The sequence below is a fragment of the Achroia grisella genome, unplaced genomic scaffold, assembly GCF_030625045.1.
Source record: "Achroia grisella isolate CSIRO2021 unplaced genomic scaffold, CSIRO_AGI_Agris_v1 utg809, whole genome shotgun sequence".
NCBI classification, from domain to species: domain Eukaryota; kingdom Metazoa; phylum Arthropoda; class Insecta; order Lepidoptera; family Pyralidae; genus Achroia; species Achroia grisella.
In genome coordinates this window covers 406,251-478,339 of record NW_026713030.1, presented here as the reverse complement: position 1 = coordinate 478,339, position 72,089 = coordinate 406,251, and the positions used below count along the sequence as shown (strand labels likewise).

Sequence of the window (72,089 nt, the reverse complement as noted above, 5' to 3'; positions counted from 1 at the left end):
ATAATAATTAATAATAGTTTAAAATCATAAATAATTAACTATTAAAAATACAGCGTCCATGATATTCTACAATAAATTCACGGTCTCGATGGTCTGGCGGTTTACCACACTATTATATTTCCTATGGTCGCTGGTTCGATTCCTGGCACATTACTAACATTTGTATCGATCTGGGTGTATGTACATTATGTATGTGTTCATATAATGAAAAATCTATGTATTTATATCAGTTGCCTAGTACCCATAACACAAGCTCTGCTTACCATGGGACTAGATGGCGTTGTGTAAATAGTTTAGGGGTATTATTGTTATTATAATAATTATAATAGCACTAGAAAATAATATTTCTCATAATAATACGCTATCTAAAAAGGGAGTTATCTGATTGCACAAAGATTCAGTGCGTATCAATTTCTATGTTGATTGCCGCATGCCTAATCCTTATTAATGTGAATTTACTTAGAATAACATTTATTTAAAAGAGCAACTCGCAAGTTTCATTCGTTCTTCTCGTGATGAGTCTGCGTTCCGAAAGAGTAGTAGTAAAAAAATATGACTATTCAAAAGTGCTTATATTAAGTTTATTTGAATATAAATTGTTTCTATTACATAAAATATTAAATTTATACATTTTATTTGGTAAACCTATACACATTGATTTTTATGACAAATCAATGCAAAATACGTTTTCCATTTTGCATACTAATATAGTTTCAAGTATTTTTTTTTATTTACCATAAAATTTTTCGAGACTCGGGACTCGAGACCCGTAAATAATAAATATCAAATACGAAAGTTTAAAAATAACTATACTGTAACCCATTCACATTTATGAAACAAAATTAATTGTAAAATTCGTATTTTCATTTTATAGGCTTCTATCTACTCGCCCTTGCTTCGCCCGGGTGTCCATGTATTACACATATAAACCTTCCTCTTGAATCACTCTATCTATTAAAAAAACTGGTTCAAAATTCGTTGCGTAGTTTTAAAGATTTTAGCATATATAGGGACGGACAGACAGCTGCTTTGTTTTATACTATGTAATGATGGGAGAAGTGTAACTTACAATGTGTAACATGTATAAGTATATGTTGTCATTGTCACATATTGCGCTGATCGTGTTAATGGAATGTCACTTTCCACTTATGGGTGTAATAAAATGTGTAACACTGTGTAAGTGTAGGATGTCATTGTCACACATTGCGTTGATCGTGTTAATGGAATGTCACTTTTTACTTATGGGTGTAATAAAATGTGTAACACTGTGTAAGTGTAGGATGACATTGTCACACATTGCGCTGGTGGTGTTAATGGAATGTCACTTTTCACTTATGGGTGTAGTAAAATGTGTAACACTGTGTAATTATAGGTTGTCATTGTCACAAATTTCGTTGATCGTGTTAATGGAATGTTAATTTTCACTTAAGTATATAGTAAAATGTGTAACACAGTGTCAATATAGGTTGTCATTGCCACAAATTGCGCTAGTCGTGTTAATCGAATGTCACTTTCCACTTACAGATGTAGTAAAAATAAAAAACAATGAGAATTCCTACTTATAAAATAATATCTTCTGTAATTAAGATACATTTACACACATTAAAAGACTAGCAAAATCTACTAAGCAGGGGCAGCCATTGAAGATGATAATGTACAATAAATTGCCAACAGAAGTAGCTGATTTATCCAATTTAAAATTTAGAAGAATTATAAAGTAATTTTTTGAAAATAATCTATTTATCACATCATTGAATTTATGACAAAATCAAATTTAAATTTATGTTAATGATTAATGTTGATGATTACTATTGAATTATAATTTTGTAACTGACGAGCCAAATGGGACCTGTTTTGACATGGCAAATAAATAAATCTAAATTTACTAACTATTTAACTTTCTTCTATATCACCTTCTCCACATTCCCGAATGCTTCTTCTGTAAAATAAGAAAAAAGCAACATTGTATAATAGTTAACATTAACAACATAATTACGACCTAGGTGGTATAACGGTTTAGCACACCGCTTTACTTCCCATGGTCGGGGGTTCGATTCCTCACATGGTAAAAATATTTGTATTCATGAGTATGATAGTTTGTATTGGTGTTTTCTATGTATAATATGTACGAATTTACGAATAAAAACATATCTATGTATTTGTATCAGTTGTCTAGTGCCCATAACACAAGTTTTACTAGCTTAACTTGGGTCTAGATGGCGTTGTGTGAATTGTCTTGAAATTATTATTATTATTTACGTATTATATATTTTTTTTTTACACAGCGCCATCTAGATTCAAATTAAGCTAGCTTAATTTGGATCTAGATGGCGCTATGTCAATTGTCCTGAGATTATTTATTATTATATTACCTGTAGTATTTTTGTTCTCAGATTTCGGATCATTCCAAGTTTGTACCTCCGCCGAACCAAATATAAGAAATACTATATTTGAGATAACGTAGATTATTGACGCCAAGTAGAACACTTTGTGCCATTCTTTTGGATCTGTCTGTAACATATATAAATATTAATCCTAATGGATATTTTAACTAGATGTAACCCGCTTCATTCGTGTAATATTTACCTTCTTTTTCACTAAAATAAATAAAAATTCTAATAAAAAAATTAGACTAACTAACATTAATTTATCTACAAGTGAAAGTCCCGTTAAAATCAGTCCAGCTATTTCAGAGATTAGCAAAAATAAACAAGCAGACAAACTAAAATAACAAACAGACACTTCAATTTTATTTATTATTATTTATATATTATATATTTATTGTATATAATACGTTACTAAAAATTTTCCTTTTATCTAAAATTGTAGATTGTAAAATTGTAAATTGTTTTATTGTAAAGTAAAATTACAATGATGGAATTCGTCATTAATGAATGAGTTAATTATATAATTAATGTATAAAATTATTAATATATAATTAATGTTTGAATATTTCTTGTAAGTTTTAACAAACCAACAGGAATATCGAATGTATAAAATTCTCGTGTCACAGGTTTCGTGGTCATACTCCTCCGAAACGGCTTGAATGAATGAATAAATAAATTTCTTTATTGTTCCTCTCACAGAAAATACAATTATGTATAAAATGATAAAAAAAAACAATAAACAAAACAAAGAGGTAACAATGGGCGGCCTTATAGCTAAACTCAACCTTAGGATGGAGAGAAGTAGATATGCGTCTGGTAGAGGTCTAATCTGTCTGCTAGAGGTGGAGTCTTGACTGGTTTTTATGAAATTTTATATGTATATTCAGTAGATCTGAGAATAGGTCTATAACTAATTTTTATACCAACTAAATTAAAAAAAAATATTGTTTGGATTAAAAAAATATTTTTATTTTTTTGACACGTGACATGTATGTATGTACATTATATACACCCATGCGAATAAACCTGTTATATTTACTGTTGAGTACAATTTGCAGGGGATTATTCTGTTAATAAGCTACGTCAAATATATTAAAAATATTGATTAATTTTTTTTATATACCACGTAGGTGGCAAACGAGCATACGGCCCATCTCATGGTAAACGGTTACAGTAGCCTATGGACGCCTGAAACACCAGGGGTGTCACATGCGCGTTGCCGACCCTTAAGAAACCTTAATATACCCTTCTTGAAAAACCAATTAATACTCACTTCATCATTTAATATGACTCCAGCTGCCAATGGGGCTATAATTGATACGATGTTTGCAGCAGCGTTAGTTATTCCCATCATGGTACCGGCGAAGTTAGGAGCCATGTCGATATGCACCAACTGTTATTACGAAAACACATAGAATAAAATAATAGGTAAAAAAAATCATTTATTGAAATAAACTTAATTTAAGCACTTTTGAAATTTGAAAATGTTAATAAATTTGAGATGAACTTTTATACACCTTTGTTACCCTATACGCTTTCAATGCATCTGGTAGGATGATAGAACCAACACAACTGTCTGGTGATTAATGAACCACAGTTTAATAGTTCTCTGAATAATATATAAAAAATTCAGCTTTCATAATATAACGTAAGTATAATTGTACAATTTTATAGTTTGTGGGTGTCCGGCGCTGCGGCGGGGGTTTTGTAACCATACAAAGTGTCTGGAAATGAACAGCGCACATTATAATACTGTTACGAGCAATATGTGAAAAAATGGAGCATATACATAGCATAGAATTCAATGCGTCTATTAAGATGATATTACCAACGAAACTGTCTGGCAATTAAGGAAACATAGTTTAATAGTTCTCTGAATAATATATATATAAACTTTACCTTTAACAAAATAACGTAAGTATATTTATATAATAATAATATAGTTTAGGAGTGTCTGGCGGGGGGTTGTAACCATACAAAGTGTCTGGCAATGATCAGCGCAAGTTATAATACTGTTACGAAGAATGTGTAAAAAAATCGAATTTCATAATTTAACGAATTTAATATGAAATTGCGTATACCTTTGTCACTCAATATACGTTTTCAATGCGTCTGGTAAGATCATAGAACCAACAAAACTGTCTGTCCAATTAAGGAAACACAGTTTAATAGTTTTCTGAATAATAATATATATAAAAGTCAGCTTTCATAAAATAACTTAAGTATATTTATAAAATAATATAGTTTAGGGGTGTCTGGTGGGGGGTTGGAACCATACTAAGTGTCTGGCATTGAGCAGTGCAAGTTATAATATTGTTACAAACAATAAGTGGAAAAATTGAGTATCATGAAATTTTTCATGTCAAATTCGTTATTTGACATGAAAAATTTTACACCTTTGTTACCTGTTACATGCCAAAGGAACTACCATCCAGGTTTCATAGTTAGAGATCGTTCTTACCAGATTTGGGGACACACAGACAAGAACTTTCACATTTACTAATAATATTAATGTCTGGCCATCGTGGGCTCTTGCTCTAACTTATATATAAAATTCTCGTGTCACAATGTTACTTACCATACTCGTCCCAAACGGCTTGATAGATTTTTATGAAATTTTATATGCATATTCAGTAGGTCTGAGAATTGCCTACCATCTATTTTTCATACCCCTAAGTGGTAACCCATAAATATATATTATTTATTTTATTTTCAGTTTATTATTTAAGATTGATAAATACATACAACCCTAAATTTTCACCCTTCTAGCATCAACCCCAATTTTTAATAGTGATTTTAATTTTATGCCATAACAATGTTTGCCGGGACAGGTAGTAAGTTATAAATTGAGCGAACGAAATTACCATAAAGAAAGGGATTGTTAGTAATGTGGACTCATTGGCCCATTACTAGCAATGTACCATGTCAGGTTGACCTCCACGCGGTCCCCCCTGGAAACCATCGTGATAAATTCCTGCTGAATTTGTCACGATGGGCTAATTGACCTGATCTCATATTCATCCTATCATCCTCCACTGGTGCCCCGCCAGCGTAAACCGTTAGTGCAGGCGGGTGCACCATTCCATTATCATCCTTAAAAAAATTACCATGAAGCCCATTATATGTCCAGCGTTGAGGCCGACAACCAACGTTAGCATAACTACTGTAACAGTTACATCGGCAGGCGTGTAACAAAGGGCAATCAACGTTAAGGCCGGCCCGAACAGACCTGTAATTAAGCAAATAGTATAATAATATATGTATATATCTTATGACGACCTCGGTGGTTTAGCGGTCAAGCACACCGCTTTACGACCGATGGTCGCGGGTTCGATTCCTCGTACGGCACAAACATTTGTATACATGAGTATGATTGTTTGTATCGGTCTGGGTGTTTTCTATGTATAATATGTATGTATTTACAAAAAAAAAAAAAATATCTATGTATATGTATCAGTTATCTAGTACCCATAACACAAGCTCTAGCTAGCTTAACTTAGGTCTAGATGGCTCTGTGTGAATTGTCCTGAGATTATTATTATTATTATATATAAAATTCTCGTGTCACAGTATTCGTTCCCATACTCCTCCGAAACGGCTTGACCGATTCACATGAAATTTTGTGAGCGTATTGAGTAGGTCTGAGAATCGGCCAATATCTATTTTTCATCCCCCTAAATGTTAGGGGTAGTCCACCCCTAATTTTTTTTTTTATTTTAAGCCAAAACAACGTTTGTCGGGACAGCTAGTATATATATATATATATAGATAACTAAACATATTGTGTTTAATGGACGATAATGGAATGGTGCTCCCGACTGCGTAAACTGTTAGCGCAGCCGAGAGCATCGAGCCTCGGTGGTCTAGCGGTTTAGCACACCATCTTACGATGGTCGCGGGTTCGACTCTTCGCACGATACAAACATTTCTATTAATGAATATGATTGTTTGTATCGGTCTGCGTAATTTCTATATATATATGTATATATCTATGTATTTATATCAGTTGTCCAGTGCCCATAAAACAAGCTTTAGGTAGCTTATTTTGGGTCTAGATGGCGCTGTGTGAATTGTCCTGAGATTACTTATTTATTATTATATAAGCAACGTATAAATTACTCATATTCTAAACGCAAAAGTTTGTGAATATGGATATATAGTAGTCTTTCACGCAAAAAGTACTTAATGGATTTTAATAAAACTTATAATAAAATAGCTTATACATCGCAATAACACATAGACTATACATTTCACGCGAGTGTAAACGCGAGCACAGTCAGTACATCATATGTATTTAGTGAAAAAGAAAAAAAAATTGAAATTACAAACAAACATTTCATGATTATTTTTGTATGTTGTATCATAAAAAATAGAAACTAAAAATTTTGTCCAAAAAATAACAATAAAAAATTTAGGGGTGGACTACCCCTAACATTTAGGGGGATGAAAAATAGATGTTGGCCTATTCTCAGACCTACTCAATACGCTCACAAAATTTCATGAGAATCGGTCAAGCCGTTTCGGAGAAGTATGGGAACGAAAACTGTGACACGAGAATTTTATATATAAGATAAATGAATAAATCTAGGTGACAATTCACACAACGCCATCTAGTCCCAAGGTAAGTAGAGCTTGTGTTATGGGTAATGTAATGTTGATGGAGATATTCAGTGGATTACACATACACAGCAGTATATATAATTTATAATTTGTTCTCGTTCCGATCAGTTGCACGTTACATATCAACTGTTACTTAGCAACATGATTGCTTATTATAATGTGATGGATTAGAGTTTTTCTTTTAAAATCAATGTGCCTATACGGTCCCTTAATCCATTACATTTAAGACACTCTACATCCCTACATTTAAATAACATACGTAATATAAAACAGTATACGGAAGAGTAAACAATAGAGCAATAGTAGCAGATACATATCCAAAATTAAATCTGTTAAAATATTGAACACTAATTATAGTTGGACCTCTACCGCCCACTTGACATATACATATATATAGATATATATAGATATACAGCAGCAAATATAATTTGTTCTCGTTCCGATCAGTTGCACGTTACATATCAACTGTTACTTAGCAAAATGATTACTTATTTTAAACTAGCTGTTTCCGCGACTTCATCCGCGTGGCATTTAACATTATTTTTCTAACTCTAAAATAAAAGTAGCCTAAGTTACTCCTTATTACATCAGCTACCTGCCAAAAAAAGTACCATCAAAATCGGTCCAGCCATTTCGGAGATTAGCTGTAACAAACAGACAGACAGACAGACGAAAATTGTAAAAAATGTTATTTTGATGTATGTGCCGTATTTATATTCATATGCATGTAGTAAAAAACGGTTATTGCAATATTACAAACAGGCACTACAATTTTATTTATATGTATAGATGTGATGCATTATACTTTTTCTTCTTAAATCAATGTGCCAATAGAATATTGTACTGTATTATGTAGTATAAGGACTTATGGAGCGGCTGAAAGCCACCTCCCGCCTGACGGATACGACTTTAGTCTGAGGGCACCACTAGGGGTTCAAACCTCGGCTCAGGCCGTCGTAACATCGATCCCCGTTTGAATTGGACGGGGGATCTGTTACGGAGTGGGTCTGTGTGGGTAACAAACAACAGATAGGCTGAATCACGCGGGTCAAAACCGTGGGCACAGCTAATAAAGTCTATATCTATCAATCTATACATTACACGTTAGTACCTACCTATAGAATTTGATATTTTCCTGGTGGCAGTAACACTGAGCCAGTTCTTGCTGATCACATAGTTGGAGATGAATCCGAATGGAAAACTCAGCAGAAACATTGACAGGTAGGGTAGAGCTGACATCAGACCATTCTATTAAAGAACACACAAACAGACTACTGAGAGAATTTTAATAATTTCAAATATAACAGTCATAAGCAACTTTTCGTACTAATTTCTATTGGATTTTTTTTGTATTAACATTTTTCCCTATCGTCAAGTTAATTTTTTTTTTGTTTTTCTTTCGGACTACTCTAATGCTAGTCCACAGCTGGCCTTTACAGATTCACTGGACGATAGGGAGCCAGTGCAGATGGCACTCCAAACCCGCGGAAGGACTTATGGGGCGGCTGAAGGCCAACTACCGCCTAACGGATACGACTAGTCTGAGGGCACCGCTAGGGATTCGAACCTCGGTTCAGGCTGTCGTAGTTCCGATCCCTGTATGAATTGGACTGGGTACACAGCCAACACAGCTCGATACACAGATTCAGTCGAGAAGAGCTGGCAAGAAACTTAACTGAATTTTTTTTTTATTTAAAAAAAAATAATTTCATATTTTTTTTGTATAAACCTATAGCGATACAATAATATAGCGCCATCTAGTCCCAAACCAAGCAGTGCATAATGACTAAATTGCGTTTATTAAATAGAAAATTGTAAAAGACCTTACTGATTTCATGTTGACGCCAAGCACTTGATTCATGTACGAAGGTATTTCCGTCATGAGAGTCCAGAAGCCCCAGTTCTGTCCGCAGTGCACAATTATCAAAGATATGAAGGACATGGATGTGAACAGGGACTTCCAGGGAGTACTTAATTTCTGAAAGAGAAAAATTACTTTATTTTAGGGACTAAATTCTCCAATGGCAACACTGCCCATTAATAAGAACGCTATAGATGTACCTAGTAATTAATAGCTGATTTCTATTTGTAGAATGTAATTGTTTGGCTGAAAGGAAATTTCCAGGGCCGTAAAATACTTAATAAAAAAAAATATTTTTTCTATCCTTCAAATTGAGCAACTCTTTATTATTATTATTATTATTATTATTATAAAAAAAAATGTTTTTCTCATCCATTCATCACTGTTCTGCCATTTAAAGTATATATACGAGTAGTGTTAAGTAAAGAACTAGTTAAGTATGGAATAACTTCATACCTTTTGTCCAACGACATGTCCCAACGAGTGCTCAATGTACTTTCGCTCTGTATCGCTGATTAACCTCGATTCTTGAGGAGAGGATGCCCCAATGAATATGTAGATGGTAGTCCAAATAACTCCTAAAGTACCAATCACATAGAATATAGCTGGCCACCCCCAGTACTCTGCTATGAACCCTGCTGCAGACAATTCAAGAGCTGTACCTAAATGTCCACCTGAAAGTATTATAAATTCGTCATGAGTATGATTGTTTGTATCATTCTGGGTGTTTTTTATATATATTATGTACGTATTTACAAAAAAAAAATGAGTATTTACATCAGTTGTCTAGTACCCACAACACAAGCTCTGCTTCCCGTGAGACTAGATGTATTTATAATGGACAAACCTTATCACTTAGTGTTAAGAAAAATAAATAGTAGCCGATTCTCAGACCTACTGAATATGTATGTAAAAGCCAGTTCGGAGGAGTCTGGTAACTAATTATGCTACGTTTACATTCAGCCGCTTCCCCTGCCACTCGCGCTGCCGGAAATATTGCCGGGCGACAACTGAGCGAGAGGGCTGAATGTAAAAACACGCTGCCACTCGCGCTGCCAGTCCTTTGACTCGCGCATGAAAAACCGACAATCGAGAGATCGCTGGGCAGCGCGAGTGGCAGCGCCAATGGCATGGGAAGTGTTTCCACTCGTGTTTACAGTCTCGCGCTGCTCACTTCCCTGCCCACTTCCCTGTCCACGCGGGCTGAGTGTAAATTGGGCATAACATTGTGACACCAGAATTTTATATATAAAACTAGCTACTCGCCCCGGCTTCGCACGGGCATACATAAATAAATAAATAAATAATCTCTGAACAATTCACACAGCGCCATCTAGACCCAAATTAAGCTACCTAAAGCTTGTGTTATGGGTACTTGACAACTGATACAAATACATAGATATGTTTTTTTTTTCGTAAATACATACATATTATACATAGAAAATACGCAGACCGATACAAACAATCATACTCATGAATACAAATGTTTGTGCCGTGCGAGGAATCGAACCCGCGACCACCGGACGTAAAGCGGTGTACTAGACCGCTAGACCACCGAGGTCGTCAAATACATGTATTATATATATAAACCTTCCTCTTGAATCACTCTATCTATTAAAAAAACCGCTTCAAAATCCGTTGCGTAGTTTTAAAGATTTAAGCATACATAGGGACGGGCAGAAAGTGACAGCGACAAGCATACGACCCATCTGATGGTGAACGGTTACCGTAGCCTATGGACGCCTGAAACACCAGTGTCTCGTATTCGTTGGCAATAGCCAACTTAAGAAGCCTTAATATACCCTTGAAATTACCCCTCATAAATGAATACTTACCTTATCATTGTTTTTTACTATGAAATAGAAATAATCTATATTCAAATAAACTCATTACAAGCACTTTTGAATAGTCACATTTTGATTCTACCATCATTCGGAACGCAGATTCATCACAAGAAGAACGAGCAAGAAACTTGTGTGTTGATCTTTTTAATAGATGTTTTTTTCATATAAATAATTACAGTATAACAAGTAAGAGGCATGCGATAATCAGCATAGAAATCGCTACGCACTCATTATTAGTGTAATCAGATAATATTGTCAGTGCTATGAATTTAAAGTTTTTCTATAAAAACATTACTATCGTTAACGAATTCTTCAATTTTATAGTAAGCTTTTTGGCAAAGGAACTTTTTTTTTTTACTTTATTTAATACAGATAATAGTACAGTAGTTTTTATATATTGACTCGCCAATCTGTAGAACTGTTTTATTACGTAATGAAGATTATTCACTCACCAGCATAAATGAACGATCCCAACGTGGTTTTCTCCTCCAAAGGCACCCACTTTCCAATAAGGGTGTGCAATGATGGATATATGAAACCTTGAGACAATCCTTGAATGACCCGACAGGCGCACACCATCTGCCATCCACCCTGAAATAATACTTTAAAAGTAACATTAAGTCCATATTTATACTAATTAAATTTTTTATTATAAACTATAAGAAATATATAGAATTTAACTTTATTTTTCTAAAATAAAAGTAGCCTAAGTTACTCCTTATTACATCAGTTACCTGCCAATAAAAGTCCGGTCAAAATCGGTCCAGCCATTTCAGAGATTATCCGGCACAAACAGACAAAAAATTTTTAAAATGTTATTTTGGTGTACGTACCGTATTTATATTCATATGCATGTAGTGAAAAACGGTTATTTCAATATTACAAACAGACACTCCAATTTATTTTATATGTATAGACTAGCTGTTCCCGCGACTTCGTCCGCGTGGAAATGAATTTTATTTTTCTAAAATAAAAGTAGCCTGAGTTACTCCTTATTACATCAGTTACCTGCCAATAAAAGTCCCGTCAAAATCGGTCCAGCCATTTCAGAGATTAGCCGAAACAACAGAGATTAGAACAAACAGACATATAGATAGACAGACAAAAATTGTGAAAAGGAATTTGTGTAAGATATACAAAACTTGATCATCTTCAATTTCATACTCACATAATAGGCTGCTATTGGTATGCATAAAGATGTAGCCGAATTAAGACCAACACATAAACATAGCAGCACTTTCCCGCCAAATCTGGCAGCCATCTCACCACTCGGCACCTGGAGTACCACGTAACCCCAGAAGAATGATGAGAGGATCACACTCTGGACTTGCATGCTCCAGTCAAACGACTGAAAATAAACACAGTTTTTTTATTTTTATTACCAAAGACAACTGTTAAATCATATTTACTGAGCAAAGTCTTACTAAACGATTACTTGAATAACGAGCGTGCATGGCAATAGTTGTTCATGCACGGGATTTTCATTTAATGTTAGACATAGACACCTATATAAATATACATCTAAATATATATAACTCAAAGGTGACTGACGTAGTGATCTATCAACGCACAGCCCAAACCACTGGACGGATCGGGCTGAAATTTGGCGTGCAAGTAGATGTTAAGACGTAGGAATCCGCTAAGAAAGGATTTTGATTAATTCTACCCCCAAAGGGATAAAATAGGGGCTTATCCCCATAGTGGAATTTATCAAAATCCTTTCTTAGGGGATGCCTACGTCATAGTAGCTTTATGCATGCAAAGTCTCAGCCCGATCGGTTTAAACTTGACAAAGTTTCAAACAAACTTTTATCCTCTATTTTATCCCCTTGGGGGTAGAATTAATCAAAATCCTTTCATAGCGAATACCTACGTCCGAACATCTACCTGCATGCCAAATTTCAGCCCGATCCGTCCAGTGGTTTGGGCTGTGCGTTGATAGATCACTATGTCAGTCAGGCACCTTTGAGTTATATATATTTAGATTTTTTATTTCTATTATTTTGTATAGATATGATGGGATTGCCATCGTCACATTTTCTGTACAAATCCAAAAAAAAACAGTAAAAAAAAATCAGCGAGTCTCCCACTACGTTGTAGGGAGATGCCTTATAAAATGCGTTTTAGCTATCTTTTTATATAACTTATTTCTTAAGATTATTAATTAAACGGACTTTGATATATACTGACTTACATTTTCACTGCCGTCAGTCATAGCAACAATGGCCATGCTCATATTGACCCTCATGCAGTAAGCCAACAGGACCCCGAAGAACATGAGCACAGTTTGTAGATGCCGGATGCCAATACCCGGTTCTGAAATTAAGAAAGATTACAAAAGGTTACAAGCTTGTAGATGCCGAATGACTACACCCGGTTTTGAAATTAATAAAGATTACAAAAGGTTACAAGCTTATAGATCCGAATGACTACAGCCGGTTTTTAAATTAACAAAGATTACAAAAGGTTACAAGTTTGTAGATTTCGAATGCCAATATTCAGTTCTAAAATAAAGAAAGATTACAAAAGGTTACAAGCTTGTAGATGCCGAATGCCTATAACCGGTTTTGAAATTAAGAAAGATTACAAAAGGTCACATGATTGTAGATTCCGAATGCCAATACCCGGTTCTGAAATTAAGAAAGATTACAAAAGGTTTGTTGTTAAGTTTGTTGATATAGCAGCACCAGTTCACGAGTATGTTACGTCATACTCGTGAACGGGTGCTGCTTGTGGGGACTGGTCTGTTTTGGTTGCGAACACTGATTAGATTCTTTGTTTTTTGCAATAACATATGCTGGTGGTCACTCTATTCTCCCAAATTTGAATTTAAATGTATCTGTATAATTGTAAACATGTACAACATTTGTTTAAAAAAAATACGAGCTGAGTATCTTGTCAGTTCTTCTCATCTCGTAATCATTCCGAATTGACGGTAGATTTAACAAATTATAAGAGCCTGTAATAGACCTACATGAATAAAGATATTTTGAATTTTGAATTTGATGCCGAATGCATTCATCTTTCTTAATTTCAAAACCGGATTTTGACATTAAAGAAAAGAAAGATTACAAAAGGTAAAGTTTGTAGATGCCGAATACCCGGTTATGTAATAAAAGATTACGATATACATCTATATCAATGAAGACTATAAAGCAACAAGTACTTTGTTTTTCATATGTTTATCTGCTTGTTGTAAACACTTCCTTCTAATAGACGGCCTCGGTGGTCTAGCGGTTTAGTACTTCGGATGGTCGCGGGTTCGATTCCTCGCATGACTTAGTTTGTTTTATAAATTGTGTCAAGATCTATATACTGTTTAGACCTGTTTTTTCTATCACTACATAGTATAAAATAAAGTCGCTGTCGCTGTCTGTCCGTCCCTGTGTATGCAAAAATCTTTAAAACTACGCAACGGATTTTGAAGCGGTTTTTTTTAATAGATAGAGTGATTCAGGAGGCGTACGTATAATATGTTTTACATGCGAAGCCGGGGCGTGTAGCTAGTATATTCATAAAATAAATTAATAACTTTTTTTAGAAAAATAATATATATATGTCAATGTACAATATGTGTAAGTAATAAGCTATTAATAACAACCCACTTCGTCTTTACTCAGGTGTATAGAGAACAAGATGGAGGCCTCATATAATTAAATATTACGCATACAGACGTAACAGAAGAATCTATATATATGTATGTATATAACTCATAGGTGACTGACATAGTGATCTATCAACGCACAGCCCAAACTACTGCACGGATCGGGCTGAAATTTGGCATACAGGTAGATGTTATGACGTAGGCATCCGCTAAGAAAGGATTTTGATTAATTCTACTCCCAAGGAGATAAAATAGGGGATGAAAGTTTGTATGAAACTTTGTCAATTTTAAACCGATCGGGTTAAAACTTTGCATGCATAAAGCTGCTATGATGTAAGCATCTCCTAAGAAAAGATTTTGAAAAATTCCATCTCTAAGAGGATAAATTAACGCGATAAATGCCGCAGGCAAGAGCTAGTAATATACATATATATGTAGTATATAAGTACATTCATTTTTTTTTTTGAGAAAAATAAGATATATGTGTCAATGTACAATAAATGTAAGTAATAAGCTATTAATAACAACCCACTTCGTCTTTACTCAGGTGTATAGAGAACAAAATGGAGGCCTCATATAAATAAATATTACGCTTACAGACGTAACAGAAGAGTATAAAATAATAACGTAAGAAATTCTCAAACCACAGTGGACTCCTTATCAAAACCCGATTCAGGGTTTAGTAGAAGCAATCTGAGATACAGACAAAAACATGGCTTTTATATAAAAGTAGCTGTACTCGCGACTTATATTATATATTATATACTAATAGTTAATTAGAGATTTTTTTTAAATAAAAGTAACTTAAGTTACTCGTTATTGCATAAGCTACCTGCCAAAAAAAGTCTCGTCAAAGTCGGTCCGGCCATTTCAGAGATTAGCCGGAACAAACAAAAAGACAGACAGACTGTAAAAAATGTTATTTTGTTGTATGCACCGTATTTATATATGAATATAAATTAAGTAATATTGCAATAACCGTTTTTTACTACATGCACACGAATATAAATACGGTACATAGTACATACACCAAAGTAACATTTTTTACAATTTTTATCTGTCTGTCTGTTTGTTCTGCTTAATAAATAAGTATTCTATTTTGAAATTATGTGAATAAAAATTGCAGTATCACACAAGACAGATGATGAAGGTTGATTACTTCATGCGACAAGACTTATAAAATTAACTGCACCTTACTGATCGTAAACAACAGATTCACTGTTTACCACCATTGTAGTAGCTATGACGTGGTCTGGTGTGTTTTGAGTAGTCATGCTCACTAAAATGTCCAGACTTGTGGCGGCGTGGTAGGCCGGGTCATTGGGCTCCCTAAAATATGGTCGAGCGCAGTGGTGGCTGGCTCATCCGTCATACTCGTGAACGGGTGCTGCTTGTGTGGACTGTTCTGCTCTAATCACTATGACTTATTTTCTCTTATTAATTGTTTAACCAGTTGTTGTATATTGAATGTCTTTTTTTCCTATTTTATTATTTCATTGAATTAGTGCTAATCGGTGGTTTGTATTCACACACTAAAACTTAAATTGTAAGTAAGAATAAATTATTTAAAAGAGCAACACACAAGTTTCTTGCTTGTTCTTCTTGTGATGAGACAGCATTCCGAATGAGCGGTAGATTAAAAAAAAAATGTTATGACTATTCAAAAGTGCTTCAATGTAAGTTTATTTGAATAAATGATTTTCTATTCTATTGTAGTTGGTAGTAATAGAATTAGAAATCATTTTTATTCAAATAAACTTAATATAAGCACTTTTGAATAGTCACATTTTTTTATTCTACCGCTCATTCGAAATGCAGAATGAGCAAGAAACTCGTGCGTCGCTCTTTTAAATAAATGATGTTTTAAATAGATTTTTCCGGTTTTTCTTGTATTCTATTATTTAGATAGTTCCGGTTCCGATGTTCAATCAGTATACACGTACTCAAGACATTCTCTTGAAAACAAATCAAAAAATTAAGTTATCACTGTGACTTATAAATATTTTTTTTAAAGTACTTACTGGAATTGTTCAAGTCCTTAGCCATTTTCTCTTTAGTCGTCATTTTGTTGATTTTTTTACGAACTATTACACTGCAACCGTTCTTGTATACCTATACGCGACCGATACAACATTGTTGTCCGTAATAGATTAATTTTAATTTGTAAATATTTATGTTTGTTTTATTTAACAAAAAGTACTTACTGGAACTGTTGAAGTCCTCAGCCATTTTCTCTTTAGTCGACATTTTCCTGTAGTTTTTTTAAATAACTATTGCATGTGATCGTTATTGAATTATGACTGTGACTATGTATATTGTTGTCCGTAACATGAATTTTAATTTGTAATATTTAAGTTTGTTTTATTTTAAAAAATGTACTTACTGGAACTGTTGAAGTCCTCAGCCATTTTCTCTTTAGTCGACATTTTCCTGTTGCTTTTTTTAATAACTATTGCACTGTGATCGTTATTGAATTGTGACTGTGACAATATTGTTGTCCGTAATAGATGAATTTTAATTTGTAAATATTTATGTTTGTTTTATTTTAAAAAATGTACTTACTGGAACTGTTCAAGTCTTCAGCCATTTTCTCTTTAGTCGACATTTTCCTGTTGCTTTTTTTAATAACTATTGCATGTGATTGTTATTGAATTGTGAATGTGACAATATTGTTGTCCGTAATAGCTGAATTTTAATTTGTAAATATTTATGTTTGTTTTATTTTAAAAAATGTACTTACTGGAAATGTTCAAGTCCTAGCCATTTTCTCTTTAGTCAACATTTTCCTGTAGTTTTTTTTAATAACTATTGCATGTGATCGTTATTGAATTGTGACTGTGATGATATTGTTGTCCGTAATAGATGAATTTTAATTTATAAATATTTATGTTTGTTTTATTTTAAAAAATGTACTTACTGGAAATGTTCAAGTCCTAGCCATTTTCTCTTTAGTCAACATTTTCCTGTAGTTTTTTTTAAATAACCATTGCATGTGATCATTATTGAATTGTGACTGTGACAATATTGTTGTCCGTAATAGATGAATTTTAATTTGTAAATATTTTTGTTTGTTTTATTTTAAAAAATGTACTTACTGGAACTGTTCAATTCCTCAGCCATTTTCTCTTGAGTCGTCATTTTGCTGATTTGTTTAATAACTATTACACTGCACCCGTTCTTATGTACCTATACGCGACCGATACAATATTGCTGTCCGCTATAGATGTACGAACACGTTCGACTGTCGACTTTATCTGTTTATTACCTGCCACTATGTTCTACGTATTTATGTCAATGATATCTGTATTGGCACGTTGGTATTTATCGTTGTTAGTAACAATTGAATAATAAACTTTTCATTACATAGTATAAAACAAAGTCGCTATCGCTGTCTGTCCGTCCCTATGTATGTTTGTATCTTTAAAACTACGCCGTTGCGTAAGAAATCCGTTGATTTCGAAGTGGTTTTTTTAATTGATAGAGTGATTCAAGAGGAAGGTTTATATATATAATAATAATAATCTTTATTAAATTCAGAAGGATCGTTACAATATTATTTATACAATCGGTACACATTCTACAATATCAATCCTTTCAATATATATGTACACATATATACTGAAAGGATTGATATTGTATATGTTGTATTGTCCTGGCTTCTGAACTAGCATTAGCCGTATGACAGAAGCCTGTTCCTTCCCAATACATGTACTTTTATTATAGAAGGATGAAAATTATTATAACATGATATATATAAACAATATTTTATCAATAGATACATATTTAAAAATCTAAATTATAAGAAAAACAAAGATGTTGAAATAAACATAACATTTTGCACTATATAGTGTGTGTCTTATGTACAAGTATGATGTAAGTGATATATAATACATGTACACCAGTGTGAAGCCAGGGCGAGTAGCTAGTTACTAATAAACTACAATATATCGCTGTCGTATTTTATTTTGTCTCCGTATTTTCCTTACCCTCAGCACCTCTCACTCATCAGACATATTAGATACCTCCGCTTCACTAACAATGTACCATGGTTGACCTCCACGCGGTTCCCCCTGGAAACCATCGTGGCAAATTCTTTGTGAATTTGTTACGATGGACTAACTGACCTGACCTCAAAAATCTGTATCCTTTTGTTTGAATGTATCATACATTACCGTAATTTTTTCGTATCATATTTTAATTTTTATTTTCAATTAACATAGAGCCTTCTAATCTAAAGCTAAATAGTGTGATGGGTATCACACAAGCGATACAAATACACGGATACTTTTTTTTGTGAATACATATATAGTATACATAGAAAACACCCAGAGCGATACAAACAATCATACTCATGAATACAAATGTTTGTGCCGTGCGAGGAATCGAACCCGCGGCCATCGTAATAAAGGCGGCTAAACCGCTAAACCACCGAGGTCGTCATGAATAAGGATTCAAATTCAAATTCAAATTCAAAAATCATTTATACATGTAGGACATTTTAGCCGCTTATGACCGTCAAATTTTTAAGTTCGCTATATAGATCCAATTGAGAAGAACTGGCAAGAAACTCAATTGAATTACTGTTTTTTTTTAAAGCCAGTTTATTTACAATGTATATTTATATAGGTGTCTATGTCTAACATTAAATGAAAATCCAGTGCATGAACAACTATTGCCATGCACGCTCGTCATTCAAGTAATCGTTTAGTGAGTAATAGGCTTCGCTCAGTAAATATGATTTAACAGATGTTTTTATTTATTTAAGGGCAATTACAACATATCCTTTCCTTTCCTATTCCCATAAAAGACCTATTAACTTTTTCTAAACGATATAGTTCGTATCTCAAATTATGTTTTCGTTTCTATATCATTACTACAATCCAAATGATAACCTATCTAGATAGAGTCTATCATAATACAGATTTTACCTTAAGGTAAAGTGATCACGCTGCTACCACGAAGGTCGTCATCACAGATCAACGGTGACAGTGACAGTTGACCGTTATCAGGTACACTGATGTCATTATTACTTCACATCGCAACGTAAAGATAAAATAATCATTAGGTAGCTAGACAGACTTACGTAAAGATTTATCTATATATTAAGATTAGAGACAATACTTCGAAGGTCCCAGTGCGGTTTCAGAGGAGTTTCTTCCCGCGTTCACTTAGATTGTGGAATGAACTTCCTGCCGAGGTTTTCCCACGAGACTACAGCATGGGGTTTTTCAAGAAGGGTATATTAAGGTTTCTTAAGGGTCGGCAACGCGCACGTGATACCCCTAGTATTTCAGGTGTTCATAGGCTACAGTAACCATTTATCATCAGATGGGCCGTATGCTTGATTGCCACCATCATAGTATAAAAAAAAAACATTCGGGTTTGCTGTGTACTTGATTATTTAATTGAATTAATGCTAATTGGTAGTTTCTAGTCACACACTTAAACATCAATTGTAAAGTAAGAATAAAATTATTTAAAAGAGCAACACACAAGTTTCTTGCTCGTTCTTCTTGTGATGAGACAGCTTTCCGAATGAGCGGTAGATTAAAAAAATGTGATGACTATTTAAAAGTGCTTCAATGTAAGTTTATTTGAATTAATAAATTTTCTATTCTATTCTATTCTACTATGAGTAGACTATACTATGAGTGACATAGATATAGTAACGTAGCGCAGTGGTTATCCTCATCACTGTAGCGTTATATATGTTGAATATATTATTTATTGTAGTGTGTAGGTAGTGAGTATACCGGTAAAATGATTGTACTATTTATTAGACATTATTAAGTTTATTGGTAGTGTGCTCCATGGCTTAATAATAACGTACAATCGACGCGGAGTCGGGACGTATGTAGACTTATTTTACACTTAACTTAAATCTATGTTAGTAGAGACGTAAACTGATGGAAGGGTCTCAAGTGTCGACAGAAATATTACAAGTGTAGGCATGGCTTATTAATGAGGCGTACAGTCGACGCGGAGTCCGGACGTAGACTGATTTTACACTTAACTTAAATCTATGTTAGTGGAGACGTAAACTAACGGAAGGGTCTCAAGTGTCGACAGAAATATTACAAGTGTAGGCATGGCTTATTAATGAGGCGTACAGTCGACGCGGAGTCCGGACGTAGACTGATTTTACACTTAACTTAAATCTATGTTAGTGGAGACGTAAACTAACGGAAGGGTCTCAAGTGTCGACAGAAATATTACAAGTGTAGGCATGGCTTATTAATGAGGCGTACAGTCGACGCGGAGTCGGGACGTAGACTGATTTTACACTTAACTTAAATCTATGTTAGTGGAGACGTAAACTGATGGAAGGGTCTCAAGTGTCGACAGAAATATTACAAGTGTAGGCATGGCTTATTAATGAGGCGTACAGTCGACGCGGAGTCGGGACGTAGACTGATTTTACACTTAACTTAAATCAATGTTAGTGGAGACGTAGACTGATGGATGGGTCTCAAGTGGCGACAGAAATATTACAAGTGTAGGCATGACCTATTAATGAGGCGTACAATCGCCGCGGTGTCGGGACGTAGACTGATTTTACACTTAACTTAAATCTATGTTAGTAGAGACGTAGACTGATGGAAGGGTCTCAAGTGGCGACAGAAATATTACAAGTGTGTACCTACATTAATAAAATAATATATGTACAGTAATAAAATAATATATGTACCAAAATCACTAGGAAAATAATTTCTATAAAAATGACGTGGGTGGTCGAATGTATCTCCATTTCTGCCACGCACAACCATATTGTGGAATGTATGTGTGTTAAGCGCGTTAAGCGCTTTTGCTGCAGACAAACTGCTGAGCAGTTTTGCGGCTTATTGTTTTTATATTCTGTTGTATAAATTTGTGTGAAAATAAAAAAAAAGAATCATGGTATTTTCGAACCGATATGATATTGAAACCTTCACGAAAAAAGCCTATTTTATCTTAAAAGGCTATTCAGAAATCATTTATTCGTGTAGGATATTTTAGCTGATTATGAACGTCAAATTTTTAAGTTACAATTTTTCCCTACCGTCCAGTTCAGTATATAGATCCAATTGAGAAGAACTGGCAAGAAACACAATTAAATTACTTTATTTTTAAAGCCAGTTTATTTACTAAGTATATTTATATAAGTGTCTATGTCTAACATTAAATGAAAATCCCGTGCACGAACAACTATTGCCATGCACGCTCGTCATTCAAGTAATCGTTTAGTGAGTAATAGACTTTGTTCAGTAAATATGATTTCACGTCTTCAATGTCTATGTGACAGACTCGACCCATTGGCTTTGCGGCGAGATATGCATCTCTGTCCATTTTCTACCGCATATATCTCGGGGAGTGTTCTAAGCAATTTGTTCGAATTAATACCAGCTGCTAAGTTTCACCACCGTACCACCCGCCAGAAACTGAAATACCATCCTGATCATCTGGATGAATGGCGGTCTTCCACAGTGCGGTTGTCTAGAAACTTTTTGCCTCGCACAACCACATTGTGGAATCACCTTCCAGCAATGGTATTTCCGAACCGATACGATATTGAAACCTTCAAGAAAAGAGTTTATTCCTTTTTAAAAGGCCGACAACGTACTTGCAATTTCCCTTGTGTTGCGGGTGCTCATGGGGCGGCGGTAATTACTTACCATCAGGTGAGCCGCATGTTCGTTTGTCCCATGTGTTATAAAAAAAAAATATGTCGTAAGTGTTAGAGTTCACATCAATATAGTAGAAAAAATCCGATATTTTAAAAGATATTAAAAGATGGTAGTTTGTGTTTAGTACTAATGAAGTACCCAATGTAAAGATTAGTACAAATATTGTAAATAGCGCCATCTAGTATTTATAGACCGAGCTACTACACTGACTTCGGTCTATAAATACGGAGGTCGGTAGTTGAATAATCCTCTTTCGTTTGATGATCCGCGGCTTTCAGTTGACGAGCGCGGAGTGTGCCGGTTGTGTTTTGGATGCTATTTTTTATTGGATTGTTTGGGCTATTGTCAAATGTATAGCACCTGTAGCACTGCGACCTACATAGATCTATTGTGCTCGCCCTTTTCAGACTTCGCTACCTAGATCCGTCCGGGACAAGAATTGAAGGATATTCTTTGGATGCTAAAGTAAATCGTATTAGAAATGAGTTTATCCCGGTCTTAGTTGAGCCTGGGGGAAGCTGCAAGTAGTGAAGGTACTCACCTTCACTACTTGCAGCTTCCCCCAGGCTAACACTCGTTAATGTATTCTAAAAGGGCCTTTTAAACCTACACCCGTGTCACAAATCACGGGCGCTACTTGGGGTTTCTCTTCCGGTAGCCGGCTTCAAAGCCTCAGTCGTCCATCATAAATAGTGCTTCTTACATGAGTATATTAAACACGTAATATTCCATTCATCATAGTTCTTTGATCTTAAAAAACAATCTTCGTTATCAGCATCGTGTTAACGATATCTCGCCTTTGTTTTTCCAGTAACACATAGATAACATAATGTAAACTGATAATCATTGGTCACTCTCATTGATTTCCTTCAGAAGATTTGTTATCTCATGAACTGATAAGAGTTCAGATTTACAAAAGCGTGTGTCAATCAATCTATACTAAACAATCTATAGTAGATGGTTGCGGGTTCGATTCGCAGGAACAAATATATTTATTAACTAGCAGTTCCAGCGACTTCGTCCGCGTGGTTTTTAACTTTATTTTTCTAAAATAAAAGTAGCCTAAGTTACTCCTTATTACATCAGCTACTTGCCAAAAAAATCCTGTCAAAATCGGTCCAGCCATTTCAGAGATTAGCCGGAACAAACAGACAGACAAAAATTGTAAATAATGTTATTTTGGTGTATGCATCGTATTTATATTAATATGCATGAAGTCAAAAACGATTGTTTCAATATTACAAACAGACACTCCTATTTTATTTATATGTATAGATGAGGATGATTGTTTGTGTTTCCAGGTAGCGAACTTTGAAAAGGGCGAGCACAATATATATTTGCAAGCCGCAGTGTTACATGTGTATCTGACAATAGCCCAAAAGCCTAAATAAAAAAGTGTATTTAAGCGGCTCTATCTAATTTATAAACGATCTTTATATATTTGACAACCTTATACCTGACCACCTCGGTGGTCTAGCGGACTAGTACACAGCTTTACGACCGATAGTCGCGTGTTCGATTCCTCGCACGGCACAAACATTTGTATTCATGAGTATGATTGTTTGTATCGGTCTAGGTGTTTTCTATGTATAATATGTATGTATTTACAAAAATATCTATGTATATGTATCAGTTATCTAGTACCCATAACACAAGCTTTAGCTAGCTTAACTTGGGTCTAGATGGCGCTGTGTGAATTGTCTTGAGATTATTATTATTATTATTATTATACATATACTCTTTTATCGTCACATGTGTCTGACTGTATGTTTGTTTAGTATTTCACAGACGGAGATAATGGAACTGCTTCTGAAGCAGCACTCACCCACTTATCTCTGAGACTAATACAATATTTTAGTTAGATAATTTTGTATTCATAAATTTTCTAATCTTTATTTTTATATATATAATTTAGTATTATAAGTGAAAATCTTATTAGTTTTTTATTACAAACCGATACTTCAAATTGTAATGAAACGAAATGATATTAATTCAGTAGATTAAAAAAAAACTAAAAACAAAAAAAGTTTTGTTTGTTCAATGTGTGTTTTACACATTGAACAAACAAAACTTTTTTTTGTTTGTTTAATGTGTGTTTTAGTCTCAGTTCAGTTTTTACTCAATCAGTACAACAATTACAAAAAAAAAGTACGTTTACCATTTATTGTTATAAAATTACAAATTACGCGTGTGTGCATGTTTGTCCGAAGCATCTACCGAATAGGTCTGTGCTCAGCATAATGCTGCAGCGGCTGGAGCGCTGCAACGCTGTTTCCAGCACAAGTCCTGGGGTGGTGTATTGCTGTGTTGTACACGATTTATGATATGATATACTAAATATATAAGAAATTGATATAAGTTAATATAAATAAATACATTAGCATTTATTTGTATCATTACAAAGCATAAAACAAAGTAGCTATCGCTGTCTGTCCGTCCCTATGTATGCCTAAATCTTTAAAACTACGCAACGGATTTTGAAGCGGTTTTTTAATAGATAGAGTGATTCAAGAGGAAGGTTTATATATATAATACATGTACACCCGTGCGAGGCCAGGTCGAGTAGCTAGTTGATTATAAAATCCTTGACGAGCCACGTGACCAAAGATGATAATCGTCGTTTTAGAAATGACTTAACCGATTTGGATGTAATTTTCAGTAATCAGTTTTGCAGTTCAAATTCAGTTGTTCGTTTACGAGTCATGGGATTTATGTATTATATATATATGTTTACATTTTTACTTACAAGTACATCTATATATATATAACTCAAAGGTGACTGACATAGTGATCTATCAACGCACAGCCTAAACCACTGGACGGATCGGGCTGAAATTTGGCATGCAAGTAGATGTTATGACGTAGATATCCGCTAAGAAAGGATTTTGATTAATTCTACTCCCAAGGGGATAAATTAACGCGAGCGAAGCCGCGGGCAAAAGCTAGTATTGTATATAGCTACAACAAACAATGGCGGATTTCCTCAATCTTTATATATATTATAAAAAAAAGTCGCCGCTGTTGTCTGTTACATTATATCTCTTAAATTACGCAACGGATTTTAATGCAGTTTTCAGCCATAGATAGAGTGATTCAAGAGGAAGGTTTATATGTATCTATAAATATATATAACTCAAAGGTGACTGACATAGTGATCTATCAACGCACAGCTCAAATCACTGGACGGATCGGGCTGAAATTTGGCATGCGGGTAGATGTTATGACGTAGGCATCCGCTAAGAGAGGATTTTGATTAATTTTACCCCCAAGGGGATAAAAGTTTGTATGAAACTTTGTCAATTTTAAACCGATCGCGCTGAGACTTTGCATACATAAAGCTACTATGACGTAGGGATCCCCTAAGAAAGGATTTTCATAAATTCCATCCCTAAGACGATAAAATAGGTGATGAAAGTTTGTATAAAAGTACTGTAAAGCCGCACAAACTATACCTAATAATAATACTTCATAACGCGAGGGAAGCCGCGGGCAAAAGCTAGTAACACATATAAACCTTCCTCATAGAATAAGACGATGTCATAGTGTAGAATAATACGAGAAATTTAAATATTTGTAATGCATACATGCGAAACCCGGCGCATCGCAAGTTAATAAACGGAGAAGAATCTATAGGACAGGTGTTGAGTTTATCTTATTAAATTCTTCAATTCATATATTTTCTGCTAATCAGCACAAAAATATGCAAATAATATTATTTAAATAAATTTTATCGCTTTGCGCATAAGTAGAGGTAATGGAAAGACACTAGAAGTTATGTAATAACATTCACACAGATTTTGAGATCGGCAAACAAACTAACTACGCCACTTACGGCGTTGTGAGTCTTGTGATATATCCATTATTAAATAATAATAGATAGATACATAGATAGATTATACTTTATATGTATAATTAGTAAAAATCACGAGATCTTACCACGTTTTATATTTATTTACTGATCATGACCATTGTAATGGATCGGTGGACTGTATAGGTGTCTAAATGATGAAAACACGTAGTTTGCAATAATAATATATTAATATGTGCAATTGCGAACTATAAGAAAGACAATAAGAGAATGATACAATAAAGTGAAGTATATCAAATAACATGACATATAAAAAAGAACTCTTCAAAAATATAAATTTAAAAATAATATAAATATCAAAAGAGTTCGGCGGTCGGTCGGCAACCACCATGATCACTGGTAAACTGTTTACCCGTGATCATGGTGGCCGAAATATCGGGAACTCAATAAATAAATATAAAAGGTGGTAAGATCCCGTGATTTTTACTAATTATACATATAAATAATTACTGCGTCAAATTTAAAACAGTAGATTATACTTTATTTGTGACATACAAGAATAAAAAGCATAAACAATATATTAATGAACACATGTATAGTATATTTTTATTTCAGACTATTATCCGTGTTAGTTATAATTTATTAAATGTAGTGTATTCCTATAGAACATTTTAGTCGCTTATGAACTGTAAATTTTTTACACTATGTATTTTTTACATTGCACTGAATAAAATATTTTTCTTTCTTTCTTTCTTTCTTTCTTTCTATAATTTTATTCCTACCGTACAGTTCAGTATACAGATCCAATTGAGAAGAACTGGCAAGAAACTCAATTGAATTACTTTTTTTTGTTAAAGTCAGTTTATTCACTAAGTATATTTATATAGGTGTCTATGTCTAACATTAAATGAAAATCCCGAACATGAAAATTATTGCCATGCACGCTCGTCATTCCAGTAATCGTTTAGTGAGTAATAGGCTTCGCTCAATAAATATGATTTAACAGATGTTTTGAATTTATTTAAGGGTAATTCTAGTATATCCTTTGGTATCTTATTGTAAATTTTTATATCTATTCCCGTTCGTTTTCCTCAGTACGAGCAAACACATAAAAATAACAAATAAATATCATTACTTTACCTCAGTTAGTTGCTTGAATATTTAAAATAAAATACAAATAGTTAATAATATAATAAATTAATATATAATATTACTTATATTTTATTTATATTTTATTATATTAATAATATAATAAAATATAAATTCGACGTTCGTAAGCGGCTAAAATGTCCTACATGAATAAATAGAAATAGAAATAGAAATATAAATAATCTTTATTCAAATAAACTTAATATAAGCACTTTTGAATAGTCAATTGTTTTTATTCTACCGCTTATTCGGAATGCAGATTCATCACAAGAAGAATAAGCAGGAAATTTTTGTGTTGCTCTTTTAAATAAATATTGATTTACTTATATTTAATTAACAACAAAGATTAGACATGCGACAATCAACATAGAAACCGCTACGCACTTAATCTCTGTTGAAATAAATTTTTATTTTATTTTATAGGACACTTGTTTATTATTCTCGGATGATACATGAAGCAAAACTTTCTACTCGGACGGAATGGTATAAAATTTTGGACATTTATAGTTCTAATACAGAAGAAGTGCAGAATGCTAATATTTTTCTTAATATTAAATTTATTTTAATATTTATATAAAAAATACATTAAATAAATAATGGCTTGATTGATTTATAATGAGGATTGCAGAATTAATATTTGTACGCTGGAAACAGCAGATTATGATGAAACATATATACAATTACCACCATTGTACATACCATATTCTGACAAATAAATATATTATTATTATTATATTTCCAAAAGAAATCTCATCTCCCCTCTTAAGGAGAGGAGATGGCAACTTACCCCCGGCAGAAGCACAGTCGGCCGGGGTTCAGGGCCACAGGGAGAGAAACCGGCGTACAATGCGGGCAGAATCTAAGAGCACCGCTTTCTGCATCTTTCCCGGGAGTGAGCCGCTTCGGAATCCCAACCGTCTGAGATGTTGTTCCAGACTGGTTGGGATAAGACCGTTCACCGATATAACGATTGGAATGATTTCGGTGGACACCACCCCCCACATTTCGGTCACCTCATGAGCCAGGTCATGATTATTATTATTATTATTATAAAAAACCTTACACATACTACCATGCATTTGACGCACACATATATTCGTATGTGTATACGAATATAGTCTTTGGTAATAGATCCTAAATAATGATCAAACTTATAATTTAAATTAATTATAAAAAAAATATATAATCGACTATTCGGCGACCACTAGTTTTAACAAAAAAAAGAGTCAAATTCCACGTAGACGAATTAGCGGATAAATTATTAGATAATAAAAAATATAAATCGAGGTTGTTTACATAAGGGAATGCTGTTGTTTTGTTCCCTAAACGTGAAGGTTTAAGGTAGGTATCAACAGGACCAATTTCATAATAAATAAGTTCTTACCAGGGATGTTACGGAGCTCCGTAACCATAACCGAAACTATCGGATATCTGATATAAAAAAATATCCGTAACCGAATCCGAAATATCAGTTTCGGATAATATCGAATATGGGCGGAGCCTAATTGAGACACGTTATGTAGCCATTTTATTAGCTAATTGCATTTTCCTTTTGAAATTCCTTAAAAAATTAATATCCGTAACCGAAATAATCCGAAATTAACGGATAATCCGAGATAATTTCATATCCGCATCCGTATCCGTATCGGGTATAATAATCATTATTATATCCGTATCCGAAATTTCATATCCAGAACATCCCTGGTTCCTACATCGCAAAGAGTTGTCCAACATAAACACACCGTTGCACGAGTGTTTACTTTTTGTTGAAGTTGAAGACGCGGTAACAACATAAACAGAATAGGGTAATTTGAAACTCAAACTTTCACGACAAAACCGAACAAAACATACATACATATACTTGTACATAAATACTACATACAATTTGTATGAAGCAAGTGTTCAATCTGCTTTTACAAATTCAGTTTTTTATTTTTGTCACTAGATGGCGTTATTCAATTGTTACAACGCGCTATGTTTTCGTTTTCGAGTAACGTACAAATTGTGGCAGTTTGTTCGACTATATTGACCCCGACGACCCCATAACGGCAGGTAACCTCCCCACGGGCCCACCCGTTCCACCCCGACCACACTTTTACACACACACATGACACCGTCCTCGCCGGCCTCAAACACACAATATCGCGCATTCAACCGGGCGCCTGCGCGCGCCCGGACGCTCCACACCGGCGCCCCCGGGCGCCCCTCCGATCGATCCCCCGTCCAATTCAAACGGGGATCGAAATTACGACGGCCTGAGCCGAGGTTCGAACCCCTAGTGGTGCCCTCAGACTAAAGTCGTATCCGTCGGACAGGAGTTGGCCTTCAGCCGCTCCATAAGTCCTTCCGCGGGTTTAGAGTGCCATCTGCACTCGCCCCATAATGTCCGGTGAAGCTGTAAAGGCCAGCTACGGCCAACAGCATTAGAGTAGTCCGAAAAAAAAAACGACTATATCGTCCTCCGCTCAATCCCCAGTTCAATTCAAACGGTGATCAGAATTACGACGGCATGAGTCGGGGTTCGAACCCCTATCGGTGTTCTCAGGCTTAAGTCATATCCGTCAGGCTGGAGTTGGCTTTCAGATGCTCCATAAATCCTTTGCGGGTTTGGAGTGCCATCTGCACTTGCCCCCTGTCGTCCGGTGACGCTGTAAAGGCCAGCTGCGGCAAACAGCATTAGATAGAGTAGTCCGAAAAAAAATTAACTATATACCATGTAAGAAGAATCTCTATGCTATATATGCACTCCATACCAAAATCCGTTATAGTCAGTACGGTCGACTATGTACCGAGGAGACATATCCTTAGGCAACAATGATGCCCGAAGCACGTTCTTATTGATTCAACAACCCCATAACAATAGCTATTGTCTCTACGGGTACACCCGTTCCATCACTACCAAGCCAACACAAACACACGACACCGTCCTCGCCGGCGAAGACGACGACCTCAACAATACAATCCAGCGTAATCAACAGGACGCTTGTGCGAGTCCCGGCACACCTCCGATTTCAATTAAAACGGGGGTCAAAATTACGACGACCTGAGCCGAGTTTACTCCTAGCGCTGTCCTCAGACTAAAACCGTATCCGTCAAGCAGGAGTTGGCTTTCAGACGCTCCGTAAACCCTTCCGCGAATTTGGAGTTCCATCTGCACTCGCCCTCTATCGTCCGGAGACGCTGTAAAGGCCAGCTGCAGCCAACAGCATTAGAGTAGTCCAAACGATACGCTACTACCACTCCACCGCTCAATTCAAATAGGGGTCAAAATTACAACGGTCTCAGCTGAGATTCAAACTCCTATTGGTGTCCTCAGACTTACTTACAACATACTGGCAATTCCTCTGGTGTTGCGGGTGCTAATGGGCGACGGTAATCACTTACCATCAGATGAGCCGCATGCTCGTTTGTCCCCTGTGTTATACAAAAAACTTTTTTACTGTTGGCAACAGAAGGTTCAATATTGCGAAGGGCGCCTGACAAATTATTATGCTTTATAGTGCTCACAGCCGTTTTGCTGTCTTGGTTTTAACACTACGTTTTAAGATTAGAATGTATCTGAATGAAAGTTTATTTGATTTTAGATTTTTATCAACAGCGTGGATATATCTGCATCGCCTAATAATATACCTTGTATTTTTTGTTAAAGGGTAGTAGATATTATCACTGGGCTCCCTAAAATATGGTCGAGCGCAGTAATGGCTGGCTCATCCGTCATACTCGTGAACGGGTGCTGCTTGTAGGGACTGGTCTGTTCTAATCACTATGACTGATTTCCTCTTATCAATTGTTTAACCAGTTGGTTATATATTCAATATTTTTTCTACTTGAGTATTTAATTGAATTAGTGGTAATTGGTGGTTTGTATTCACACACTTAAACTTAAAAATGTAAAGTAATAATAAAATTATTTAAAAGAGCAACACGCAAGTTTCTTGCTCCTTCCTCTTGTGATGCGACAGCTTTTCGAATGAGCGGTAGATTAAAAAAATGTAGTGACTATTCAAAAGTGCTTCAATGTAAGTTTATTTGAATAAATGATTTTCTATTTCTATTTCTATCTTAGATTGTTGTAGTTTTATTATATTTGTACAGTTAAGAGAAAAATAAATGGATTTTTCTCCGTATACCAAATACGGAGAAAAATTTATATTAGACTACTGACATATAACAGAAATAGAATGAAAGGTAACAAAACAAGAATCTACAGGAACGAACTATAAATTTTAAATACAAATTTAGAATATAAAACATTTCTTCATTAGCCAATTCAACATAGATTTTTATGATAGTAAATTGAGTGGTACACGTGATATCTGATGCTGTACATCGTGTTGTTTATGTACATAAGCGACCGTCAACATACCTTCAACTTGTTTGCATTTCAATCAGTCTCTATGGTGTAGCTGTTTAGCACGCCGCTTTGCATTCCGACGGTCGTGGGTTTAATCCTCGCATAATACAAACATTTGTATCCATAAGTATAAGTGTTTGTATTAGTCTGGATGGGAGATCTCTATTGGGAGATGACCCAGAAGACTGTCCAGAGTTATTATTATTAACTAGCTGTGCCCACAGTTTCACGCGCGTTAAATTTCTATATAAGCTATATTATTGGAAAATTTTATCAAAATACGTTCAGTAGTTTTAGCGTGAAAGAACAACAAACATCCATCCATACTCACAAACTTTCGCGTTTATAATATTAATATAATATTATATATCACTAGCTGTACCGGCAAACGTAGTTTTGCATTAAAATAAAAAAAAAAATTAGGGCTGGACTACCCCTAACATTTAGATTTGGATGAAAAATAGATATTGGCCGATTCTCAGACCTACTCAATACGCTTACAAAATTTCATGAGAATCGGTCAAGCCGTTTTGGAGGAGTATGGGAACGAAAACTGTGACACGAGAATTTTATATATAAGATATATACAATAATTATGTATACAATACCGACCTTGAGGGGGGAAAGAAGATTGTCAGTAATGTGGACTGATGATTTTAGTGTATTTATATCAGTTTTTTTTTATGGATGATAATGGAATGGTGCACCCGCCTGCGCTAACGGTTTACGCTGGCGGGGCACCAGTGGAGGATGATAAGATGAACATGAGATCAGGTCAGTTAGTCCATCGTGATAAATTCAACAAAAATTTATCACGATGGTTTCCAGGGGGAACCGCGTGGAGGTCAACCTGACATGGTACATTGCTAGTAATGGGATTATGAGTCTACATTACTGACAATCCCTCTCCCCTTATATATATCAGTTGTCGAGTACACAAAAACACTAGCTGTTGCTGTGCTACTAGATGGCGCTGTATGAATTGTAATAATCAAAACTTTTCCGTTGGGGAAAGGGATTCTTAGTAACGTACCTTATGACCCCATTCCTAACAATGAATCTTGTCTGATTGACCTCCGGTTCCCCCTGGAAACCATCGTGATAAAATCTTGTTGAATTTATCACGATGGACTAACTGACCTGACCTCATGTTCATCTTATCATCCTCCACTGGTGCCCCGCCAGCGTAAACCGTTAGCGCAGGAATAGAATAGAAAATTATATATTCAAATAAACTTACATTGAAGCACTTTTGAATAGTCATTACATTTTTTAATCTACCGCTCGTTCGGAAATCTGTCTCATTATAAGAAGAACGAGCAAGAAATTTGCGTGTTGCTCTTTTAAATAATTTTATTATTACTTTACTTTTTTAAGTTCAAGTGTGTGAATACAAACCATCAATTAGCACTAATTCAATTAAATACTCAAATAGAAAAAATATTGAATATATAACCAACTGGTTAAACAATTAATAAGAGGAAATCAGTCATAGTGATTAGAGCAGACCAGTCCCTACAAGCAGCGCCCGGTCACGAGTACGACGGATGAGCGAGCCATCACTGCGCTCGACCATATTTTAGGGAGCCCAATGACCCGGCCCACCACGCCGCCACAAGTCTGGACATTTAGTGAGCATGACTACTCAAAACACTAAACCACGTCATACCTACTTACAATTGCACTCTGATAGTTATAGTATTCACATTTTACATAAGAATGCATGCGGTTGCACCATTCCATTATAATCCATAAAAAAAAATGCCAACCTTGTCTATTAGCACTGAATTACGTATACGCTTATTTACATTAGGATATTGGTTTTATTTGCAATAAGATAAAACATATACATTTATATGTGTAGTGGTGATAATAGTTGTAGCATTGTGTAGTTTGATTTTTGAGTTATATGAACTGTTCCGTGAATTATGAGTGGAAATAAGGAAAAAGTCGCGGAATGTTGTGTTAAAACGTTGGATATAGAGAATGGAAAATATAAAGGTACATATACTATATTAAATATTATATATATTGATACTGGCTGTCCTGGCAAACGTTCCATTACATAGTATAAAATAAAGTCGCTGTCGCTGTCTGTCCGTCCCTATGTATGCTTAAATCTTTAAAAGTACGCAACAGATTTTGAAGCAGTTTTTTTTTAATACATAGAACGATTCTTGAGGAAGGTCTATACATATAAATAAAATTGGAGTGTCTATTTGTAATATGGAAATAACCGTTTTTACTACATACATATAAATATAAATACGGTACAAACAAAAATATAAGATTTTTTACAATTTTTGTCTGTCTGTTTGTATCGGCTAATCTCGAAAATGGCTGGACCAATTTTGACAGGACTTTTATTGGCAGGTGGCTGATGTAATAAGGCGTAACTAAGGCTACTTTTATTTTTGAAAAATAGACAGATGTGGATATAGATAGTAATTCAAGAAAGGTTTTAATATTTAATACATGTACACCCGTGCAAAGCCGGGGCGAGTAGCTAGCTTTTTTTTTATAGATGATAATGGAATGGTGCTCCCGCCTGCGCTAACGGTTTACGCTGGCGGGGCAACAGTGGAGGATGATAAAATGAAAATGATGTCAGGTCAGTTAGCCCATAGTGACAAATTCATCAGGAATTTATCACGATGGTTTCCAGAGGGAATCGCGTGGAGGTCGACCTGACATGGTACATTGCTAGTAATGGGTCCATGGGTCCACACGAGTAGCTAGTTAGTCATATAAATTAAGACGACGCATCGCAAAAATTTACGTCAGAAATCTCAGTTCTTCCCAGCAATTACAAATCCTTCGGGATTGATAGTTAGGTATTTCATTTTTCACATCTTTGACATTATATACACTGTTATCGTTGTATGATTGATTAACTTTTGTAGCAGAGAAAAAAATCTCAAAGATTGGTCTTTTAAAATATAGATTTAATTAGTATAAGAAAACTGGGCTGATTTAAGACTCGATTTCCAATACACATTATACTAAGTAAACACTTAAATAGAACCATTCAAATGTATATAATATAATATAAACCAATAGTTTTTATTTTAAACAAAATAAACTGTTTTTCCGCACAAAATCTCTCGCTATTAAAAATAGGGGTTGGGGGTGGAAGAGCGAAAATTTATAAATATTCTTTATTGCACTTAAATACATTTGTAAGTATATTAATTACAACTAATGTTGACAAAGGAGGACATATCTCTAAACGAGATCTCTTCCAGTCAGCACAATAGAGCGTGGCATAGGAAGTGTTGAGTGGGTCAAAATGTGCAAATAATATTTTTTATAAAAATGTCATAAATAATTAAAACTAAACATAAAAATATATTATAGATACTAATACAAAATATTGATATAAATTTAAATTAAAATTCAAAAATCATTTATTCATGTAGGACATTTTAGCCGCTTATGAATGTCAAGTTTTTACATTATAATTTTTTTCCCTACCGTCCAGTTCGGTATATAGATCCAATTGAGAAGAACTGGCAAGACACTCAATTGAATTACTTTTTTTTTTAAACCCAGATTATTTACAATGCATAGGTGTCTATGTCTAACATTAAATGAAAATCCCGAACATGAAAACTATTGCCATGCACGCTCGTCATTCAAGTAATCGTTTAGTGAGTAATAGGCCTTGCTGAGTAAATATGATTTAACAGATATTTTGAATTAATTTAAGGGTAATTCCAATATATCCTTTGGTATCTTATTGTAAATTTTTATACCTATTCCCATAAAAGACCTATTGACTTTTTCTAAACGATACTTGGGGAAAATACATATATATATATATATATATATATATATATATATATATATATATATTTGAATACCTAAACAAAATTACATTTATAATACATATATAATAAACAACATAAATATATACTAAATCAAACAATAAAAACTACAAAGGTATATATACAATGATGACACTAATCATATAGCAGCAGAAAGGTATTTAGGGTTATATGTTGTTTTAAACGCCATATTAAAAAAAAAAACATATTGTCCAAAAAATAATATTAAGGGTGGACAACCCTTATCACTTACTCAGACCTACTGAATATGGGTATACAATTTCATCATACATAATCGGTCATTTTGTGTTATTATTCTGCTTGTCTGTTTATTCTTGCTAATCTCTAATAGCTGATCCTATTATTTTAGAAATTTCATTTATTGTAGAAAAAAATCGTCGGAGTCCTGAACCACTTTTATATATAAACTCTTTTGATTTATCTCACAAGAAACATATACTAATAATAATGTAATATATGTATTTTGTGGAATTTAATATGATTATTTAGCATAGAACAAAGGGGCTTCTTTCTAAAGGTTATTTTCTTAAATACACATCTTCTTTGTTATACAATAAGTCTAAAATTAGAGAGACTTCACTGTACTGAACACTTTCGAAATAATTTTATTAATTAAATAAAAAATAATAATTTTCTAGTGCATATATATATATATATGTTCAGATAATAGAAAATCGTTTATTCAAATAAATTCAATTTAAGCAGTTTGGAATTGTCAAAAATTTTTATTTTTTAAATCTACCGCTCATTCGGAAAGCTGTCCTATCACAAGAAGAATATGCAAGAAACTTGTGTGTTGCTGTTTTAAATAAATGTTTAATTAGATTTACATTAACAACGCACGATAGCGCTATGAATTATAAGTTAGATATTTTCTACAAAAACATTATTATCATTTATAAATTATTTTATAAGACATTTGAATCTTATAAAATATTTTGTTTGTAAAAACAATAAATCAATCCTTGTAAGTTCGCATTTTGCAAGTCAAAACGTGTGAATACAAACTACCAACCAGCACTAATTTATTTAGGCTCAAATATAAAAACACAATAAGATTAAATCAGTCGTAGTAATAAGAGCAGACCAGTCCCTACAAGCAGCACTCGTTTACGAGTTTGACGGATGAGCCAGCCATCACTGCGCTCGACCATATTTTAGGGAGCCCAATGACCCGGTCCACCACGCCGCCACATGTCTGGACATTTTAGTTAGCATGACTACTCATTCCACTCGACCACGTCATAGCTACTTAAATCTAAATATATATAACTCAAAGGTGACTGACGTAGTGATCTATCAACGCACAGCCCAAACCACTGAACGGATCGGGCTGAAATTTGGCATGCAGGTAGATGTTATGACGAAGGCAATCGCTTAGAAACGATTTTGATTAATTCTATCCCCAAGGGGATAAAATAGGGGATGAAAGTTTATATAAAACTTTGTCAATTTTAAACTGATCGGGCTGAGACTTTGCATGCATATAGCTACTATGACGTAGGCATCCCCTAAGAAAGGATTTTGATAAATTCCACCCCTAAGGGGATAAATTAACGCGAGCGAAGTCGCGGGCAAAAGTTAGTTTATTATATGGTAGTCCCACAGTATTTATTATCTGAACTACTAATCACATGACTTGTTGAGTTTTGTTTACTTTTCATCATAGAAATAATAATAACAATCCGGGAACAATTGATAAGCGAAGCTGAGAGAAATACATAAATACTTTTTTTTCTAAATAAATTCATTCACTTTCATTCATTCATAATTTAAGAGCGACGCTCTTGCCGGTGAATCTCTTGCCACTTTCCAAGATCTTCTTTCTTACTCTTTAAACGTTAATACCTCACTCCAATTCTGTATTTAATTTGCTTGATGTAGCTGTACCTTGGACTTTCTCTCCCCCTCTTTCCTTCTATCTTTCCCTCAATAATAATTATCATAAATTTATCGTATATACTTACTTACATGATAGATATAGAAAACATCCAGACAAACAATCATACTCATGAATATAACATTGTGATCTGCGGAGAATCGAATCCGCAATTATCACAAGTAAAGAGGTGTGCTAAACCGCTAGATCACCGAGGTCGTGGGCGTAAATTTTTGTATAAGAGTTTAATAAAATAATAGATATTTATATAACATTGTAGTTTTTTTACGAATATGCAATTTCAAGAGAGTCAGTGATTACACTATTAAAAGCTTACGCTACAATAATAAACTGATTTTACCTAAATGTCATTTAACTAAAGTTAGTAATTCGTTTTATGGCAATTGCGTAAGGTCCCCTCCGATCGATCCCCCGTCCAATTCAAACGGGGATCGAAATTACGACGGCCTAAGCCGAGGTTCGAACCCCTAGTGGTGCCCTCAGACTAAAGTCGTATCCGTCAGGCAGGAGTTGGCCTTCAGCCGCTCCATAAGTCCTTCCTTGGTTTGGAGTGCCATCTGCACTCGCCCCCTAACGTCCGTTGAAGCTGTAAAGGCCAGCTGCGGCCAACAGCATTAGAGTAGTCCGAAAAAAAAAATACCATGGTTTTACAACAAAAAAGATTTGCAAAAAAGATTTCTATGTTGATTATCGCATGCCTCTCACTTGTTATACTGTAATTATTTATATAAAAAAACATCTATTCAAAAGAGCAACACACAAGTTTCTTGCTCATTCTTCTTGTGTTGAATCTGCATTCCGAATGAGTGGTAGAATCAAAATATGACTATTCAAATGTGCTCATATTAAGTTTATTTGAATAAAGATTATTTCTATTTCTATTTCTATAATTCCAGGATGGGGCTACAGATACCAGCAGTGCCTAATCTTATTCCTATCACTCACGATAGCTTATAGCTTGCGAGCATGTATGGGTGTATCTTTAGTAGCCATGATACAACATGACATACAAGCCAATGCAAATCATACAAATGAAACAATAGCAAATAATACAGACAAATCTAGAGAGCAATATGCAGATTTGTATGTTGATGAAGAGGATTATAATGCAAGAGGATTTTTGAACATATTAATGCTTACACCACCTGTAAGTACCTTGTCTTAACTAATGTAACTTTATACTGACTTGAGTTTTCTAAATGATTATGTCATTCACATATATCTAAGACTAGCTTTTGCCCGCGGCTTCGCTCGCGTTAATTTATCCCCTCAGGGTTGGAATTTATCAAAATCCAGTCCATTTAGGACATAACATATTAGCCGCTTCTGATAATAATTTTTTTTTACATTATAATTTTATTTTTCTCCGTACCGTCCAGTTCAGTATATATATATATGACAACCAGCTGTTCCCGCGACTTCATCCGCTTGGAATTTAACTATATTTTTCTAGAATAAAAATAGCCTAAAGAACTAAAAATTATTTTGTTTGTCTTAATTTATACGTACCATTAGGTACTGATAGGTTCAAACTAATACATTTACATCCTGCATCATCCCTTATTTTATCCCCTTGGGAGTAGAATTAATCAAAATCCTTTCTTAGCAGATGCCTACGTCATAATATCTACCTGCATGCCAAATTTCAGCCCCATCCGTCCAGTGGTTTGAGCTCTGCGTTGATAGATCACTAGTTCTAGTTTCAAGCTAAGCAGAGGTTACATATAAGCACTAGAGAACTGAAATAAACACATATACATTTTTTTATAAATACATATAGAAAACACCCAGACCGATATAAACAATCTTACTCATGATTACAAATGCTTGCACTATGCGTGCATCGAACCCGCGACCATCGAAAGTAAAGCGGTGTTCTAAACCGGTAGACCACAAAGGCAGTCGACTTCTTTTAGTATATCTGAAAATGTATCAATATTGATCAATTTTCATTGTTAAATAAATAAATAAATAATCTCAGTACAATTCACACAGCGCCATCTAGACCCAAATTAAGCTACCTAAAGCTTGTGTTATGGGTACTTGACAACTGATACAAATACATAGATATGTTTTTTTTTTCGTAAATACATACATATTATACATAGAAAATACCCAGACCGATACAAATAATTATACTCATGAATACAAATGTTTGTGCCGTGCGAGAAATCAAACCAGCGACCATCGGACGTAAAGCGGTGTGCTTGACCGCTAGACCACCGAGGTCGTCAATAAGCAAAGGGAAACTTCACAACAAACCTATATATTCATATAGATACCTATGTTTTACTCATTTGTCCATCAAGTAGACGTTTGCAAACTGTGATCCTTTTGAAGGTGAGATATGGAAGTTAAATTACTAGGAACCGAGACAACATTGTAATCTCAATATGACGGGCCCTTGCTGTGTCAAAATGTATTTTATATATGTTGTATTGTTAATTAATTAATTTAACTTTAATGCACAATAACAATGTGTACAAATGGCGTACTTAACACCTTGCGGCGTTATCTACCAGGCAACCATGAGTGGTGCAGAGAAAGATTGTTGGCGGTGCACTAATATAAATGAGAAATGTAAAAAAATTATATATAAATATGTGAAAAAATCTTATATATAAAATTCTCGTGTCACAGTTTTCGTTCCCATACTCCTCCGAAACGGCTTGACTGATTCTCATGAAATTTTGTGAGCGTATTGAGTAGGTCTGAGAATGGGCCAACATCTATTTTTCATCCCCCTAAATGTTAGGGGTAGTCCACCCCTAATTTTTTTTTTATTTTAAGGCATAACAACGTTTGTCGGGAAAGCTAGTGATATATAAAAATAACGACCTCGGTGGTATAGCACAGCACTTTACATCCGATGGTCGCGGGTTCGATTCCTCGTACGACACAAACATTTGTATTCATGAGCATAATTGTTTGTATCGGTCTGGGTGTTTTCTATGTATAATATGTATGTATTTACGACAAATGTCTATGTATTTGTATCAGTAATCTAGTACCCATAACATAAGCTTCAGCTAGCTTAACTTGGGTCTAGATGGCGCTGTGTGAATTGTCTTGAAATAGAATAAAAAAAAATAGCAAAATATTTTAAATATAAATTTTTAATATGTATGTATAATGTAAATCAAATATTGTAATGGGTGAAAACTGTGATTGGTACAGCCTATGCTGTAAATAATATAAATGACGCATTGGAGTAACTTGAAACAGTCATGCTCGCTATAAAGTTCAAACTTGTGGCGGCGTGGTGGGCCGGGTCAATGTGCTCCCTCTAATATGGTTGAGTGTAATGATGGCTGGCTCATCCGTCATACTTGTGAACAGATGCTTGTGGGGACTGGTCTGTTTGGGTTACGAACACTGATTAGACTATTTGTTTTTGCAATAGCATATGCTGGTGGTCACTCTACAATACATTAGAGGAAGTATGAAAGTGGCGCCGGTGTCGGAGAGGTTGAAGAGTAATCGTCTATCGTGGTATGGACACGTAATGCGTAGGAATGAAGATCATATCCTAAGGAAGGTGTTACACATGAATGTGGATAGATATAAGGGCAGAGGAAGGTCGAAAAAGAGATAGATGGACTGTGTGAAAGATGATATGCTAAGAAAGGGAGTGACTCATCCGTGAAAGTATTAGGAGAAAAGATCTGCAAATTATTCCTAAATTCACAACATATTAATCATCCGTCATACTCGTGAACGAGTGCTGCTTGTAGCGACTGGTCTGCTCTTATCACTACGACTGATTTAATCTTATTGTGTTTTTACATTTGAGCCTAAATAAATTAGTGCTGGTTGGTAGTTTGTATTCACACGTTTCGACTTGTAAAATTCGACCTTACAAGGATTGATTTATTGTTTTTTACAAAGAAAATATTTTATAAGATTCAAATGTCTTATAAAATAATTTATAAATGATAATAATGTTGTTGTAGAAAATATCTAACTTAAAATTTATAGCGCTAGCGTGAGTTGATAATGTAAATCTAATTAAAACAACATTTATTTAAAAGAGCAACACAGAAATTTCTTGCTTATTCTTCTTGTAATGAGACATCTTTCCGAATAAACGGTAGATTTAAAAAAAAATGTTGACAATTCAAAAGTGCTTAAATTAAATTTATTTGAATAAATTATTTTCTAGTCTATTCAATCTGTAAAATTGTTTAATAATTTACCAATACATTTAAAAACTTTATAATTTCACATTATTTAAAATCATATCGAGGACATTTTTATTGAATAAGTATTACTATTACCACAGATAACATAATATTACATACTATTACGTTTAATATTCATCATTATTATAGCCTTTAATAAGATCCAACTTATTAAAGGCTATAATAATAATAATAATAATAATGATTTAATAAGATATACATTATTTCAAAACAAACAAAACTTTAAAACTTAGAAACGAAATAATTATTTTATTATTTGGCTCTTTTTTAATTTCTGTAGATCTGTTTGCCAATCGGCACCCGCCTCCTCCAATAGTTAGTTGTAGTAGTAGTTTCCATTCTTCTCTTTCTTCTGCCACTCTGTTCCACATTTCTCCTGCCACTATCCTAATATCATCAGCCTATCTTGTGTATGAAAATAAAATACATATATATATATATATTATATATATATATATATATATATATATACATAAATAAAATATATAATTAGACTATCTTTTGCCCACGGCTTCGCTTGCGTTATTATTAATTAGGTATAGTTTTTGCGGCTTTACAGTACTTTCATGCAAACTTTCATCCCCTATTTTATCACCTTAGGGGTGAAATTTATTAAAATCCTTTCTTAGGAGATGCCTACGCCATAGTAGCTTTATGCATGCAAAGTCTCAGCCCGATCGGTTTAAAATTGATTTAGTTTCATACAAACTTTTATCCCCTATTCTAGCCCCTTGGGGGTAGAATTAATCAAAATTCTTTCTTAGCGGATACCTTCGTCACAACATCTATCTGCATGACAAATTTCAGCCCGATCCGACCAGTGGTTTGGGCTGTGCGTTGATAGATCACTATGTCAGTCACCTTTGAGTTATATATATATAGATACATACATGTCTAACAAAACAGAACATTACAGAAAGATTTTTAATTGGAGATAAAGTGAGAGTTTACAATTTTTTTTAAAAATGGAATAAATTAGATAAAGAAGAAGCAGATGATGATGATGATGACGAAATACAATAATTTGTTTTTTTTCTTACAGTACCCAAAGTTGAAGTGGACTAAAACAATACAAGATACAGTACTGACGTCTTTCTTTTGGGGTTATATGATACTGCAAATTCCTGCTGGACAGATTGCTCACCGCTTCGGTTCCACCTACTTGCTGTTCAGTGCACTCGCTATCAATTGCCTTGTGTCCTTGTTCTTTCCACTGGCAGCGTTTTATGTAAAGTATTTCTATAAAATAAATTAAATATCTTTGAACATGTAATACAGCGCCATCTAGTTGAATTAGAGATGTGTCAACTCTAGTTACTAACTTGAGTTGAATTCTGGCAACTCGAGTTAAAAGAATTCAACTGGTAAATGAATGAATCAAGTGAAAGAGCGAGAGCATGATTCTGTCATCGAACTGAAAATGACATGAAATTTTCCGATCATTTCATATCATACAATTTTCACTCGTCACAAATATTTCAATTAGAGATATAGTTTTATAGTTCAATAGTTTTTGCTACCTTTATTGGCTTCAACTAAAAAAAAATTTCACACACTTCGCACACAGGATGGTGCGGCCTTGCCTACAGCTATACTTGCATATATTCAAATTCAAATTCAAAATATCTTTATTCATGTAGGTCTATTACAGACTCTTATGATATGTCAAATCTACCGTCAGTTCGGAATGATTTCGAGATGAGAACGACTGACAAGAAACTCATCTCGTATTTTTTGTTTAATGTTGTACATATTTACAATAATACTATTTCATTTAAATTCAAATTTGAGAGAGTAGAGTGACCACCAGCATATGCTATTAAAAAAAATCAAATAATTAATCAGTGTTCGCAACCTGAACAGACCAGTCCCCACAAGCAGCACCCGTTCACGAGTATGACGGATGAGCCAGCCATCATTGCACTCAACATATATAGGGTACTAAGATAGACTTCGAATTGGCAAACGTAGTGTAGAACGCCCCACATCTAGATGGAGCGATGATATACGTAGGGTTGCGGGTAGTAATTGTAAGAGAAGGGCTGACGATCGTACCCAGTGGTGTGCCTTGGGAGAGGCCTATGTCCAGCAGTGGACTGCAGTGGGCTGATCATGACGGTAGACTTCACATAACATAATTTTCATGCATCATGCAAGATTAATTACAACTTCTGATGCAAGAAAGAAGGTAACAAAGTAAATAGCTCTAAACGTAGCACATTAGTGATTAATATTTTGTTACCTTCTTTCTTGCATACTGTTGAATTCTGTGTTATATATTTTATATAAAAATTACAGGGAAGTTGGAAGTTATCAATAGCTTGTCGTATAATCCAAGGCTTAAGTCAAGCCTTCATTGTTCCTTCAGTGCACACAACTTTAGGGAAATGGGCACCTTTAGCCGAGCGAGGCAGGATGACAGCAACAGTCTACGGTGGTAGGTTCTCATTATACTTGTAGCAGCGAGTTTTTATATTATTAATTTAATTTAATTTTATATTATACTGTGTGAGATGTAGCATGGTGTGGGTGACAGTTACTTATTTTATATTTAACAATTGCTACAGTTATTACGAATATGGTACAGCTAAAATACTAAGCCATCATCATCATCGGAAGACGTCCACTGCTGGACATAGGCCTCCCCCAAAGATCTCCACGACGATCGGCCCTGTGCTGCTCGCATCCAATGCCTTCCAGCGATCTTGACCAGATCGTCAGTCCATCTTGCTGGAGGCCTTCTCACGCTGCGTCTTCCGGTTCGTGATCGCCACTCGAGGACTTTATTGCCCCAGCGGCCTTCTGTCCTGAATACTAAAAATATTAAGTCATAATTTGTAAATCGCGGTAACTTTAAATAGTGAAACGAAACGTTAATGAAACTGTCAGCCGCATGATGCTACAGCGTCTATGGTATAGTCAGTATGTTTTGGCCTCGATGGTCTAGCGGTTTAGATCACCGCCTTACTTCCGCTGGTCGCGGGTTCGATTCCTCGCACGCACAAACATTTGTTTTTTTTATACTATGATGGTGGCAATCAAGCATACGACCCATCTGATGATAAACGGTTACCGTAGCCTATGAACGCCTGAAACACTAGGGGTATCACGTGCGCGTTGCCGACCTTTAAGAAACCTTAATATACCCTTGAATTTGTATTCATGAGTATGATTGTTTGTATCGGTCTTGGTGTTTTCTATATATAATATGTATGTATTTACGAAAAAAAAATCTATGTATTTGTATCAGTTATCTAGTACCCATAACACAAACTTTAGCTAGTTTAACTTGGGTCTAGATGGCGTTATGTGAATTGTCTTGAGATTATTATTATTATTTTATATACTTTATTGAAACCTTCAAGAAAAGAGCTTATTCCTTTTTAAAAGGCCGACAACGTAGTTGCAATTCCCCTGGTGTTGCGGGTGCTCATGGGCGGCGGTAATCACTTACCATCAGGAGAGCCGCATGCTCATTTGTCCCCTGTTTTATAAAAAAAATTATGTATTGTATAAAAATTCGACGACCTCGGTGGTCTAGTGGTTTAGCACACCGCTTTACGTCCGATGGTCGCGGGTTCGATTCCTCGCACGGCACAAACATTTGTATTCATGTGTATAATTGTTTGTGTCGGTCTGGGTGTTCTCTATGTATAATATGTATGTATGTTACGAAAAAAAAATAGCTATGTATTTGTATCAGTTGTCTAGTACCCATAACACAAGCTTTAGTTAGCTTAACTTGGGTCTAGATGGCGCTGTGGAATTGTCATGAGATTATTATTATTATTATTATTATTATTCTTTATTTTTTCTCAGCTATTGCTGGTTTTCTCCGCACTTATTATTATTATTATTATAAAAATTTTCAGCGCAAGCACTAGGAACCGTCCTTGGACTGCCTATTACCGGTTTCATTGCATCATCAAGTATGGGATGGCCTGGTATATTCCGTTTCTACGGATTACTCTCGGGTATTATAGCTGGTGTGGTATTGTGGTTTGGCGCTGACAGTCCAGCCAAGCATCCTAATATATCAGAGGCTGAAAGGTTTTATATAGAAGCCGATTTGGGACAAAAGGGACACAACTCAAATGTAATTACCAAACTCAGTTTAAATTCCTTTCTATTAACACAATGGTGTAGCTATTTAATGTCTATTTCAATTCGGTGCACTGATTTAGAATAGAATAGAATAGAATAGAATAGAAAATCATTTATTCAAATAAACTTACATTGAAGCACTTTTGAATAGTCATAACATTTTTTTTTTAATCTACCGCTCATTCGGAATGCTGTCTCATCACATTAGGTTATGCTATTTGATATTAAATTAAATTAAATCTATACTATGTAGCTCTGGCTTTTTATTGGTTGCACTTTGACTGCGTTATAATTATTAAAATAGCTCGAAAAATAAATAAAAATAAATAAATATGTAGTTTAATTAGATATTAAGTCGTTTTTTAACTAGGCTGCAATTTAATTATTACCTCACTGCAGATAAACTATATGTATGCCATTCAAATTTCATTATCATTTATACATATAAATAAAATTGTAGTGTCTGTTTGTAATATTGAAATAACCATTTTTGACTACATGCATATTGAATATAAATACGGTACATATACCAAAATAACATTTTTTACAATTTTTGTCTGTCTGTTTGTTCCGGCTAATCTTTGAAATGGCTGGACCGATTTTAACGGGACTTTTATTGGCAGGTAGCTGATGTAATAAAGAGTCAGACACCAAAATAACATTTTTTCCAATTTTTGTCTGTGTCTCTCTGACCGTCTGTTGGTTCCGGCTAATCTATGAAATGGCTGGACCGATCTGTATGGAATTTATCTTTATTTTTAGAAAAATAAAGTTAAATTCCATGCGGACGAAGTCGCGAGTGGAGCTAGTTAATTAATAGAATTGTTTTTTTTTCAGAAACGTTTACACGTGCCCTGGAGTCGCATACTATGTTGTAGAGGACTGTATGCAGTTATAATAGTGCATATAGGCCAAGTATGGGGACAACTGGTCTTATATTCGGAGGTACCTATGTTCATGAACAATGTCATGGGTATTAACATCAAAGCAGTAAGTTAACAGTGCTTTTTTTTTAAATACATGTAAATTTCCAAAAAAAAAAAGCAGCCTAAGTTGCGCCTTATAACATTTACGAATAAAAATCCTGTCAAAATCGGTCAACCCATTTCAGAGATTAACCAGAGCAAACAGATAGAAAAAAATAGTTTTTTTTTATGCATATACCGCATATACTTCCATATGCGTTTAGTGATAATAGGACACTTAAATTTTTTTCTTCATATATTGAATTACTAGTCAAGTTGGGTATTTGATAGAAAAAAAAAATTAACAAAAAAATGAAATCAATATTTTATTCTCCTTACATCTAGTCCCAAGGTGTAAGTAGAACTTGCGTTGTGGGTACTACACAAGAAACAATCACACTCATGAATCTTGTATTATTTGTACCGTGCGAGGAATCGAACTCACGACCATTGAAAGTGAAGCGATGTGCCAAACATCTAGACCATTGAGGCCGTTATGAAAATGACTCTTTTTTATTTTCAGAATGGTTTATTGACCGCTCTCCCATTTTTTGTGATGTGGTTCACAAATTTCTTCTTCAGTTGGTTTGGTGATATGCTCATCGTGAAACAGTACCTCAGCGTTACCAACACTAGAAAGCTTGCAAACTCTATGGGTAAGATTAATGGAATTTATCAATTCACTAATTAATACACTATAATAAATATTGTAATGGAGGCACGAGAAATCACAACGCCATCTAGTCCCAAACAAAGCAGATTTGTAACTATGGGCACTGAACAAGTAATAAAAATACCTTATTACACATACTTTTTTAAAATAAATATATAATTATTTATTTATCTCTAAACCCTATTATAATGTCCTTATACACTGACCCGCGACTTCGTCCGCGTGGAATTTAACTTATTTTTCTAAAATAAAAGTAGCCTAAAGAATTATTTTGTTCGTCTTAATTTATTCGTTCCATTAGGTACTGATATCCTGATAGTCCTGCATCATCCCTTATTTTATCCCCATGGGGGTTGAATTTATCAAAATCCTTTGTTAGGGAATGGCTACGTCATAGTAGATGAAATAGGGGATGAAAGTTTATATAAAACTTTGAAAATTTTAAACCGATCGGGCTGTCTTTGCATGCATAAAGCTACGTCATAGTAGCTTTATGCGTGCAAGTAAGCATCCCCTAAGAAAGGATTTTGATAAATTCCACCCCTAAGGGGATACATAAACGTGAGCGAAGCCGCGGGCAAAAGGTAGTAATGTATATGTTACATAGCAAAGCCTTCTTTTGAGTTGATCCACAAAGATATTTTTATGTACTGGTATTTTAAAACTAGGTTTCTTTCATTACAGGTTGTGTCCCAGCTGCTCTAGGATTTGTGGCGTTAGCATATGTACCAAAAAACATCTACGTTGTTGAATCTATATTAGTTTTCATCTGTGCTTTCAAAATATCAGCGCACGTTGGCTTTCAAGTGAGTATAATTCTAATAAATTCAAATTGAAAATATCTTTATTCATGTAGGTCTATTACAGACTCTTATGATATGCCAAATCTACTGTCAGTTCGGAATGATTTCGAACTGACAAGAAACTCAGCTCATATTGTTTTCATATGAGCTTGTAAAAGTCCCCAAGTATCGTTTAGAAAAAGTCAATAGGTCTTTTATGGAAATAGGTATAAAAATTTACAATAAGATACCAAAGGATATATTGGAATGACCCTTAAATAAATTCAAACATTTCAAACATTCAAACAAAACAACAGTGGCGACCACGGACCGGAAGACGCAGCGTGGGAAGGCCTCCAGCAAGGTGGACCGACGATCTGGTCAAGATCGCGGGAAGGCATTGGATGCGAGCAGCGCAGGACCGATCGTCGTGGAGAACGTGGGGAGGCCTATGTCCAGCAGTGGACGTCTTCCGGGCTGCGATGATGACGATGATGAAATTCAAACATCTGTTAAATCATATTTACTGAGCAAAGCCTATTACTCACTAAACGATTACTTGAATGACGAGTGTGCATGGCAATAGTTGTTCATGCACTGGATTTTCATTTAATGTTAGACATAGACATCTTTATAAATATACATTGTAAATAAACTGACTTTAAAAAAAAGTAATACAATTGAGTGTAAGAAACTCAAACTATAACTGGACGGTAGGGAAAAAATTAAAATTATAATGTAAAAATTTGACATTCATAAGCAGCAAAAATGACCTACATGAATAAATAATTTTTGAATTTGAATTAAAATAAATTAAAATATATGTTTTGATTCAGGTAAACCCAATAGATATATCACCAAATTTCGGAGGTACCATGATGAGCATCAGTAACTTCGCTGCAAGCTTACTGGGTTCTCTTGCGCCGATTACAGCTGGACTGATCCTTACTGATATAGTAAGTAATAAGACCTTCACATACATTATTCCTCCAATCAATTCCCCGTCCAGTACAAAAGAATTAAAAAGATTCGAAATTACGACGGCCTGAGCCGAGGTTCGAACCCTTAGCTAAAGTCGTATCCGTCAGGTAGGAGTTAGCCTTCAGCCGCTCCATAAGTCCTTGCCTTCCATAAGCTGTAAAGGCCAGCGGCGGCCAACAGTATTAGAGTAGTCCGTACTAGTACCCCAAATACATATGGGATCAGTATGTACATATAAATTAAATATCGTATATATAAAATTCTCGTGTCACAGTTTTCGTTCCCATACTCCTCCGAAACGGCTTGACCGATTCTCATGAAATTTTATGAGCGTATTGAGTAGGTCTGAGAATCGGACAACATCTATTTTTCATCCCCCTAAATGTTAGAGGTAGTTCACCTTTATTTTTTTTTTTATTTTAAGGCAAAACAACGTTTGACGGTACGGCTAGTGTACATATAAAATGACAATAGGAAAATGTAAGGTGACACAGTTTAGACACGGCAGTGCTTATACACAATATCGAAAATGTCTTACTAGATATTATTAAATGCAATTATTGATGTATCTAAGTAACTGTGTCCCATAAATGTCTTATAAAAAACTAAATGATAGTTTCGTAATATACTTATTAAAATTCTATAATTAGAAATAAACAGTATTTTCAGATCAGTTATCGACTTATTTTCATTTTAGTTAGTTCATTTAATTAATAGAAATACTTGTCAAGTAACAATTTCATTATTTTCTATTATTAATATATTTTCTTTAAATTGATGATCAATTGTTCTCGTGAGAGATATTTTATAAATAGACAATATTTTACAATTAATTAATTAATTGAAGACCTCGGTGGTCTAGACGGTCTCTATGGTTTAGTGGTTTAGCACACTGCTTTACTTTCATTGCTAGCGGGTTCAATTCCTCGCCTGATACAAACGTTCGTATACATGAATTCATTTGTATTACTCTGGATATTTCACACACACAAAATATGTGTCTATGTCTATGTTGACGACCTCACGTTGCACGTTCCACGTTGCTTTACATCCGATGGTCGCGGGTTCGATTCCTCGCACGGCGCAAACATTTGTATTCATGAGTACGATTGTTTGTATCTATCTGGGTGTTTTCTGTATATGTATTTACGAAAAAAAAATTGTATCAGTCATCAAGTACCCATAACACAAGCTTTAGCTAGCTTAACTTGGGTCTAGATGGCGCTGTGTGAATTGTCCTGAGATTATAGATTACAGATTATGTATTAGTCATACAGTAATAGTAGTAAGTAGTTGTCTAGTACCCATAACACAAGCTCTGCTCAACGTATTTATGATAATGATGAGCGTGGATGGATGGAAAGGGTGAGGACGCCCCAAAAAAAGATGGATGGATTTTGTGAAAGATGACATGAATAAAAGAAGAGTATGCTCAGATATGACGGGCGATAGAGATCAGTGGAAGAGAATGACATACTCACCACCCCAAATAATGGTATAAAGGCAAGGCAATGATGATGATGACAATGATGAGCGTGGATAGCAATAATGAGACACACCTATATAAATATACATTGTAAATAAACTGGCTTTTAAAAAAAAAAATTCAATTGTATTTCTTGCCAGATCTTCTCAATTGGATCTATATACTGGACCGTAGGGAAAAAATATAATACATATAAAAAATTTGACGTTCATAAACGACTAAAATGTCCTACATGAATAAATGATTTCTGAATTTGAATTTATGATATTTACAATGAAATAATAATTACAGAGTACATCAAAGTATTTAGTTCTTAATCTTTCGGCTCTTATATCAAATATACAATAGCTGGAGAGAGGATTGTTGGTACTGCGAGCTAGCATCTCCGTTATGGCCAATAGATAATCCTTTCAAATTGAATTCTGCGCCATTTCATCTAGAAATCATCATAGTTAATTCTTGCTTAATTCGAATCCTTTAGCTAAAATTGCATCAGTTCACCTTCGTCGTTTAATCCTATAGTCCCTTTATTATTCATATTATATCGGGTCATTGGGCTCCCTAAAATATGGTCGAGCGCAGTGGCTAGCTCATCGGTCATGCTCGTGAACAAGTGCTGCTTGTAGGGACTGGTCTGCTCTAATCACTACGACTGTTTTAATCCTATTGTGTATATTAGTAATAGTTGGTAGTTTGTTGCACGTTTCGAATTGGAAATCTAAAGCTACAATGATTATTTAAAAGAGCAACACGCAAGTTTCTTGCTCGTTCTTATTGTGATGAGACAGCTATCCGAATGAACGGTAGATTAAAAGAATGATAAATATGACTATTCAAAAGTGCTTCAATTAAGTTTATTTGAATAAATGGTAAAGTTACAATGATTATTTAAAAGATCAACATGCAAGTTTCTTGCTCGTTCTTCTTGTGATGAGATAGCTATCCGAATGAGCGGTAGATTTAATAAATGATAGCTATGACTATTCAAAAGTGTTTCAATTAAGTTTATTTTAATAAATGGTAAAGTTACAATGATTATTTAAAAGAGCAACACGCAAGTTTCTTGCTCATTCTTCTTGTGAAGAGACAGCTTTCCGAATGAACCGTAGATTTAAAAGAATGATAGCTATGACTATTCAAAAGTGTTTCAATTAAGTTCATTTGAATAAATGGTAAAGTTACAATGATTATTTAAAAGAGCAATATGCAAGTTTCTTGCTCGTTCTTCTTGTGATGAGACAGCTTTCCGAATGAGCGGTAGATTTAAAAACTGATAACTATGACTATTCAAAAGTATTTAAATTAAGTTTAGGTAAACGATTTTCTATTCTGTAATAGCGTTTTTATCCAGTATTAAATATATTTATAATATTTGAAAGCTATCAAAATATAATTAACGAAAATTGGTACATTTCACTACCTAATAGATTTATATTATTTTGTTTAATTCCGCTGTCATTAGCATGTGTGATACCACAAATATTCCATGTGGAAACTTGACTACTGTTACGACCTTCTCTATCGGTGATCAAATTCCGACCGTTATTGAGTCTACACTCATATTGCGATACGTGTTTCGCTTCTGGACGAGGCATCATCAAGTATTGAATAGAGTTCGGATATAGCTTGAAAGCCTAGTGTTAACTGTTCAGCGACCAAACCGCAACTTTATTAGTATAAATCGTATCTATTACCAATTCCAATGATACGAATAACGCCATCTATATCATTTCGTGTCAAACAAAAATCCGTTGTATGGAATGGTGTCCCACTACTATTACCAAATTTATTTGAGCTCATAATCCATTGTTTTCAGAAAAGCGAACGTTTGTGGGGATACGTCTTCTTGACAACTGGCGCAATTTATTTCTTCTCAAATCTGGTCTACGTGTTAATGGGTACAGCAGAATTAGCAGACTGGAATACTCCCAACGATGCTGAGAAGAAACAAGAAGATGAAGAAGCGACTGTACCAATTATTAAAGAATTAAACAATAAAATTCTTAATACATGACAAACTTGAGTTAACAATATTTGTAACGCAAATAATAGAATAATTTTAAATTATAATAGTTTAATTTTAGAATAAGTTTTTTAATATTATATAATTAATGAAGTTATTAAATTAAATTTAAGATCTATTGGAATGAAATATATAAATCATGAACTACGTTTTGTAACATTATGCATGTTATTTTTATATCCATGGATGATAATGGAATGGTGCACCCACCTGCACTAACGGTTTACGCTGGCGAGGTACCAGTGTAGGATAATAAGATGAGCATGAGGTCAGATCAGTTAGCCCATCTTGACAAATTCACCAAGAATTTCTCACGATGGTTTCCAGGGGATCCGCGTAGAGTTCAAGCAGACATGGTATTGCTAGCTGGTTGATCTATACCGCACCGTAGCTATAGTTATATATATATGCCGGCCGGCAACCGTTAAGTAACGTCGTTTTATTTAATTACAAAACAAAATTCCTCTTTTTTTTTTATAACACAGGGGACAAACGAGCATGCGGCTCACCTGATGGTAAGTGGTTACCGCCGCCCATAAGCACCCGCAACACCAGGGGAATTGCAAGTACGTTGTCGGCCTTTTAAAAAGGAATAAGCTCTTTTCTTGAAGGTTTCAATATCGTATCGGAAATACTATTGCTGGAAGATGATTCCACAATGTGGTTGTGCGATGCAAAAAGTTTCTAGAAAACCGCACTGTGGAAGATCGCCATTCATCCAGATGATCAGGATGGTATTTCAGTTTCTGGCGGGTGGTACGGTAGTGAAACTCAGCAGCTGGTATTAATCCGAACAATTCCTCAGAACACTCCCCGTGATATATGCGGTAGGAAATGCTCTGTCTCCTCTTCTCCCACGGCTAACTAAATGCAGTTTTAACACAACCAACACTAGCAATAAAATCATCACTATACATTATTTAAACCGCTGTCCCCTCTATACGTGTTATTTACTTATTGTATATTTGATATGAATGTTTTGTTTGAACCAAATAAATATATTTTTCCTTCTTTCTTTCTAAAGTATTTAGTATTAGATAAAATAAACTATTTTTGGCATCTAGTGACAATTTTAGACACAAATTAGACTTGAATATAGTAATAGTTAAAGTTTTTTTGTATATTAATAAGTAAACAATTGATACATTGACAGCCTAGGTGGTCTAGTGGTTTAGCACCGCTTTACTATCCGATGGTCGTGGGTTCGATTCCACACACGGTACAAACATTTGTATTCATGAGGGTAATTGCAAACAATTACCCTCATGAATACAAATGAAAATGAAAAGAAAACACCCAGACCGATACAAAATCGGTCTGGGTGTTTTCTATGTATAATATGTATTTATTTACAATAAAAAAATATATCAATGTATTTATATCAGTTGTCTAGTACCCATAACACAAGCTCTGCTTAGCTTGGGACTAGATGGCGCTGTGTGAATTGTCCTGAGATATTATTATATTTGTCTGTATATCTGTTGTGAATGTATAGATCTTTGTATCTGGTTTCTCTATGAGTGATATAAATACGTATAATAAAGATTTTTAAACCAACAATTTTTTTTTATTTTGTTCGTTTATAAAATATTTAATTTGACGATCACATGACTTATAATCCATGTAGTAAATAATTTTAACAGGTATACAGTTACATCAACTACGCATAATATAATTTGGGAAGCTGTTAATTTAGTTAAACCTTTAATTTACTGGTATAGGTAACGTCAGTTTGATCAATAACTAGGTAGTCTGAGAATCGGATATTATCTATTTTTCACACCACTAAGTTGTCCATCCCTAACATTTTTTTTAATATATTGGCGTGTGGTGTTTAGTTTTTTATAATGTGGCATTATGTAATACATACAACCCTAAATTATCATCCTTATATCTCCAACCCCTATTTTTTAATAGCGATTTTAATGTGTATGACAAAACGTTTGCTGGTTCAAATAGTAATCTTAAAAAAAATGTAATAATTAATCTATTTATTGCCAATAAAATACACAATTGTAGAAAAGTTATAAAAATTTGGCACAACTGCATCACTCCATCAAGTAGTTTATGGGGTTCATATAAATATATAGGTACTAAAAACATATAGGTATAAATGGATAAAATTGCAATTTTTCATGTAGTAACTTAAAATACAGACGTCTCAGATAGCCAGTACGAATTCTGTCTGATTTTTTAATTTAAATTCAAATTTAAAATAATTTATTCATATATGTAAATTTTTATCAATGTCCCTATTAACCTAATTACTTTTTTTATTATACTACGTAGGTGGCAAACAAGCATACGGCCCATCTGATGGTAAACGGTTACCGTAGCCTATAGACGCCTGAAACACCAGCCGACAATAACAACAACCTCGACGGGTAGTACATTCCACAATGTAAGTGTACGCGGGAGGAAGCTCCTCTGAAACCGCACTGCCCGAGACCACTTAGGTTCCAGCGTGTGAGGATGAATTCCCTGTCGATGGCGAGCGGTGCGATGGTAAAAGGTAGCCGTAGGCATCATGTCAAACAATTCATCAGAACACAGTCCGTTATATATTCGGTAGAACACACAAAGCGATGCAAAGTCGAGAAGAACGGAAAACACTCAACTGATTCATTTCTTCATGCTGTATTTTCGAACAGTTTTAGATAGATGCTTAAGTTTTTCAAGTTACGCAATGCCAAAGTAAAAATCATCCTTATCACAAACCTTTTAGAAGCTTAAGTATTTTAACCAGCGCAGTTTTAAAATGATCGTCATCCATCACTGCATCACAGCACAGTAGTATATTTAGACAAAGATCATGTAATAAAATACCGGAAGGGCGTAAATATAAGACAAATATTGACTTAATATTATAAGGTAGCATTATAATGATAGCTGCCTATACGTTGTTATTTCACAGTTAGTTAATCATTTGATTTCACGTTCTACATACGTGATACGTGTGCTCACAATGGATAGAAAGACAGATAACCTCAAGAATACCAGCGATTATGATGGCAAAAGAGGTAAGATGCATACAGAACATTATTATTTTTGTTTGAACATCTAACACTGTTATTAGTATTAAATTCAATGTGACAATGAGTATTTTCTTTATTTCTAGACTAAATAACACTAGTTATATATAATTAGATAATCATTCTTATTTCAATTCAATATGATGCATAACTCCATTGTCTATGCACATTAGAATCGACTCTTATTAGTATTAAAATCAGCGTAGGATTGACTATTTTTTTAATTTCTAGTCTATTTAATACTAGATATGGTAATGATTCTTTTATTAGTTCTCATAGTAGATTGTTTATATTAGAATATATATTCCAGAGATTTAGTATTAAAATTAGTGTAGGATTGACTATTTTTTTAATTTCTAATCTATTTAATACTAGATATGGTAATGATTCTTTTATTAGTTCTCATAGTAAATTGTTTATATTAGAATATATATTCCAGAGATTTAATATTAAAATCAGTGTAGTATTGACTATTGCTTTAATTTCTAGTCTATTTAATACTAGATATATTAATGATTCTTATATTAGTCCTTATAATAGGTTGTTTATATTACAATCTATATTCTATTGTGCAGTTTAGTGGTTTAGCTATTAGGGTCGTATTCTGCGCATCAGGGTTTAATGGATATTTTAAAATGATTACACCTAATGATAGGATATTACACAGAAGGTGCTAATATGAGAATAAAGTCCGTCAAGTATTAACTTGACTGAATTCTAATGATACTTACAGCCCTACATGATGAACTAAGAATAGAAGATTGTGTTCAGGGAAGTTGTGTTGGTAATAGAAATAGAAATATTCTTTATTCAAATAAAATTATTATACTTTTGAATAGTCATAATTTTTCGGTCCTACCATTTATTCGGAACGCAGACTCATCACAGGTAGAATGAGCAAGAAACTTATTTTTAAGAATTTTGTGTGAATACAAATACTAGAATTTGACGACCGAGTCTCGTATAGACTTAATAACGGTCGGAATTTTATCGTCACTGGAGAAGGTCGTAACGCTGGTCAGGTTTCCACACCGAATATTTGTAGACTCACACATGTTAATTGTAGCGGAATTAAACAAAATAATATAATTCCATCAAGTAGTGAAATGGACTTCCGCAAAATAATACCTAATTAGATTAAATGAATACAAATAGCCAATTAGCAAAGTTGACATAACTAAATAGCTACTTGAGTAATAAAATAAATCAATCATATACCTACTAGCAATGTTCGTTCACGAGTTTACCTTTACCTTTTAGAGTCATGATTAATAGGGTCAATAGTTGTCATTACAAAGTCTCCTTTACCTACTTTATTTCACGGCACATTTTTGTAAGAATTGGAATTATTATAGTGTTAGTTATGAATTTCCAATGTGTTACCAGCATTGAAAATTTACGAAAATTCATGATTAACAAAATTTTGTCTGATTACACTAATAAAGAGTGCGATTTCTATGTTGATTATAGCATGCCTCTTACTTGATATACTGTAATTATTAAAAAAAAATATATTCAAAAGCAACACACAAGTTTCTTGCTCATTCCGAATGAGTGGTAGAATCAAAATATGAGTATTCAAAACTGCTTGTAATGAGTTTATTTGAATAAAGATTATTTATATTTCCAATGATCTTGTAAAACAACAAGAACTAATTATAACTAGTAATAACTATGTAATTTATTGGAATACTACATCAAAAGTATCCATGTTGACTATTCAAACGTTTGGATTAATTCTATGTTTTTATACATCATTTCTATTTCTAATGCCATTAACGTATAACTTAAAGTGAAATGAAAATTGTTTAATGATTATAAATTAATATACTTTGGGCAATAGGTAATTAGAAAGAAGAATCTCAAAGTGAAATATCAAAGTGATGTATAAAGTTGAAAGAGGTATAATAAAATACCAGAAGATTTACGGAACTTAACGTAAATTTAGCTTTATTCATTAATTATATTTATTAATTTTAGAGCGATGCTCTTGTCGGTGGAGCTCTTGCCACATCCCACGATCTTCCATTATACTCTTTTAAAATTGATACGTCACATCTCCAATTCTGTCTTTAATTTACTTGATGTAGCTGTGTCTTGGTCTGCCTCTCCCCTTCTTTTCTTCTATTTTTCCCTCAATTCAAAATTCCAAATATCTTTAATCATGTAGGTCAATTACAGACTCTTATGATATATCAAATCTACCGTCAGTTCGGAATGATTTCGAGATGAGAAGCTCGTATTCTTTTCAAATTATTGTTATACATGTTTACAATAATACAGATTCTTTTTTAAATTCAAATTTAAGAGAAAAGGGTGACCACGAGCTTATGCTATTGCAAAAGCAAATAGAACAGTCCCCACACACAGCCGGGTGCTGTGTGTGGGAACTGTTTCACGAGTATGACGGATGATAACTTTCATAACTTCTTCGTTAGTTATAGTTTAGAACTTAACTTAATATGCTATCGTTGTCGTCGATCTTATATTGTATTAATTTATTGATAAAGGCTATAACAGAATAGCAGAGAAGGTGGACTCACTGCCCTCACTGAGTTATAGACCGTTTTGTCTCCTTCATTAGTTTTAAATTTTATTATTGTATTGCAACAATTATATTAGTTTTTGTTTGAGACAAAAAAGTTTCTTTTTTTTTCTCTCAGCTTTTGCTGGTTTTTTTTTAAATTATTATTATTATTATTATTTTCAGTTTCCGGATGGGGCCAAAGACATCAGCAATGTGTTCTTTTATTCCTATGCCTCACAATTGCATACAGCATGCGATCTTGCATGGGAGTGTCTTTGGTAGCAATGGTGATGCATGATAACAAATTACCCAATTACAATAATACTAATCATACAGATGCTGCTATTGTTCTTAATGAAACAATAGTTGATAATAATTTAACTATACTATCACCAGTGAATACAACAGACAAACATACTAGTTTATATATCAGTGAAGAGGCATATGAATCTGCAGGATTCTTCAATACGTTAATGCTGACGCCACCAGTAAGTACTGCTTGATTTTTTTTTTAGCAGATAGATAGAAGCAGATGATTATAATGATTTGCAAAGGTGACTTTATATACATAATAGTAATCTCTCATAACTCAAAGGTGACTGACATAGTGATCTATCAACGCACAGCCGAAACCACTGGACGAATCGGTCTGAAATTTGGCATGCAGGTAGATGTTATGACGTAGACATCCGCTAAGAAAGGATTTTGATTAATTCTACCCCCAAGGGGATAAATAGGGGATGAAAGTTTGTATGAAACTTTGTCAATTTTAAACCGATCGGGCTGAAACTTTGCATGCAAAGCTACTATAACGTAGGCATCCCCTAAGAAAGGATTTTGATAAATTCCACCCCTAAGGGGATAAATTAACGCGAGCGAAGCTAGCAAAAGCTAGCAAAAGCTAGTCGTGTATAAAATAGTTCTCGTGAAATAAAGATTTAAAACGCTCAAGTATAAGTGATATCATGTTTTTTTAAAAAAATGAAATTTTCAATTTTTGTATATTAATATCTAACATTTTTTTATAAAATTGTATTTTTATTAGAATGTGCCACGTAGTGGTGAAGTTTTAACTAAATACCTATATTGTATTTAATGTATTTAGTGAAACTTCGAAATCATTAATAATTACACACATTATTAAATTTATTTAACAATATTTTGATCATTAAAAGTGCTAAAATTAAAGTATAATTCAAAAACATTCTGAAAATAATATTATTATTTTTTGTATATGTTTAATATTGTTTTCTACATGAATCGACTTTTAAAATTGATTTCTTGTTCGTTTGAAAGATGATGCTTTTCCATAAAGCTATATATATATGTACAATAGATCAAGCCTCGTGGCGTGCCTTGGGAGAGGCCTAAGTCCAGCAGTGGACTGGAGTGGGCTGATGATAATGATGATGAGATCGAAATTTGAACCTCTGAACATAATGTATCAATCAAACGATTGTCAAAAGCCACACCTTTTTTTACCAACTCTTTATCGTTACGTTTCATTACGAAATATGTAGAGACCGGATGCCGACGAGCTTTAACATTTCATTGTGTTAACATATCAAAGGTTTAACTTACAATGTCAACACGAAAGATAATTTTTCGTTATCGGTATCTAATAATACCAACAACGAAATTATCTTTCGTGTTATATATTACTCTTAAAATAAATACAAGGATTAAAAAATATATCGTTAAATAAAATGTAAAATACATAATGCATAATTTATGCGTTTAAGTTTAAATTAAAGAAACAATCTATATCAAAATACATATATCATTACATAGTATAAAACAAAGTGTGTTATACTAGTAAAGTCAAGTATGACAATGATAACCTACATTGACACTATGTTACACAGAATGTTACTTTTCACTTAAGTATATTGTAAAATACTATATACTTAAGTGAAAAGTAACATTCCATTAACACGATCAGTGCAATATGTGACAATGACAATATATACTTACACATGTTATATGTTACACATTATAAGTTACACTTCTCCATTCATTACATAGTATAAAACAAAGTGTGTTATACTAGTAAAGTCAAGTGTGACAATGGCAACCTGTGCATACACTGTGTTACACATTTTACTATATACTTAAGTGAAAAGTAACATTCCATTATCACGAGCAGCGCAATAAGTGACAATGAATATATGTACTTACACATGTTACATGTTACACATTATAAGTTACACTTCTCCCATCATTACATAGTATAAAACAAAGTCGCTATCGCTAACTGTCCGTCTCTATGTATGCTTAAATCTTGAAAACTACGCAACGGATTTTGATGCGGTTTTTCTTAATATATATAGATAGATAGAGTGATTCAAGAGGAAGATTTATATGTATAATACATGTACACTCGTGCGAAGCCCGGGCCAGTAGCTGGTATATATATAAAACTCTAGTGTTTGTACCTGCTCCGAAACTGCTTGAACGATTATTATGAAATTCTGTGTGTATGTTCAGCAGGTCTGAGGATAAGGCTTAAACTAAATTCTTCATACGCCTTAAGATGGTCCAATGCATTTTTTTTTGCATTATATTTTCTTCATTCATTTCGAACCCCAGTTTGTTTTTATATTTTTGATTTAATAAATTTTAATTTAATAAATTTTAACTTATTATTCTTCAGCTTTATAAAATATATAATAATATATATATAAATTGTCACCTTTCTACCCTCACCCCCTATTTTTGAAAATAATTAATTTATATAGCACATAACAACATTTACCGGCCCATCTAGTAATTAAAGATAAAAACAAACTCTTTGTAAAAACACACTTACGTTCAGTATTTTATATACGAATTGAATCTTAATCCTTGAACAGCAATACAATGTAATACGAGGGTAACAGTGTGATATATGTATTTAGTTTTGTACGTGTAATAAGATTTCTTTCAATTACAAAAAAAAATGTACATATGCCCTTTTATAGCCCAGTTTTCACTATAATTATCATCATTTTAATCACAATGTTTGTAACATTATATTCATTTCGACAGCACGGTGGTCTAATGGTTTAGTATACCGCTTTACGTCCGATGGTCGCGGGTTAGATTCCTCGCATGGTACAAACATTTGTATTCATGAGTATGATTGTGTGTATCTGTCTGGGTGTTTTCTATGTATAATATGTATTTATCTTAAAAAAATAATGTATCTATATGAGTTCAGTATCTGTATCAGTATTTATATCAGTTGTCTAGTACATATAACACAAGCTCTGCTTAGCTTGGGACTAGATGGTGTTGTATGCATTGTCCTGAAATATTATTATTATTATTATCTCTTTATATATATATTATATATTCCACTTTGATGGGGTAATAGACTGATCATTGCGGGTAAAAATCACCAAACAATGACTGTATAAATGATGAATGATGTGGACGGATAATTTTTAAGTGGAAGACAAAAATTTGCGGACTATTCTACAAGTGTTTAATATTACAGCTTTTTGGAGAAGGATGAAAGTAAGTGGGTGAAGTTGTAATATCTTGAGGCTAGTGTGTAGGGATGCTGGGATGACACCTGTGGACGAGATAATAATTGGGAGAGTTTTCACTGTTTCTACCTGCCATTGTATTTTTAGTTCTATTGCCAAATCAGTATATTTAGCAATTTATTATTATTGTTATTATTTGATTTTTATATTTCCTCCTTTGTATGAATGTTTTGTTTAATTACTTTCCTCTTACAAGATCAGGCATGAAAACTCACACAGTCTATCTCACTACGTCACTTTTAAGTACAACACCACAATTAAATATCATAAATTTTCTAAAATCTCACTTATAAAAACCCACAATGCTCCACACATTTGTGTTGTAAATATTTGTGCATCATAACGGGTCTTATCTATATATCTATACATATAAATATAATTGGAGTGTCTATTTGTAAGAATGTGTCTTATCATCAATAAATTAGTAAATTAACAATTTTTTTATTTGACGTAGTGAGGCGTATGGTTATTATAAAACAAACCTCGATAGTACAACGTTGCAGCATAATGACGGTTCTACTTACCAAAGACACAAAAATTACTATATTTATATAAAAAGTTGATAGATAAAAAAAAATATATCACAGTTATAAAAACCTACAATGTGTGTAAAACGTTGGAACATAATGAGACGGTTCTGCTTACCAAAGACACAAAAATTACTATATTTACATTAAAAAGATGATGGAATAAAACAAAAAGAAAAACAAAAAACTCAGTTACAAAAACCCACAATACTCCACACATTTGTGTTTTAAATATTTGTACATCATTACGAGTCTTATCGTCAATAAATTAGTAAAACAACAAATATGAATAACATTTGACGTTGTGAGGCGTGTGATTATTGTAAAACAAACCTTGATAGTAAGATATTACGTTGCATTATCTGAATGACGTAATACAACATCTGATTGAGATTTTGAAGCATTTGGAATTTTTTAGTCTCAGTGATGACGTTGTCGTACATTATTAAGTAGAAATAACTTTATTCATGGAAGTTTATTTACAACAACAGTGAATCTAACAATGATACGTATCATTATTTAGGTAGGTTTATTACAAACTCTTATGATAAGTCAAATCTGTCTTCAGTTCGGAAAGTAGTTCGAACTGAGATGAACTGACAAACCTTACTCTTTTCAAATGCGATTGTCATTCATCTATATACATAAATAAAATTGGACTGTCTGTTTGTAATATTGAAATAACCGTATTTTACTACATGCATATGAATATAAATACGGTGCATACACCAAAATAACATTTTTTTCAATTTTTGTCTGCCTGTCTCTCGGTCTGTTTATTCCGGCTAATCTCTGAAATGGCTGGACCGATTTCGACGGGACTTTTTTTGGCAGGTAGCTGCTATAAGAAGTAACTTAGGCTATTTTTATTTTAGAAAAATAAAGTTAAATTCCACGCGGACGAAGTCGCGGGTATAGTTAGTATTATATATAAGTAGAGATTTACTATCAGAGTTATATTTTTTACAGTACCCAAGATTTGGATGGAGCAAACAAGTTCAAGACAGTGTTATAGCATCCTTCTTCTGGGGCTACGTAGTGCTGCAAATTCCAGCTGGACAATTAGCACATCGTTTCGGATCTACTGCCTTGCTCTCAATTGCATTGCTTATCAATTGCGTAGTATCTTTGGGATTTCCTTTGGCTTCTCATTACGTGAGTATATTCCACTTTATTATTATTTATATAAGTCTGTCAATAGCCCTAATTAGACTAAACATTCCATTATTAATTCCTGGAAAATTGGTCACGATATGTGTTTGTCTTGGTCAGTTATGACCTAGTTATTATGTGGAAGGAGGCAACGAAGGGGAGCAGGATTCTGCTCCACTTGAAGCTAATCCTAAGCAGAATTTGGCCTAGATGTAGGGCCGTACCCAACTCCGCCTTACCTCTATCTCCCACTGGGATCAAGATACGTGCCTTGAGAGAGGCAGCGCCTTAATTAAATAGCCACGACAGCGATTACCCACACGTTTCAACAATTGAGAAGAGTAAAATAGGTCGCCCTAACAATGAGCTGGGGCCTGCCTTACACTATCTAGGGTCCCAGATAATGTAGGACAGGCCTACGTTGGCCTACCAACGGTAGTCAGGCTAAGGCGATCTCGTAACTTCAGCAATGAACAAATCCTATTTCCTATTATAATAAGGTACAAAGTAATAATTTAATCTAAATTTATTTTACAGGGTGGTTGGGTATTCGCAGTCATATTTAGAATAATTCAGGGTCTGAGTCAAGCATGTGTTATACCGAGCCTGCACACAGCTCTTGGGAAATGGGCGCCTCTAGCGGAGAGAGCTAGAATGTCAGCTTTCGTACATGGAGGTATTATCTATATGTATACTAAATTATTAATGCGAAATCTGACTGTCTTTATGTTTGTACCTTGTCGTAACTAAACAGCTGGATTGATCTTAATGAAATTTGACGTGAAGATAGACTATATCACATACGCTATCATTTGTCTGAAAAGTAAAGCTGAAAAAATCTCCGGTAATAGTATTATTAAATATCTGTAAGCTAAGTGAGGTAAAAATATAAGAATGCTTTAAGGAGTATGCAATAGTATGTTTTAAATAAGTCATATTCATTTTATTCATACATGTTAAGTGAAATAAGACTATATAATTGGCAAAATCGTGACACAGTTTTGAATTATCTGAAAAAAAAGAAAAATACGATAGGACTTTACTGCTCTAACTATAAATTGACAAGTATGCTTTAAAAGATATGACTATAAAAATAAATATAAACATATAATACAGATGATATACATATGTAATACTAATATACAGCTCAGCAGTACTTAAAATTTCTTACCCAAAACAAAGAAATTTACACCATGTACGAATACACTTATGACATATTTTTAAACAGAAATATCATTAATTTTTGTCTTGAAAATATTTCAGGATCAGCATTAGGCACAGTACTAGGACTTCCCATAACGGGTTTTATTGCAACTTCACCACTCGGTTGGCCAGGGATTTTCCGATTCTATGGAACACTTTCCGGAATTATGGGAGTTGCAATATGGCTGCTTGGTGCTGACAATCCTGCAAAGCATCCTAAAGTATCAGCTGAGGAAAGAATGTACATAGAACAGGATTTGGGACAGCATGACACGAAGGTAAGAATATATCAATTGTCCTTATTTTCCCTGTATAATAATTAAAAATAATAACCTAAAATGTATCCCTCTGACTAAACAGACATCCCATAATCATCATCAGCTTCTTCTTTACCCCAATTATTTATTGGTCGGCGTAATATGTTTCTCTCTTCCATTCTTCCCTGTTCGCAGGCATTACTTACTCCCTTTCTTACCATATCGTCCTTCACACAGCCTATTTATCTCATTTTCGGCCTTTCTTTACCCTTATGACCATCCATATGTAACACTTTCCTTAAAACATTATCTGTATTATTGTTATCTGTATAATATATATAATCTCTCTTTTGGGATAAGTTCGCTATTGTACCCATTTATTTTTAAAGTTATATGCATACTTTTATACATAACCTGTACAATAAAGAATTACAAATAAACAAATGTATCAGTTTCTTGTCTGTTCTTCTTAAATGAAGTAAAAACGGCAAGAATAGTAATAAAAACGTTGATGTAAGAGACTAAATTAAAATTCAATTCAATTCAAAATTTTTACATCCCCGGTTTTCTAGCAGTTTAGCCCACTGCTTTACTTCCGATGCTTGAGGATTCGATACATTAAAAATATAGTTGTTTACATTGACATTACAAAAAAATGTATCTATGTATTTATATCAATTATCTAGTACCGTAACGCAAGCTCTGCTTATCTTGAAACTAGATGGCGCTGTGTGATTTATCCTGAGAAATTATTATTATATTATTTGGTAATATAATTTATAGTTGTACCTTCTTTTAAGTGAAGTGAAGTAGTTGTAGTTGCTTATAAATATACTATTTACTATAATACATAGCAAATTTAATAATATTTTCTGATACTGATAGTACAGAATTAATAATATTATTTAGCGATTTATCATTAACATATTATTAATATATCATTAATATTAAAATTTAATAGTAAATTTTAATGTAAATTAATTTCAGAAAAAAATAGCCATACCTTGGTCCCGCTTACTGCGCAGTCGCGGCCTGTATGCCATAGTAATTGCCCACACTGGGTATTCTTGGGGCAATTTGTTTCTATACTCCGAGGTACCTTCTTACATGAACAAAATAATGGGTGTAAATATCAAAGCGGTGAGTGAAAGATTTCTATTTATTATCAAGGAGCTCTTGCAATAGAAAAGGGGTTTATCAGTCCTCTCTTCCAGGTTGTCTGTAAGAAATTGCTTATTTCTGACTTACTGTTTAGCTTATTGTATTTCTTATCAGATATGAGAAATACAATAAGCAAAATAGTAAGTAGAATAAAAAAAAATTAATAATATTTTTTTTTATTCTACTTACTATTTTACTGTAAAAAGTTGTATGCGAGGTGTCTAAATCTCACCTATTTCAGCCGCCAAATAGCTTGCTAGCTTGCTTTGTAAAATATGTTTCAGCAAGGGTGCAGAGTAGGCAATGAAATTACAGGATATGGAGCATGACATTTTAGTCCTTTAAGATGGTAACGCATAAGTGGTATCGCAGGTGTAACTTAATAACATCATTGTTCGGATTAATACCAGCTGCTGAGTTTCACCACCGTACCACCCGTCAGAAACTGAAATACCATCCTGATCATCTGGATGAACGGCGGTCTTCCACCGTGCGGTTTTCTAGATACTTTTTGCCTCGCACAACCACATTATGGAATCACCTTCCAGCAATGGTATTTCCGAACCGATACGATATTGAAACCTTCAAGAAAAGAGTTTATTCCTTTTTAAAAGGCCGACAACGTACTTGCAATTCCCCTGGTGTTGCGCTCATGGGCGGCGGTAATCACTTACCATCAGGTGAGCCGCATGCTCGTTTGTCCCCTATGTTATAAAAAAAAAATATCCGTAGGTTCATGTACACACATAGGCGACAGTTACCACTTACCATCAAGTTGGGCATTAGCTTGTTTAACATTACAATTACATAAAAATATAGAAGCATTATAAAATTAAAAGATTAGTTTTAATACAATGTGAATATTTAAGGCAAAATTAAAATTGAAATATTATTTCAGAATGGCATGTTGACGGCTCTCCCATTTTTCGTTATGTGGCTTACAAACTTCTTCTTCAGTTGGTTTGCTGACATGATCATTGTTAAGAAGTACTTCAGTGTAACGACTACGAGGAAACTGGCCAACTCTTTGGGTAAACTTTTTTTAGCTTTTAGTTAGAGATATTTTATTTTAATCGTTTATAATAATAACAATCTCAGGACAATTCACACAGCGCCATCTTGACCCAAGTTAAGCCAGCTAAAGCTTGTGTTATGGGTACTAGATAACTGATACGAATACATAGATAATTTTTTTTTCGTAAATACATACATAATATACATAGAAAACACCCAGACCGATACAAACAATCGTACTCATGAATACAAATGTTTGTGCCGTGCGAGGAAATGAACTCGCGACCATCGGACGTAAAGCGGTGTGTTAGACTGCTAGACCACCGAGGTCGATGGTGGTCGATATAAGGGAAACTTTCGGTGATAGCTATTACGGAAAAGCTTAAAGAATGTAGACTTAGATGGTATGGAAATATTGTGCATAAAACCACTTAGTGAAAAAGTGCCTTTCAATGGCTACGATAAAAAGAGGATGATACAAACCACTGACTTCCTGGTTGAGTAATATCCATATGGACGTCGAGGAGTTGGGCCTGTCAAATGACGATGCTTACCAGCGAAATGCATAGCGCTTCAAAATTAGGAAAGTCGACCTCGCGTAACTGGACGAGGCGAGGATGATGAAGAGTTGAAATTTAGACGTTGGGCCCATAGAGTCAAGACTCCAAATTGTTTTTGACGTGTATCAGCGCGGTTTAACGAGGTTACTAGTGATCTGAGAGCTGGTAGCTACTTTGTCCAGAAGATAAGTATTCAAAGAGACAACACTGCCAGTATCCTGAGTACATTGCCTCGATGTGTTGCGTTTGATTACAATGATTGTTTTTTTTTAATTGTGAATTACTTTTTTTATCCTTCTGACATATGGTCCATGCTCTTAGAAATTTGTTTTTTTTATTTCATTATGCTAAGGTTCTTGTTTTAGGCTCTCATCATTATATCATTACATAGTAAAACAAAGTCGCTGTCGCTGTCTGTCCGTTCTTATGTACGCTTAAATGTAATTGTTTGTAACTAATAAGTTACATTAAATTATTAAATGTAATATTTTTTAATAAATTTGGCATAATGAAAAATAGTTACAATTTATTTAGTATTTCATTTACACTATTCACCAACTGAATGTAATGTACTATTATTTGATCTACTATTCTTAGGCTCGTTATTATTTGCCTCAATATAAGATATAATATAAGATTATATTCCGATCTTCGCTTTTTACCCGTAGTTTCTTTTAATAATATTTGGAAATTTAAAAACATTGTTATATCCGTATTCCATAGTAATAGTTTAATATTTTTTTATAACACAGGGGACAAACGAGCATGCGGCTCACCTGATGGTAAGTGATTACCGCCGCCCATGAGCACCCGCAACACCCACGTTGTCGGCCTTTTAAAAAGGAATATCGTATCGGTTCGGAAATACCATTGCTGGAAGGTGATTCCACAATGTGGTTGTGCGTGGCAAAAAGTTTCTAGAAAACCGTACTGTGGAAGACCGCCATTCATCCAGATGATCAGGATGGTATTTCAGTTTCTGGCGGGTGGTACGGTGTTGAAACTCAGCAGCTGGTATTAATCCGAATAATTCCTCAGAACACTCCCCGTGATATATGCGGTAGAAAATGCACAGAGATGCAATATCTCGCCGCAAAGCCAATGGGTCGAGTCTGTCACATAGACATAGTTTAATATTTTTAATTAATATGTTTTTATTCATATTCTTTCAGGTTGCGTGCCGGCCGCTGTGTTATTTATTGCACTGGCTTATGCTCCGAGTAATATTTATGTAGTTGAAACAATTTTGGTTTTAATTTGCGCTTTCAATATATCCTCGCATGTTGGTTTTCAGGTGAGTACGAATTTAATTAAGGTAATTTTTCTATCGTAAATTAGTATATTGTTTCTTCTTCTTTATGTGCCGTCTCCTACCGGAGGTTGGCGATCTTTATCCACTGCTATTCTGAACAAGGATCTGGTGCTAACCCCAAACGCCTGCCTTTGATTCTTCAGCCATGAAGTGCGGCGCCTGCCTGGTCTTCGGTGGCCCTGGATTTTGTATATTGTTACTTTTTTATATTTCATTAGGGCTAATGATCTAAATAGTTATTTATGAGAAATGTTTATACAAAATTTCATCAAAATGCTCCAAAAGTTTTGGGGGAAATAGGTGGCAATAACTCGTAATTATTTTTATACGAACAATTGTTATAATAATAATAATCACAGGACAATACATACAGCGCCATCTAGTCCCAAGTTAACTAAATCTTGTGTTATAGGTACTAGATAACTGAAATAAATACATTGTTTTTATATATATAGAAAACACCCAGACTGATACAAACAATCACACTCATGAATACAAATGTTTATGCCGTGCGAGGAATCGAACCCGCGACCACCGGGTATAAGACGGTGTGCTAAACCACTAGACCACTGAGGCCGACAAACAGTAACTAATTAAATAAATTAAAGTTTGACATGAATAATTAAGTAAGAAACGAAGAACTACTACACAGGGTAAAAGAAAAAAGGAAGATATTGAACATAATAGAAAATAGACGAGGAAAAATGTTACGACACTTGATACGGCACGATGATTTCATGAAAATTATTATTGAAAGGAAAATAGAAGGAAAGAGGGGAGGGGAAGACCAAGGAATAGCTACATCAAACAAATTGAGGACAAAATGGGAGTCGTGTCGTATCAAGAATTAAAGAGCATGATGGAAGATCGCGGAAAGTGGCAAGAGCTCCACCGACAAGAGCTTAGCTCTTAAATTATGAATGAATGATGAATGAATAATTATAATATCAATACTATTGCAGGTAAACCACATCGACATCTCGCCAAACTTTGCTGGCATCATGATGAGCATCAGTAATTTCTTCTCGAACCTCGTCGGATCGTTAGCGCCAATTGTTACAGGCCTCATCTTAAAGAGCGATCCGGTATATTTTCACATATTATTAATTTTACAAAACAAAGGCTTCGATTCCTAATCTGTAGGCATAAGTATGTATCACTATCTGGGCTAATAACTACTTTTGTACGAATATAGAAAAAGCTATGCTTAGAGTTTCTCTGAGGGATAAAATCCGAAACGAAGTAATTCGCCAGAGAACTAGCTCTCACAGACATAGCTCTTCGCATCTGTAAGTTGAAGTGGCAGTGGGCTGGTCATATCTGTCGCAGAACCGATGCTCGCTGTAGTAGGCGTGTTCTAGAGTGGAGACCGTGAATTGGCAAACGTAGTGTAGGACACCCCGCAGGTAGAGCGATGGCCTACGTAGGGTTGCGGGTAGTAACTGGATGACGGCTGACGATCGTATCCAGTGGTGTGCCTTGGGAAAGGCCTATGTCCAGTAGTGGACTGCAGTGGGCTGATGATGATGATGATGATGTACCAACATAAAATATTTAGGTTTATTAATAATGCCATTATGATAAAGTATTATACATATACTCAAGACAGTACCTCTTTCTCTAACTGCCTTTACACGTAATCTCTTTCACGCGCAAATCGACTTTCATGTCGTAACATCATAACATCTACCTGCATTCCAAATTACACCTCGATCCGTTCAGTAATTTGGATAGATCACTATGTCAGTCACCTTTGAGTTATATATATTTAGATTGCAAAATGCCGGACACTAGGCTATAGACCAAAATCATAATTATAGAGTTAATGATAATTTATAAATTTTACGCGTCTTTCGAACTATGGAATATAAAATGAAATTGTAATACAAAGTGAAATAACATTAAACCTAAGCAAAATAGTGAAGACTTTAAATAGATACGAGTAAATATAATAACTTGCGATAGCACGCGCTGGCTGCTGGCACTAAATCTCGGGCGCTTCAGAGAACGTGTTCTGTAAAGACAGCTAAAATCTCCTTTATGTCTGTCGAGAGAAGCAGCTTATATTAATATTGTTTTAGTTTAACAGCCGTAGTCTAAAAACATCGATATAAAACCTTACACCAACGTGCTTTCTTATTTAATTTTGTTTTAGGTTTCTATCCTAACTTAATTATTAAGGTATTGCCAAATTTAAGACAATTATAATTAATGCAACCAAATCAACTTCCAGGCAAGCAAATATCTGTGGAGACAAGCGTTCTTCGTGGCAAGCGGTCTGTACTTCTTCTCCAATCTCATCTATGTACTAATTGGTACTGCCGAATTAGCTGAATGGAATGACCCTGACACTACAGATGCCCCGAAAAACGAAGAAGAAAATACACCAATACTCGAAAAACCTAATGTCGTAAAAATTTTGTAACTGTATAATTTATATAAACTCAGTATAGCAATTATTGAGAAGTATTGTGTAGAATTGTGATTTACTTGAAAATCTAAAAACGCAGTCAGCAGTGACGATGTCCTTATATATCTGTCCAATTCTCATGAATGTTATGATTTCACTAATATTATTAATGTGGAAGATGTTTGAATAGTTAAACAACATATAACATAGTTGTAACATTCAGATCAACTTTAAAACTACTGACACTTGTAGGAAATAGGTATACAAAGAAAACGTATACCAGGATATATTTAGTAAATATTATTTTTTAATTAAGACCGTATCTCTAATACGATTAAAGATACATCATTTACAACAAAGTCGACATGGTAAACAAATCCATTAAAAAAACGAAGGATTTCATAGGAAATAGATCAAAAAGATTAGCAAGACGAAAAAAAATAAGAAAGAAATGTTTTCAAATAAAGACCCAATAAAGTAAACACAATCGCCGGATCTACGCGATTGGATGGAGTCAATCCATTGGATTGAGTGACATTCTTTCAATTTTACAAAAGCATGGTGTTTATGAATGCAGATTCTTTTTGATCAATTTCTATAGATTACCTTAAAGAAGCATATGATGGATTAGACAAAATGACGTCAGGTCTTACTTTGTGAATACATCAGGATAATCATTATAGTTGTTAATACCTGATAATTTCTGCATAACAATTTGATATATTCAACTTATTTGTGTTTAATACTATAGATTGCCTTAACAAAGTATAGGTTAGAAGTAGGTCAGGTTAAATTTTGTAAATACATCGGCATAATCATTATAGCTTTTAATATCTGAAAAATTCTGCATAATAGTCAGATGAATGCACACTATTTGTGGTTAATTTCCATTGATTGCGTTAGGATTGTATAGATAGAATAAGGTTAGGTCAATCTTTGTAAATACGTCAGGATAATCATTATCATTGTTACTTCCTGATAAATTCTGCATAACGGTCTGATGGATGCAGATTATTTCTGGTTAATTTCTATAGATTACCTTAACAAAGTATAAGATACTATAGATATAATGTCAGATCAAAATTTGTAAATACTTCAGTCAATTACTTACAGTTCAATCATTATAGTTGTTAATCCTGATAAATTTGT

At 34.1% G+C, this 72,089-nt stretch overlaps 3 protein-coding genes across 3 annotated transcripts; 2 read left to right on the top strand and 1 right to left on the bottom strand.

The window, feature by feature from the left end:
• Positions 1-1,904: 1,904 nt before the first annotated feature.
• Positions 1,905-16,921, bottom strand: LOC131851913 (putative inorganic phosphate cotransporter). Its single transcript, XM_059202467.1, has 11 exons — positions 16,879-16,921; positions 12,907-13,028; positions 11,881-12,060; positions 11,165-11,303; positions 9,325-9,542; positions 8,836-8,985; positions 8,123-8,255; positions 5,495-5,616; positions 3,661-3,780; positions 2,373-2,511; positions 1,905-1,939 (listed from the first exon to the last, which is right to left on the bottom strand). Exons 1-11 carry the CDS (start codon positions 16,919-16,921, stop codon positions 1,905-1,907), a joined length of 1,401 nt encoding a protein of 466 aa, XP_059058450.1.
• Positions 16,922-33,219: 16,298 nt separating this feature from the next.
• Positions 33,220-52,246, top strand: LOC131851912 (putative inorganic phosphate cotransporter). The gene is made up of 10 exons (XM_059202466.1): positions 33,220-33,292; positions 37,936-38,186; positions 42,284-42,469; positions 43,540-43,678; positions 45,114-45,337; positions 46,183-46,335; positions 46,834-46,966; positions 47,668-47,789; positions 48,602-48,721; positions 52,049-52,246. The coding sequence occupies exons 1-10, from the start codon at positions 33,220-33,222 to the stop codon at positions 52,244-52,246; spliced, it is 1,599 nt and encodes a 532-aa protein (XP_059058449.1).
• Positions 52,247-55,220: 2,974 nt separating this feature from the next.
• Positions 55,221-70,955, top strand: LOC131851911 (putative inorganic phosphate cotransporter). The gene is made up of 10 exons (XM_059202464.1): positions 55,221-55,275; positions 57,998-58,302; positions 62,841-63,026; positions 63,561-63,699; positions 64,287-64,504; positions 65,471-65,623; positions 66,543-66,675; positions 68,391-68,512; positions 69,493-69,615; positions 70,764-70,955. Exons 1-10 carry the CDS (start codon positions 55,221-55,223, stop codon positions 70,953-70,955), a joined length of 1,626 nt encoding a protein of 541 aa, XP_059058447.1.
• The last annotated feature ends 1,134 nt before the right edge of the window (positions 70,956-72,089 follow it).

Bases quoted from the DNA above. Each gene is read 5' to 3' on its own strand.
- LOC131851913 (XM_059202467.1), bottom strand. From the start codon at position 16,921: ATGTCGACTAAAGAGAAAATGGCTGAAGACTTGAACAGTTCCA. The intron at 13,029-16,878 runs GTAAGTACATTT...TCTTAATTTCAG, and splicing joins TGAAGACTTGAACAGTTCCA to AACCGGGTATTGGCATCCGG. The intron at 5,617-8,122 runs GTAGGTACTAAC...GCTTAATTACAG, and splicing joins GAAAATATCAAATTCTATAG to GTCTGTTCGGGCCGGCCTTA.
- LOC131851912 (XM_059202466.1), top strand. From the start codon at position 33,220: ATGAGTGGAAATAAGGAAAAAGTCGCGGAATGTTGTGTTAAAACGTTG. The intron at 43,679-45,113 runs GTAGGTTCTCAT...AAAAATTTTCAG, and splicing joins GACAGCAACAGTCTACGGTG to CGCAAGCACTAGGAACCGTC. The intron at 45,338-46,182 runs GTAATTACCAAA...TTTTTTTTTCAG, and splicing joins AAAAGGGACACAACTCAAAT to AAACGTTTACACGTGCCCTG.
- LOC131851911 (XM_059202464.1), top strand. From the start codon at position 55,221: ATGGATAGAAAGACAGATAACCTCAAGAATACCAGCGATTATGATGGC. The intron at 65,624-66,542 runs GTGAGTGAAAGA...ATATTATTTCAG, and splicing joins TGGGTGTAAATATCAAAGCG to AATGGCATGTTGACGGCTCT. The intron at 69,616-70,763 runs GTATATTTTCAC...ATCAACTTCCAG, and splicing joins TCATCTTAAAGAGCGATCCG to GCAAGCAAATATCTGTGGAG.